At 47.5% G+C, this 72,089-nt stretch overlaps 1 protein-coding gene across 1 annotated transcript; it reads left to right on the top strand.

Annotated features, from left to right (window-relative positions):
* Window positions 1-27,208: 27,208 nt before the first annotated feature.
* On the top strand, window positions 27,209-64,695 carry LOC120997842 (latexin-like). Its single transcript, XM_040428155.1, has 6 exons — window positions 27,209-27,530; window positions 51,813-51,875; window positions 52,596-52,770; window positions 55,308-55,444; window positions 63,426-63,488; window positions 63,575-64,695. Exons 1-6 carry the CDS (start codon window positions 27,222-27,224, stop codon window positions 63,713-63,715), a joined length of 888 nt encoding a protein of 295 aa, XP_040284089.1. The 5' UTR covers window positions 27,209-27,221; the 3' UTR covers window positions 63,716-64,695.
* The last annotated feature ends 7,394 nt before the right edge of the window (window positions 64,696-72,089 follow it).

Below are 72,089 nucleotides of genomic sequence, written 5' to 3'. Positions count from 1 at the left end.
ATCATAAAAAATTGTAATCATAAAAGTAAAACTTTAATACACAACGAAAACAAAAGAATTTAACATTCAGATCTCCCAAGTTACAAATAAATAATAAATAAAATAAACACAATTACCCTTCCTTGAGCTCTATACTCCTACTTTTCTCTTTTTAGCGACTAAACAAATGATTGTTCACACCTAGAAAAACCATCTAATGACTTACTAGGATGGAAGAATTCTCCTCTGGCTAGTCTCACCAAACCCACTCGCTTCTCAATAACCACACTGACACCTTCTTGCTTGGTAAAATGACCATTACGGCCAACTTTATTATACACACAAAATAATATTAATAACAACAGGCACTTTAACACATCCTTCAACATTATGAGCCACTGTACGTACCGTAACAAGGATCCTGGAGGGCAACCCAAACAAGCGGTATCTTCCTTAACCATCTCTCCTTATACTTCAAAATTACCCTTGGCCGCACTCACCGACCCAAGGGCACCAAATCCTTGAAGTATCCAAGTATCTCCTCCTGTAGGCCTTTTAGCCCAAACAGGAGCCCCATCCTCGGCATTCACAAACCACATGAGATACAGGCTCCAACATGTCCTGCATCTCTTAAACCATTGTATTGCTCCCCCAGGATCTCATATCAATCAGCCCCCAACTCGACCACCATCAATTACCTCACTCTACAAAATAAGGGCGGGAGGGCGGGAAACACTCTGCCTTGCACTGGCAACTGCCTCACAGACCCCTCCCACAAAACCCTATATACTGCCCGCGAAACTGCTACTCCTCCCCCTAGCAAGCTTCCTAACCTTAACCCCTTCCTAGCCTGAGGTCTTCCCCCCAAGTCAATGCGCACTCCACTATCTCTGCGCCTCGCTCCGTTGCTGTAATTTCTGACACGATTGGATAACTATGACTAATGAGAAACTCACTAGTAGACTCACAGATAGGGCACATGCACACGAACGTATTTTCTTTCCGCTTCCGTTCCGTTTTTTTGCAGACTGTATGCGGAACCATTCACTTCAATGGGTCTCCATGTGCATTCATGTGCATTCCGTTTCCGTATTTCTGTCCAGCAAAAAAGTAGTGAATGTCCTATTATTGTCCGCAAATCACAGTCTGAGGCCCCATTCAAGTCAATGGGTCCGCAAAAATACGGAACAAACACGGAACACATCCATACTGTAGAAATGCTGTGCCCAGCCCATATTGCTCATGTGTTTGGTGATTAATAAGCTACTGTTTCCGATCCACAAAAAAACGGATCACATACGGAAACCATATGGATATGTTTTGTGGAATAACAGAACAGGACTTAAATCAGAGAAGAAAAAAAAACTCAGATACAGAACAACGGATCCGTGAAAACAGACCACAAAACAACAACGGTCGTGTGCATGAGCCCAAAGACAAAGTTCTTCAATCCTGGGGGCCCATAGATTGCCTATGCTTATTCACAACTGTCCACTATATGCTTCTCGCATGAGCAGCTTTGTAACCAGTGTCTTATGTACCTTCCCCTTTTTCCTCTATTCCTCTCACCCTCTTTTTCTCTCTCTTCTTCTATCTCTTCTTTATATTTATTATGTTTTATTTTTGTACTATAGATCAATAGTTCTTGTTTGTAGGGCACCTATAAATAAATATACCTCACATTATGTATTTGATACAGTTGTGTTTAAGTCTAGGGCTACACATTTGTCGCACGACTATTTATCACAGTAATGTCATGCGACATTTTTTTTAGAAAACTAGTCTATAGTGTCGCACTGCAACATGCTGCGACACGATATTCGCAAAAAACTCATCCAAGTTTGTTGTGTCACAGTTGCAGCATGTCGGCAGTGCGACACCATAGACCTGCGTGTTGCAGTGTAGTTGTACCCTATATGTCACGCGACACATGTTGCCGTGTAGCCCTAGCCTAAATGGGATTATTCAATCCTAAATTTAATGCAATGTTGCTACTGATTTTGCCTTACTTTTGTATGGTTTGGAGTAACATAAAACAATCAAATGTTTGAAAGAAAAAAATAGTTTTGCTGCATCTGAAAATTTCCTATAAAAATATAAAAGTTCTGCACGTTGAGCATTGTAAAGGAAAACCATCAAAATGCTTGAATCACAGTTTTTTTTGTCACCTCGTCCCTGAAAACCTCAACAGTACCAATAAAAACTCATATAACTCTTTAGATGGAAATATAAAAAAAAGTTATGTGTGCTCTAATATGACACAATTTTTTTTTTTAAGTAGTAAACCATAACAAAACTATATAAATTTGTCATTGTGATAGTATTTTCAAACTAGGAAGTGTTTCTATTGTACCAGAGAGGGTAACTTGTGTGCATTCTGTCCAGCAAAAAGATAGACAGGATCAGCTATGACCAGTCTTCCTGGCATTCACTGGTGGGAGCTATAAGCAGGATATACAGTAGTTGTTAGATATAGACCCGTTGTAGGTACAAATGCCCGGGTCTCTAATAATACAGGGAGTGCAGAATTATTAGGCAAGTTGTATTTTTGAGGATTCATTTTATTATTGAACAACAACCATGTTCTCAATGAACCCAAAAAACTCATTAATATCAAAGCTGAATAGTTTTTAGTTTTAGCTATTTTAGGGGATATCTGTGTGTGCAGGTGACTATTACTGTGCATAATTATTAGGCAACTTAACAAAAAACAAATATATACCCATTTCAATTATTTATTTTTACCAGTGAAACCAATATAACATCTCAACATTCACAAATATACATTTCTGACATTCAAAAACAAAACAAAAACAAATCAGTGACCAATATAGCCATCTTTCTTTGCAAGGACACTCAAAAGCCTGCCATCCATGGATTCTGTCAGTGTTTTGATCTGTTCACCATCAACATTGCGTGCAGCAGCAACCACAGCCTCCCAGACACTGTTCAGAGAGGTGTACTGTTTTCCCTCCTTGTAAATCTCACATTTGATGATGGACCACAGGTTCTCAATGGGGTTCAGATCAGGTGAACAAGGAGGCCATGTCATTAGATTTTCTTCTTTTATACCCTTTCTTGCCAGCCACGCTGTGGAGTACTTGGACGCGTGTGATGGAGCATTGTCCTGCATGAAAATCATGTTTTTCTTGAAGGATGCAGACTTCTTCCTGTACCACTGCTTGAAGAAGGTGTCTTCCAGAAACTGGCAGTAGGACTGGGAGTTGAGCTTGACTCCATCCTCAACCCGAAAAGGCCCCACAAGCTCATCTTTGATGATACCAGCCCAAACCAGTACTCCACCTCCACCTTGCTGGCGTCTGAGTCGGACTGGAGCTCTCTGCCCTTTACCAATCCAGCCACGGGCCCATCCATCTGGCCCATTAAGACTCACTCTCATTTCATCAGTCCATAAAACCTTAGAAAAATCAGTCTTGAGATATTTCTTGGCCCAGTCTTGACGTTTCAGCTTGTGTGTCTTGTTCAGTGGTGGTCGTCTTTCAGCCTTTCTTACCTTGGCCATGTCTCTGAGTATTGCACACCTTGTGCTTTTGGGCACTCCAGTGATGTTGCAGCTCTGAAATATGGCCAAACTGGTGGCAAGTGGCATCTTGGCAGCTGCACGCTTGACTTTTCTCAGTTCATGGGCAGTTATTTTGCGCCTTGGTTTTTCCACACGCTTCTTGCGACCCTGTTGACTATTTTGAATGAAACGCTTGATTGTTCGATGATCACGCTTCAGAAGCTTTGCAATTTTAAGAGTGCTGCATCCCTCTGCAAGATTTCTCACTATTTTTTACTTTTCTGAGCCTGTCAAGTCCTTCTTTTGACCCATTTTGCAAAAGGAAAGGAAGTTGCCTAATAATTATGCACACCTGATATAGGGTGTTGATGTCATTAGACCACACCCCTTCTCATTACAGAGATGCACATCACCTAATATGCTTAATTGGTAGTAGGCTTTCGAGCCTATACAGCTTGGAGTAAGACAACATGCATAAAGAGGATGATGTGGTCAAAATACTCATTTGCCTAATAATTCTGCACGCAGTGTAAACAGATTATCTAATGTGCACAAATCCACAAAAAGAAACACGGTATGCATGCAGTGATATACATTATAAACTGAAAATTTTATATTCACATTAAACAAACTTATTAGTATTTACTATTTGTAATGAGTGGTAAGAATTTACCATGTTATGATGCATACAATGATTTTTAGATAATGCTTTTATAAAAAAAATACGGGTCACGAGCAGAGAAGTTTATTTTGCTTCAACCCAACCATATTTGGAAAAAAACGGACACGGATCACGGACGCGGATGACAATCTTGTGTGGTTTTTCACGGACCCTTTGACTTGAATGGGTCCGCGAACCGTTGTCCGTGAAAAACTAGGACAGGTCATATTTTTTTCACGGACAGGAAACACGGATCACGGACGCGGATGAAAAACGGTGCATTTTCCGATTTTTCCACTGACCCATTGAAAGTCAATGGGTCCGCAGAAAAACACGGAAAGCGGAACAACGGCCGCAGATGCACACAATGGTCGTGTGCATGAGGCCTATCTCTGTAGATTTTGAACACCAGACGAAAGGAGGCTGTAGTCCTAATTTACACACCTAAACGAGAAATTACTTTAAGGGCTGATGCATATGGTCGTCGATCGGCCGTTTCGTGCATTGGGGACCACAATTTGCGGTCCCGATTGCACGGGCAACATCCGTGTGGATTCCGCAGACGGATACAGACACATTGAACTTGAATGGGTCTGTGGTCCATCCGCACTGCAAAATAGTAGTGCATGCACTACTTTTTTGCGGGGCAGAGGCACGGACAGAAACCCCTCAGAAGCACTTCGTGGTGCTACTGTGGGGTTCCGTGCCTCCGTTCCGAACCGGACCTTCTGGATTACGAACCCATTCAAGTGAATGGGTCTGCATCCGTGATGCAGGGTGCACACAGCCAGGCCACTACCGTGTGCATGAGCCCTAAAAGTATTACTATAATCATACTGATCAGCACAATAAAGATAAAATTACATTTCTAGCACACACTGAATGCCGTAACAACTAGGGCTAAAATCAATGGCAGAACTATGTTTATTTTTTCAATTTCTACCAACAAAGAATTTGTTTCTCCTTTTTTCAATACATATGGTAATATGTATTTAATATGGTAAATTAAATAGTACATTTAAAAATTACAACTTGTCCCACTAAAAACAAGACATCGTATGACCACGTGAATGGAAAAGTAACAAAGTTATGGCTCTTGAAAGATGGGGGGGGGGGGGGGGGGGGGAAATGTTTACGGCTTCAAGGTGTTTTAAAGCTGCACCAGATTTGTCACCCAGCATCAGTCACCTTGAGAAAACATGTAGCAGTTTTAGACTGTGTCTGAAAATTAGACAGTATTAGTAAATCTGACCCTGTGTGTTGATACCTAGGGGGAGAATATATATCATGAGGGAAATTAGTGAAGTCAGTTTTTTACTTGAGCTTGTGTGGGTGTCATTTGCATAAAATTTATGAAAAGTCACATGTTAAATTTGCTACATCTTTAAAGAGGAACTAAACTTTTATACTAACTTTTAATATGTTGTCCCTAACCCACAAAAAAATCTTTATTTATTCATTTTCTATTTTTACCATACTTTTCCATCCTAAAGCGCACTAATACAAAAACACAAATGGTAGATCGAGTGCTGTTTACATGTGGAACATAAATGCGGATTTCTCTAGCCATACAGTCCAGGTGATCCTTCAACACCTTTTGGGGAATTGTGGCCCAGTAGTCCTCCCGACTCTGGCCTCGTGACCCTTGTTCCCAGGCGTCACGGCGTCCCCCAACATCCCGTCTAGCACCTAGCCCCGTGGCCCGTCAGCCAGCCTGGCTGAGACCACTCGTACAGAGCCTATAGCAGGATTCTGTTTCACAAAGACTCTCTCTCCTCTGACTGACAGTCTGGGCTGGGCTCTTATCGCAGACTGATTGTGGCACCTGGTGTTGCCTCAGACCCGATGACTGACGGGGAAGACATGGAAACTCCTACCATAAATCTCCCCTAGCAGCTATGAGACCTGTCACTCCCTCACATACCCACCCTTTGTTCAAGCCCATAGGGGTAAACACTAGCATCAAATCCAGATGCTCGTGGGCGGGCATCGACCTGGCCTACAGTCTTTCCCTATTCTGCCAGACCTAGGACAACAGCGCTTGGTTTGTCACAAACATGAATTTATTCCGGAGCAGAAAAGACCTACGGGATTTTCTTGCCCATCTCATGAGCAGGTACTCTCTTTCACGAGTGAGGATGATGCGCTTTCGCACCCGTGGTGTCTCTTTTCTTTTTTCTATTCCTCTCCACATTTAACATTCGGTCTCTGGAACTTCTCTCAGAAGATGTTTTTATTCAACCGTCAGGCTCTCTTTTTAGATTTTCTGGCTTCTGCACATGCTCGACCGAACTGTTCCCAGTCATGGTCGTGTCCCGACCCTTTCTCCTTTGCCTTGCGTGGCTCCTTCAGCAGAGCAGGCTTGTCCCCGCTCGCTTCTTTTACGTGCCTCCGATTCACTTCTTCCTTCTTTCCAGCAGTGGTTTTCCCCGCTTTGGCAGCAGTTTCAGAGACCTCTGCTTCTTTAGTGTTTTTTTCCACTTTGGTAGCCGCTCCTTTGGTCACTGCAACACCTAAGGACTTCACGTCCTCCGACACCTTGGCCTTAACTTCTTCAGCCTTAGTTTTCTTGGACCCCGCATCATAAACTTGCCCTTTTCCTCTTTCTCATCGAGGTAGGAGGTACCGGGGACACCGGGGTCTTCACCAGACTCGTCGACTTCTGGCACTTTCTCAAGAGGCTCACTTAGGACACTGTTCTCCTTTCGGGAAGAATTCAGGAGAGCCAGCCTACACTAGTAGACAGGATCCGCATACTGGTCATCCATCTCCTCATATTCCTTCCCCAGCAGGCTGCTGGCTACAAGAATGGCCTTGCAGACAAGTCTTTCGGGACCATGTCCTGACTACCCACTGCCATGAGTCTCTTGGCCTCTGCATCCACATCAGCCCCATCAAAGGGTTCAGCAGAAAGATCTTCCGTCTTCTCTGCCTCGGTTGGCACCGCAGTGCCACCATCTCCAGACCCAGTGGCGTACATAGAGAAGCAAGGGCCCCATAGCAAAGATCAAACCAGGCCCCCCACACAGGACAGAAGGGTTTCTGCCTAAACCCTTTTCAATGACCCTTGCGCCATTTTTTCCACTGCCTCATTTGCTAAAAGTTCTTCCTTTAGATCAGGGTTTCTCAACTCCGGTCCTCGGGACTCAGCTACCGGTCATGTTCTCAGGATTTCCTTAGTATTGAGCAGGTGATATAATTAGTGTCCATGCATCAGGACTTACCACAGGTATTTGTTCTGTGGGATATTTTCAAATCCTGACCGGTAGGTGGGTCTCGAGGAACCCTGTTTAAGCGGGTAGAGTCCTGACCTAGTTTTAACCCCCAGTAGAAGAGGAGATGATCCCAACTGGGCCCCCTCTTGCCCTGGGCCCCATAGCAGTCGCATGGTCTGCCACTATGGTAGTTCCGCCCCTGTCCAGACCCCTTCTTAACAGGCTCTGGCTTAGACTTCTGGGCCTCTTGTAGAGGATTCTCCTCTTCGTTCTTTTCATTTTCCTTTGATTGAGCCAACCTGTCATCTCGAGAAGCTCTTGCCTCTAACTCTTGAGGCTTAGTCTTCTCCAACTTATAGACGTTCTTCCCGTCATCCATTGAGCTCATGAGATCCTCCATCTCTGCTCTTAGTTGCTTGTTCAGCCTCTCAAACTCATCTCGCTCCTCTTGCGCTTCTTCAAGCGCTCTAGCTGAGGAAAGAGCCTTGGTCTCTTTTTGCCTTCGCTTGGTCATGTTCTTCGGCATATCGGGCCAACATGTATTTCTCTTCAGCCCGGGGCTGGTCAAACTTCTGTTTCTTCTTAGTTTTTTGCACCAGTTTGTTGGAAGCGCCCCGCTCTTGGGCCTCCTGGTCCAGCTGCTCCTCACTGGGTTCTGCTGCAGCAGATATAGGAGTATCCCCATTCTCTTTTGGAGACCCTGTGGGGGTTCCACCCAGAGTCCCTTTAAGCACTTTATCAGTGTCTACCGCAGTTTTCTGTATTTCTTTGAAGCCTTTGCTCTTCACCTGGATATCAGGCCGTAGACCCTTCAGCTCACTCATTTCTATCGGGGTCTCCTCCCTTGACCCCTCTGCAGCCTTCTTCGGTGACTATGTGAAGACAGCTAGTCTTTTCTTTATCATATCTAGGGACCATGTAGAAAGGGAGAAATAGTCTTCCTGATTGCAGCTGTACCGACATGTCAGGTCATCTACCACGGCCTGGGTATGGGTCTCAGACACTAGACTGAAGTCTCCCCACTTTACTCTCATCAAGTCAGGTATAACCCTTGTCTGGTCGCTACCAGTAACCACCTCAATTTCGCAAGACCTCGACATGGTAGCTTCCCTCTCGGAGTTGCTAATGGTCACAGCACACACGTCACCTATACCGCTTGGGTCATTATTAACCCTGACCTCTAGGGGCACCGATGAGTTATTCCCCACCTGGGACACCTCCCCAGCAGCCATAGAACCCTGTGGTACGTGTGGTACCCCCTCTAGTACTGCCACACTTTCCTGTCCGTTCACCACCTTGGGTTCACCCAGCTGTAATTGCTCAACATTTATCAACTCTTCTGCCTTTTTTATAATTTTTCCTCCAGGGGGGCGCTATTCCCCCGACCACATCCTGCAACGGAAAAGGCATGTCATTATCATCACCTATTTCACAAGACATCACATTTTCATTTTGCACTTTATCAGCACCATTGTTTCTAATGGTCACTTCATTTAAAGGGCTAGAAACCACTTCTGCAGGAGTTTTGTCCCTGACTGCAGAAGTGTTTCCACCTCTCCACAAATCACGGACCAACATTCCGTCATGTGGGATTGTATTTATATTACCAACAAATCCATCAGTCCCATTTGTCACCATAGTCTCACATCTAGTGAGAACTACCTGACAGTGCTCATTAGCCGCATGTCTGTCCAGCGTATTCATCCCTTTACCAGTCTCCGGTTTCAATATCGTGCTACCCCTTACCTGGGCCAGCATAGGGTCTCTAAATTTCGTCATCCCAAGCCTAGCCTTGGTCACTGGGATTTTGGGCAACGCAATAACCTTCTTCCCTGCAGATTCCTGCAAGGGAGCAACCGCAACAGGCTTACCCGCCTGTTCAGACACTGCGTTTTCCACAAGAACATTCTTACCGACCATGACATCGTGGATTCGGTAGTCTCGGGAGACGAAGATATTCCCAGGACATCTCTACCGAGATCACCAGCCTTCTCTTGGTTCCTGGTATCCCGAACACCGGCAGACTCCTTACTCCTTACCGTTGCCACCGGAAACAGCATGGCCTGGTGTCCCGACTTTTCTTGGACGGTTACTCCAGCCGCATCTTTTAGGACGCAGGTAATATAGAAACTCCGGAAAACTGCACTGTTATCCATCTTCTTGTTGTCATGGTCTTACCTTCTTGCTGTTCTCCTTCGTTTGACATGTGCTGGCGGCCATCTTGGTTTCTGGGTTTCTTGTAGCCTTCCACCCTGCGGCTCCTCCTTCCCACTGGGAGGAGCTGGATGCCTAGCTCATATATATAGGAGGTCTGTGGCTTCAGTTCCTTGCTTGGTCCTCCTGTGTTCACATGCTTCTAAGACTGCTGCTGCTTCTGGTTTCTGATCCTGGCTTCGTCTGACTACCCTGCTGGTTCCTGATCCTGGCTTCGTCTGACTACCCTGCGGGTTCCTGATCCTGGCTTCGTCTGACTACCCTTCTGGTTCCTGATCTCTGGCCTCTCAAAGACTCTGCTTCGGTTTCACCATTCGTTTGGACTTTTGTTTTACAGCTTTATTTTCAATAAAGCCTTCTTATTTTCACTTATCTCTTGTTGTACGTCTGGTTCATGGTTCCGTGACATTAGGACCAAGCCATGAGTTCTGACGGTACAGGGCCATCCTCGCTACCCATGCTGGTTGCCAGACTTGATCAGCAGGATCACCTGTTGGGTCGGTTCGCTGTGGCGTTGCAAACCCTGCTTGAACGCACGGCTCATTTCGCTCCCGTTGCCGATGGGTCGGTTGTCGCTCCTACTGCCGCTCCGGTTGTTGCGCCAGAGTCTACCCCGACACCTGTTGTTGCGCCTGCGGTGTTTCGGGGTATGACCGGTTCTGCCCCTCTTCCACAGCGCTTTGGGGGAGAGCCAACTCAGTGCCGAGGTTTCCTTAACCAGGTGGGCATTTATTTCGAGTTGCTGCCACATGCCTTTCCTACTGAGAGATCAAAGGTGGGCTTCTTGATCTCGCTGCTCTCGGACAAGGCCTTGGCCTGGGCCAGCCCTTTATGGGAGAACAACAATCCGGTGGTTGCCGAGTTTTCCGGTTTTGTTGCTTCTCTTCGGAAGGTATTCGATGTGCCGGCTTGTGCTGCCTCTGCTGCGAAGCTCCTTATGTCCATCAGACAGGGTTCACGATCCGTAGCTGAATACGCCATTGAGTTTCGTACCCTGGCAGCAGAGGTGGGCTGGAATAATGAGGCTCTGGTCGCTGCTTTCTCTCATGGTCTCTCGGATGCCTTGAAGGATGAGGTTGCAGCTAAGGACCTACCAGTGGAGCTCGAGTCTCTTATTTCTTTCCTGATTTTGATTGTCACCAGACTCAGGGAGAGACCTTCCTTTAAGGAGAGCCTGCGGAGGTCTTCTAACAGATTGGCGCCTACGTTTGCTGTCCCACCCGTGCCTCCCTCTCCTCCCACGCCTCCTGGGGATGACTTGTCTGGGGGTGAACCCATGCAGCTGGGGTTTGCTCGCCTGTCCGAGGGGGAGAGGGTACTCCGGAGACGCGAGGGTCGATGCATGTACTGTGGTCTCGGTGGGCATTTTCGGTTGGCATGTCCGAACCGTCCGGGAAACGCTCGTACCTGAGATCCTGTCGGGGGCAGATCTTGGGTGGAGTCTCCTCGTCCCCGGTTTCCCGTGTTGACAAACCACTGATCACTGTTGTCCTCTCCTGGGTCGGGGGCTCGGTGACGACCCAGGCGTTGGTGGACTCTGGTGCTGGTGGTTTGTTCATTGATAGTGTGTTCGCTGCCGCCAATTCCATTCCTCTGCAGGCTCGAGGTTCCCCACTGGCTCTTGAGGCGATAGACGGCAGACCCCTTCTGTTGTCACACGTGACTCATGAGACCCTTCCAGTGGGGATAGCCATTGGTGCCGTTCACAGAGAGTCGGTCTGTCTCCAGGTTATTTCGTCTCCACACTACTCGGTGGTCTTGGGGTACCCCTGGCTCCAGAAGCATAATCCGACTTTCGATTGGAGATCGGCCGAGATCCTCTCGTGGTCACCGCAGTGTGGGGCTAGTTGCATCCATGGGTCTGTCAAGTTGCTGTGTACTTCCTCGGACTCTCTGTTGCCTCCTGAATACGAGGAGTACCGGGATGTATTCGATAAGGTGCGCGCGGTTGCCCTACCTCCGCACCGCCCATACGATTGTGCCATAGAGTTACAACCTGGTGCCGTTCCTCCTCGTGGCAAAGTCTATCCACTGTCGGTAGCGGAGAATGAGGCCATGGGGGAGTACGTGAGGGAGGCGCTTTCACGCGGACACATTCGCAAATCCTCGTCCCCGGCAGGGGCTGGATTTTTCTTTGTGAAAAAGAGGGGCGGTGAGTTGAGGCCTTGCATCGATTACAGGGGTCTCAATCGCATCACGATCAAGAACGCTTACCCGATACCCTTGATTTCCGAGCTGTTCGATCGCCTTAAAGGGGCCACGGTCTTTACCAAACTCGACCTGAGGGCGGCATATAACCTGGTAAGGATCAAGGCGGGCGATGAGTGGAAGACCGCGTTTAACACCAGGACCGGTCATTATGAATCCTTGGTTATGCCCTTTGGGTTGTGCAATGCGCCCGCAGTCTTTCAGGAATTCATCAACGATGTTTTCCGTGACCTGTTGCAGCAGTGTGTGGTGGTCTATTTGGATGACATCTTGGTATATTCTGAATCCATGGAGGCCCACATTCTGGATGTCAGACGAGTGTTGCAACGGTTACGAGAGAACAAGCTGTTCGGTAAGCTTGAGAAATGCGAATTTCACCGATCCCAGGTAACCTTCTTAGGTTACATCATTTCCGCTGAGGGGTTCTCCATGGATCCTGAGAAGGTTTCGGCTGTCTTACAGTGGCCCCAGCCCAGTGGTCTTCGTTCCCTGCAGCGCTTTTTGGGCTTCGCCAATTATTATCGGAAGTTCATCAGGGACTTTTCCATGCTGGCCAAGCCTCTCGTCAGGCCAGATGGGCTCTGTTCTTGTCACGTTTTAATTACGTGGTCTCCTACCTACCCGGTTCCAAGAACATCAGGGCGGATGCCCTATCACGGCAGTACTCCGAGCTGTTCAGGGAGGAGTCGATTCCGACTTCGGTCATACCTCCGAATCAGATCCTGGCCGCCATTCGCACCAGCCTGACCTCTCCCCTGGGTGAGCAGATTTTGGCGGCTCAATCTGGTGCTCCCCCTGGGAGACCCAACGGCAGATGTTTTGTGCCTGAGGAGTTGCGCACTCGGTTGTTGCGAACCTACCATAACTCCAAGACCGCGGGGCATCCTGGAAAGAATCAGCTGTCCTGGGCTGTTTCACGTCTGTTCTGGTGGCCTTCCCTACGTTCCGACATCGCCGCATATGTAGCGGCATGCTCCGTTTGTGCCCAGAGTAAGTCCCCTCGGCACCTTCCGTTGGGCCTTCTGCAACCCATAGCCACCGGGGAGCGCCCATGGTCACACCTGGGGATGGATTTCATTGTGGACCTCCCTGCATCCCGAGGCCATACGGTCATTCTTATGATTGTGGATCGGTTTTCCAAAATGTGCCACTGTGTTCTTCTCAAGAAGTTACCCTCTGCACAAGAGTTGGCCACGATTTTTGCCAGGGAGGTCTTCCGGTTGCACGGTTTGCCCAAGGAGATTGTGTCGGATCGGGGGAGTCAGTTTGTGTCCAGGTTCTGGCGCGCCTTTTGCTCCCAGTTGGGGATTCATCTCTCCTTCTCCTCGGCCTACCACCCTCAGTCCAATGGGGCCGCAGAACGATCCAATCAGGCCTTGGAGCAATTCCTTCGTTGCTATGTCTCCGATCACCAAGACAATTGGGTTGACCTTCTGCCTTGGGCTGAGTTTGCCAGGAACACGGCGGTGAACTCTTCCTCTGGGACGTCTCCCTTCATGGCCAATTATGGGTTCCAACCTGCCGTGTTACCGGAGGTATTCTCTCCCCAGGATATTCCGGCTGTGGAGGATCACCTTTCCGTCCTACGTGCTTCTTGGGTACAGATCCAGAAGTCCCTTGAGGCCTCTGCGCAGCGCCAGAGACTCCAGGCTGATCGCAGACGAGCGCCTGCTCCTTCCTACCAGGTCGGAGACCGTGTATGGTTGTCCACCCGCAACCTCAACCTTCGAGTGCCCACTCCCAAGCTGGCGCCTCGCTTTGTTGGTCCCTTCCGAGTGCTTCGCAGGGTAAACCCGGTAGCCTATGCCCTTGCGCTTCCTCCTGGCATGCGGATCTCTAACGTGTTTCATGTCTCCCTGTTGAAGCCACTGGTGTGTAATCGTTTCACTTCCTCGGTTCCTCGGCCTCGTCCGGTCCGAGTGGGCAATCATGAGGAGTATGAGGTGAGCAATATCCTGGACTCACGCCTGGTCCGCGGTCGGGTGCAGTTTTTGGTCCATTGGCGTGGTTATGGTCCAGAGGAGCGTTCCTGGGTTCCCTCCGCAGATGTCCATGCTCCTGCCTTGCTCCGAGCCTTCCACGCACGCTTCCCTCAGAAACCGTTTTTTGCTCCGCGGAGGAGGGGCCCTTGAGGGGGAGGTACTGTCATGGTCTTACCTTCTTGCTGTTCTCCTTCGTTTGACATGTGCTGGCGGCCATCTTGGTTTCTGGGTTTCTTGTAGCCTTCCACCCTGCGGCTCCTCCTTCCCACTGGGAGGAGCTGGATGCCTAGCTCATATATATAGGAGGTCTGTGGCTTCAGTTCCTTGCTTGGTCCTCCTGTGTTCACATGCTTCTAAGACTGCTGCTGCTTCTGGTTTCTGATCCTGGCTTCGTCTGACTACCCTGCTGGTTCCTGATCCTGGCTTCGTCTGACTACCCTGCTGGTTCCTGATCCTGGCTTCGTCTGACTACCCTTCTGGTTCCTGATCTCTGGCCTCTCAAAGACTCTGCTTCGGTTTCACCATTCGTTTGGACTTTTGCTTTACAGCTTTATTTTCAATAAAGCCTTCTTATTTTCACTTATCTCTTGTTGTACGTCTGGTTCATGGTTCCGTGACACTTGTCTTCCCGACGGTTGCCCTTCGCAAAGGCATACATCCGCTTTTCCACCGGAACTCCGAACGTGAAGAACTCTCACCGTAACATATCTGCCAAAATAAGAGAAAATCCTTGCCCAGCATCAATTCTGGCCTCAGGGTCTCGCACTTTAACAGCTCCCACTGCACGGAGCCATAGTCCGTCACAAAGGTAGGTGACACCTTAGTTTTTATCTCTGGCCCTCTTGTTATAAAGTCCAGCATTTCGGGCAGGACCCGAGATACTTGCTGGCAGGAGTCTAGTATAACCCCCAGCGGGATTCCCCCGATCACCAACTCACAGGACTTTTCCCACGGGCTCCACCATTTTGCAGCCATTTTCACAGATCAGTTTCTTTTACTGGGCTGCTGGCCCTTTAAATCCCCGCACAGTTTGCACCACAGAAAAAAAAAGTCCAGATTATCACCAGCAGCACTTTACTTTTCGCCTGCCCACATCCTTCACCAATTGTGAGGGATTAGCTCTTTTTCGGGGGTTATTCTCACAATTATCTTCACAACAGCCAGATTGCAGGTCCAAACGTGAGGTTTATTTTCACAGCAACAAAACATAAATTAAACAAAACAAACACCTGCCCATCTAGGCACTTGCTAATACAAAAACACAAGCCCTGACTCACCTAGATCGAGCGCTGTTCACATGTGGAACATAAATGCGGCTTTCTCTAGCCATACAGTCCAGGTGATCCTTCAACACCTTTTGAGGGGTTGTGGCCCAGTAGTCCTCCCGGCTCTGGCCTCGTGACCCTTGTTCCCAGGCGTCACGGCATTCCCTCAACATCCCGGCTAGCACCTAGCCCCGTGGCCCCTCAGCCAGCCCGGCTGAGACCACTCGTACAGAGCCTACAGCAGGACTCTGTTTCACAAAGACTCTCTCTCCTCTGACTGACAGTCTGGGCTGGGCTCTTATCCCAGACTGATTGTGGCACCTGGTGCTGCCTCACACCTGATGATCTAAAATATCCAGAGATTTTCCTGGCCTGCCGCAAGACGTCCTGGACCCCGGGGTATTTGGCAACGAATTGCTGCATGACTAAGTTCAGGACGTGTGCCATTTTTCCCTGTTTCAGCGCGCTCAGCAGATTGGCACCGTTGTTGCACACCACTTTACCAACTGTCAAATTGAGCGGGGTTAGCCACTGATCGGCCGGTGACCGCAGAGCTGAAAGCAGTGCAGGACCGGTGTGGTTCTTGGCTTCCAGGCACAACAAACGCAGCACAGCATGGCAATGTCTCACCTGGGACGTCGAATAGGTTCTGGGGAGCTTGGGGGGGGGGGGGGCGCAGCGGAAGAGGCGGTAGCAGTGGAAAAGGAAATGTCAGCCGAGGAGGAGACGGAGGAGGAGAAGAAGTAGCAGGTCTGCATGCAATCCTTGGCGGTAACACCAAATCCACACGGGAGCCATGGGTTACATGCTTGACCACCGTCAGAAGGTTCACCCAGTGGGCAGTAAAAGTTATGTATCTTGCCTGCCTGTGTTTGCTAGACCACGTGTCTGTGGTCAGATGTATCTTGGCACCGACACTGTGTGCCAGAGATATATTCACTTGCCGCTGAACATGGCCATATAGCTCTGGGATGCCCTTCTGGGAGAAATATTTCCTTTCGGGTACCTTCCATTGCGGTGTGCCATTGGCCACAAATTTTCTAAAGGCCTCCGAGTCCACCAGTTTATATGGCAGTAGTTGGCGGGCTAGCAGTTCCGACAAGCCAGCAGTCAGCCGTTGGGCAAGAGGGTTATCCGGCATCATCAACTTTCTACGATCAAACATTTGGGCCACGGAAGCCTGCCTTCTGCCAGATGAAAGCGACTACGGCACGGTGGAAGGTGGAGTGGAGGACAAATGGGAGTAGAGAGGAGAAGGAGAAGAGGCAGGACATGGAGCGCCGGGATTGTGGCTTTGTGGGTTTAGCACACCTATACTCTTTTTCTGCTCAATCAATATTTGGTGGAAGCAGGTATATCAAACCCCTTAATCAGTATTTTGTGGAAGCAGGTATATCGCAGCCCTCAATCAATATTTGGTGGAAGCAGGTATATCAAACCCCTTAATCAGTATTTTGTGGAAGCAGGTATATCGCACCCCTCAATCAATATTTGGTGGAAGCAGGTATATCGAACCCCTTAATCAGTATTTTGTGGAAGCAGGTATATCACACCCAACAATTATTTTTTTTGCCACAAAAGTTATATCACACCACCCTGTTTATTTGGGGCAACAGGTATATCGCAGCATTTAATCAGTATTTTGTGGAAGAAGGTATATCACACCCCCCAATCAGTTTTTTTGGGGGGCAACAGGTATATCACACCCGTTGCAATTAGTTGTTCCAATAGCGTTTGTCCCTCTATATAGCTGCGGTATCGCAGCAGAACCGCACATAACTGCTGCACAATACAAATGCACTATAATATACTTTCTATGTTAGAAATTATATTATAAGTATGTCACACCCCTCAGTATATCACACCTATCGATAGCACACCTATACTAGTCCTTAGGCTACTTTCACACTAGCGGCACGGACCTCCGGCAGGCTGTTCCGTCGGGTGAACAGCCTGTCAGATCCGTCCTGCCGCTAGTGACTGTGTTCCCCTGGACTGCCGCTCCGTCCCCATTGACTATAATGGGGCGGGGGCGGAGTTCTGGCGGAGGCAAGGCAGCGCACGGCGAGAGGCTGCCGGAATAAAACTACGACATGTCCGTCATTTATTCCGGAAGCCTCTCACCGTGTGCTGCCCGAACTCCTCCGGAACTCCGCACCGCCCCCAATATAGTCAATAGGACGGAGCGGCAGTCCGGGGGCACATGGTCACTAGCGGCAGGACGAATCCGACAGGCTGTTCACCCAGCGGAACAGCCTGCCGGAGGTCCGTGCTGCTAGTGTGAAAGTAGCCTTAAAAGGACTTTTGTGGCCCTGTTAGCTAGTGTTTGTTGTCCCTAACAGCCTGTCCCTGCTCCACAAAGCAACCTCTCCCTACACTGGCAAAACACATCTTAATATCACTTTAAGATGTTCGGAATGTGGAGAATGTTAGGATCCCGGAATTTTATATGGAGGGATCCTCATGGGATTTTGATCATCACAGGTCATTATGTGAGGGTTTTGGCGGCAATTTTCCCGCCAAAATTGGTGGTCAGGGTGGCTAAATTTAGCCTTTGTTGCTGGGTGAGGGTCAATGGTCTGGGATTGGATAGTTAGGACACCTATGAGGGGTAGTTGCTGGGCAGATTGATGTTGATGCCCAGCAACAGTTGAGGCATTGGGTGCTAAATTGTGGGGAGGGGGATTGTTTGTGTATATATTGCGGTGGCTGACAGTGTTTTAGCTGTCAGCCAAGCCGCAAGTGTGGAGCTGCACTCTGCCCGTCTGCCCTGTGGAGTCTCGCCTGTTTCCCGTGTTCCGGCCGGTCTTACCTGATGGAGGATTTCATCGCTGCCCTGCGGAGCCGTGCTGAGGAGGATGGAGCGTCTGCGTGGGTTGAGGCATGCCTGTCGGATCTGTCACCCCCCTTACCGGTGTTGCCAGGAGCTGTCGGCGCCTCTTTCGGTGATGGGACTGAGCCTGTGATCCCTGCTGCTGCCTTGCCTGCGCTGCGCTCTTCTCAGCGTGAGAGGAGGCAGCGCACCCATTTCTCACCTTCCCGTTCTAGGTCCTCTGGAGAGCGGCGGCGTCCGGAGAAGCGGCAGGCATCGGAGTCCAGACCCGGAAGTAGCGGCGCAGGTGTGACGTCACTTCCGGTAGTACGGCAGCTTTCTGTGTCCCCTGGGAACTTGGATGCTGTTAATGGTTCCGGAGGTCCTTTGATTCCTGCGTGCCCTCTGGAGGACGGTCAAGGGATTTCTTCTTGTCGCCGCAGAAGTGGGAAGAGGTCCAGGACTCGCGGACAGCAGGGGCAGGGTCCAGCTCTGCGGCTCCACTCTGGTGTCGAGCTGCGGGCATACGCGTGCCAAGAAGATACCTCTTTGCCACCAGGAGTGTCAGCGCTTTCTCCTCTTCACAGGACTGAGGCATCGTCTGATGGTGAGTGCCTTAGTGGCTTGGCACCGGTCCTTACATCTTTGTCCTCTCCTCTCTACGAGCTATGTTTCCTCCTGTCCCTCCGTCTGCTGTGCCGTCTGCCGTGGTGGATGATGTCACGTCTGCATGGCGGTCGGTTGGGCAGAGGGATGAGCAGAATTCGGACAGTGAAGGTTCCCTCCCTCTTCTGTTATTTTGTAAGTGGAAGGGGGTGGCGGAGACTTGTTACAAGGAGGCTCTCCCTTGCGAGATGTCCCCCTTAGGTTTTCATTTGTCCGTATCTGTTAAAGAAAAAATTTGCCGTAATGAATTTGTTGATATTTTATCTCTTTTGCCTGCGGCTAAGGATTTTGTAAATAAATTTGATAAGCGAGAAGAGAAAAATGAGGAGGATCGACGACAGCCGATTCCTCGGACGTTCAATAATTGGTTGCAGGCGTATTGTATTTTTTGTAGCGTGATGGGAGAAAAATTCCCTCAGAAGTGTTCTGGGTTATTTCAGCAAGCTTACAGGAATTTTGGCGGGGTTGGATGGTTTTCTTATGACGAGGGCGTTAGGCAGAAATTGTCTGTATACCCTAGTATGCGGTGGGGGGCAAAGGATGTGGGTTTGTGGCTCAATTTGTTGGTGCCGCATCGCACGTCCTTTTCCGCTACTAGGCAGCAGCCATCCTCGGCAGTCTCTCAGTCGTCTGCTTTGAGGAAGGGCACTTGCTTTGCGTTCAATGAGTGTCGCAGTGTCGATGGCCTGCCTCATGTAAATATCGGCACGAGTGTACATTTTGCGGAGGCAGCCACCCCATGGTGCGTTGCTTTAAGAAAGCCAATCTACCCTCTCAGTCATCCGCAAAAGAATATGTTTCAAAGAGCCTGGACGCCAGTAAAGGTAGTGAGCATGCGTCCATGGCTAGAGCAATATCCAAATCGCAAGATGGCGGTATTACTTCTTAAAGGTTTTTCCGTGGGTTATTATTTGCCTTCCTTTTCAGGTTCAGGTTGTGAATGGGTTAATAACCTTTCGTCAGTTATTCAAATCCCGTCCGTGGTGCGGTCGAAATTGATGAAGAAACTGGAGGCGGATAGGATTTCGGGTCCTTTCTCTTCCCCTCCGTTTGTCAATTTCCGTCTCTCACCATTGGGTATTGTACCTAAGAGGGAACCAAATGCCTTTAGATTGATTCATCATTTATCCTTCCCTTATGGGGCATCTTTGAATGATGAGATCAATAAGGCCTTGTGTTCTGTAAAGTATGCAACCTTTGATGCAGCTGTGGATATGGTTCGCTCTTTTGGTAAGGGAGCTCTGATGGCGAAGGCCGACGTTCAGTCGGCGTTTCGCTTATTACACCCGGCTTGTTTTAACTCTCTGGGTTTTCAGTTTCAGTGTTTGTTTTATTTTGATAGATGTTTACCTATGGGTTGTTCTGTGTCGTGTTTTTATTTTGAAGCTTTTTCCTCTTTTGTTGAATGGGTTGTCTCTGTCAGGTGCATGAAAGTTGCAGTGACACATTACCTAGATGATTTTTTGTTTATAGGTCCAGTTGACTCCACGGTGTGTTATAAGCTTTTAGATTCGTTTTTTCAGGTTTGTTTTGAGTTTGGTGTTCCTTTGTCTGTTGAGAAAACTGTTTATCCTGTTAATTGTTTGGAGTATTTAGGTAATACTATTGATTAAGTAAAGAGTGAGTTCCGTCTTCCTCAGGAAAAGGTCACTAGAATCTGTTCAGTTCAAATATGTTAGGTAGGAAGAAAGCTTCAGTTAAGGAAATTCAGTCGTTATTGGGTCTTTTAGCTTTCGCGTCTAGAGTCATGCCAATGGGTCGGGTTTATTGTCGTCGGTTAGCGGCTTTAATTGCAGGCATTCGTAATCCGGTATTTCATGTTCGGTTGTGTAAGGATATTAAGGATGATTTGAGGATTTGGTTGGAATTTTTCAAGAATTATAATGGTCGTTCTTTTTGGCAGGATCAGTTTGTGTTTGCCCCCTCTTTGGAGTTGTTCACTGATGCAGCGGGTGCTTTTGGTTTTGGGGCCTATTGGAGTGGGCATTGGTGCGCGGCTGCTTGGCACTCATCTTGGGTGGTGAATGGTGTGACAAAGAATATAATGGTTCTGGAATTGTTCCCTGTTATAGTGGCTCTGGTTTTATGGGGTAGGTTTTTTGCTAATAAAAGGATCTTTCTGCACACAGATAATAAGGGTGTATTATTTGCGGTTAATTGCTTGTCCTCAAAGTGTCCATTGGTGGTGAAGCTATTACGCCATTTAGTTTTGCTTTGTTTAGAATTGAACATTTGGTTAAAGGCGCGCCATATTCCAGGCATAGATAATTCAATTGCTGATGCTCTTTCTCGCTTTCAGTTTCAGAGATCTCGCTCGTTGGCAGCGGGGGCCGATTTAGAAGGGGAGGTGTGCCCTCCACATCTGTGGAATTTGATCTGGTCTTAGGAATGTTGTATCTTCAATCGTCGGTAGCCCCATCAACGTGGTCAGATTATGTCCGTTCGTGTCGTTTTGTGGAAGGTAGAGGTGGGTCCCCTTGTGTGAGTAATGAGGCTTCAGCATTAGCATTTTGTCTGTCTCTCTTTAAGGTTAGATTAGCTCATGCAACCGTTGTTCGGATTTTGTCAGGTGTGTCCTTTTTTCTAAGAGTTTTGGGGGTGCCTTCTTTTCTGGAATATTTCATGGTGAAGAAGATGTTAAAGGGTTATAAGAGAGGTAACTGTTCTCCTGACAGCAGATGTCCTATCTCCCCTGATTTACTGGCTTCTTTGTGTGAAGTTGTGGTTTGTATAAGTGGTTATGAGGCTCTGCTTTTCTCTACTGTCTTTTTGTGCATGTTTTTTGGGGCTTTTAGGATTAGTGAGCTGTTGCCGAAGAGCAGCAGGTCTGGCCTAGGGTTATTGCTAGCAAATGTGCACGTGCATGCTAATTATGTTCTGTTCTTCCTTCCTAATGCTAAGACGGATCAGGCTGGAAAAGGTTCTTGGATTCGGGTGGGCAGAGTCAGGTCAGGTGATCTCTGCCCGGTGAGTACGCTGTCGCGTTTCTGGAGGTACAGACCAGTCGGTGGTTCTTTGTTTTTTATTCATCAGGATCTTTTCCCGCTGACCCAATATCAGTTTCGTAGGGTGCTGTGTAAATGTCTTGCTGAATTTGGTTTGGAGGATTTTCGGTTTGCTTCGCAATCCTTTAGGATCGGGGCTGCAACCACAGCAGCTCAGTTCGGCTTAGGAGCATCATTGATTAAAAAGATTGGGAGATGGTCCTCCAATCGCTTTAGGCCTCCGGGACACAACCGTTTTTTCCCCCCGTTTACTGGCCGTTTTTTGCGTTGCGTATACGGTTCGTATATGGAGGCATTCATTTCAATGGTTCCGCAAAAAAAATGGAATGTACTCCGTATGCATTCCGTTTCCGTATTTCTGCTTTTCCGTTCCGTTTAAAGATAGAACATGTCCTATTATTGCCCGCAAATCAAGTTCCGTGGCTTGACACATACGGAAATGCATCTGTATGTCTTCCGTTTCCGTTCCGTTTTTTTCGGAACCATCTATTGAAAATGTTATGCCCAGCCCAATTTTATCTATGTAATTACTGTATACTGTAAAGGCCATGCGGAAAAACGGAACGGAAAAATGGAACAGAAACGGAAACACAACGGAAACAAAAAACGGAACAACGGATCCGTGAAAAACGGACCGCAAAACACTGAAAAAGCCATACGGTCGTGTGCAGGAGGCCTTAAGCTGTATGTTCGTCCATTTCCGGATGCCCTCCCTTAGGCTCCATTCACACGTCCGCAATGTGTTTTGCGGATACACGGAGACACGGATCAGCAAAACACGGAAAGCGGCAATGTGCGTTCCGCATTTTGCGGACCGCACAATGCCAACATAATAGAATATGCCTGTTCTTGTCCGCAATTGCGGACAAGAATAGGACATGTTCTATTTTTTTGCGGAAACGGAAGCACGGATGCGGAAGTGCGGATCCGCAAATGTGGATGCGGACAGCACATTCCGTCCCCATAGAGAATGAATGGGTCCGCACCCTTTCCGCAAAATTGCGGAAAGGATGCAGACCCATTTTGCGGACGTGTGAATGGAGCCTGATACTGTTTGTTTTCTCAGGTTTCCAAGGAATCACCGTATGGATCATCGGCCATTCTTTTGTTCATTGGGCCCAGCGAAGAGCAGCAGGAAGATCGTACGGTGATAACCTTTCATGGTCTACGGATGATGTCAGAGTCCATTGGAATGGGGTTAGAGGGCTGCATTGGGAGGGTGTTACTGATGTAATTTTGGAGATGTGTTCGCTGTATCCGGACCCTGATGTTATTATTCTTCATGCTGGCGGCAATGACGTGGGTAAGTTGGGTACCATGGAATTAGCCTTCAGCATGAAGTGTACTTTGGTTCGGATGCGGCGATTGTTTCCAGTATGTCGATTGGTCTTTTCAGAAATGGTTCCGCGTCTCTTGTGGCTGTCTTGTGCGAATCTTAAATATCTAGATAGAATTAGGATTCGCATAAACAGAGTAATGGCAAAATTGATGCCCTTAGTTTGGGGGTTCTCGTATCGGCACGTGGACTTGGAGGGAGGTTTGCCCGGCCTGTATTTTTCTGATGGTATTCACCTGTCGGCCATTGGACTTGATATCTTTAATTTGGGTTTTCAGTCTATGATCGAAGCAGCTATGGGTGGGGCCCATGCCTTCTGTTTAGTCGGCATGGTCCGGTGGGGTAAAGTCGCTCACTGAAATGGTGAGCGGACGAGTTTTATTATGGTATTTAGGCCGAGCTTATGCCTGGTCTAATCTGTGGTATTAAGCTAGATGGTCCGAGTTTATGGCTGGGCCATGATTTGGTTATTAAGTTATATTGGTACATGGTTTTAATGTTTATTTGGTTTAAGCTGTTCTTTAATAAAGCTGGTCGTGGCCAAAATCTTCCACCATTTAAAGTGTCCACGTGTCTTATTTATTTGTTTGATTATAGGGCTGTTGGTCAGAAGGGTGTTGCTGTATGTAGAGTGGTTATGATCTATAGTCCCATGTTAGGATCCCGGAATTTTATATAGAGGGATCCTCATGGGATTTTGATCATCACAGGTCATTATGTGAGGGTTTTGGCGGGAATTTTCCCGCCACAATTGGTGGTTAGGATGGCTAAATTTAGCCTTTGTTGCTGGGTGAGGGTCAAGGGTCTGGGATTGGATAGTTAGGACACCTATGAGGGGTAGTTGCTGGGCAGATTGATTGTTGATGCCCAGCAACAGTTGAGGCATTGGGTGCTGAATTGTGGGGAGGGGGATTGTTTGTGTATATATTGCGGTGGCTGACGGTGTTTTAGCTGTCAGCCAAGCCGCAAGTGTGGAGCTGCCCTCCCATTTCACGGTATTGTCACGACTGCCTTATTAGGCTACTTTCACACTTGCGTTCGGGGTTCCGCTTGTGAGTTCCGTTTGAAGGCTCTCACAAGCGGCCACGAACGGATCCGTACAGCCCCAATGCATTCTGAGTGGATGCGGATCCGTTTAGAATGCATCAGTTTGGCACCGTTTGGCCTCCGTTCCGCTCAACAGGCGGACACCCGAACGCAGCTTGCAGCGTTTTGGTGTACGCCTGGCCGTGCGGAGCCAAACGGATCCGTCCTGACTTACAATGCAAGTCAATGGGGACGGATCCGTTTGACGTTGACACAATATGGTGCAATTGCAAACGGATCCGTCCCCCATTGACTTTCTATGTAAAGTCAGGAGTCCCTATTAATATAACGTCAGATCGGAGTTTTCTCCAATCCGATGGTATATTTTAACTTGAAGCGTCCTCATCACCATGGGAACGCCTCTATGTTAGAATATACCATCGGATTTGAGTTAGATCGTGAAACTCAGATCCAACAGTATATTCTAACACAGAGGCGTTCCCATGGTGATGGGAACGCTTCAAGTTAGAATATACTAAAAGAACTGTGTACATGACTGCCCACTGCTGCCTGGCAGGTGCTGCCAGGCAGCAGGGGGCAGACCCTCTCGCCCTCCCCTGTATTTAACTCATTGGTGGCCAGTGCCGCCCCCCCTCCCTCCCCTGTTTTTAACTCATTGGTGGCCAGTGCGGCCGGCCCCCCTCCCTCCCCCCCCTGTTTTTAACTCATTGGTGGCCAGTGCGGCTGGCCCCCCCTCCCTCCCCCCACTGTTTTTAACTCATTGGTGGCCAGTGCGGCCGGCCCCCCCCTCCCCCCCTGTTTTTAACTCATTGGTGGCCAGTGCGGCCGGCCCCCCCTCCCTCCCCCCCGTTTTTAACTCATTGGTGGCCAGTGCAGCCGGCCCCCCCTCCCCCCCCTAATTAAAATGACCGACCCCCATCATTGGTGGCTGCGGAGAGTTCCGATCGGAGTCCCAGTTTAATTGCTGGGGCTCCAATCGGTTACCATGGTAGCCAAGACGCTACTGCAGTCCTGGCTGCCATGGTTACTTAGCAATTTTAGAAGCATTATACTTAACTGCGATGTCTGTGACCGGCCAAGCGCTCCTCCTACTGGTAAGTGAAAGGTCTGTGCGGCGCATTGCTTATAGCACAGACCTGTCACTTACCAGTAGGAGGAGCGCCCGGCCGGTCACAGACATCGCAGGTAAGTATAATGCTTCTAAAATTGCCAAATAGCGTCCTGGTTGCCATGGTTACCGATCGGAGTCCCAGCGATTAAACTGGGACGCCGATCGGAACTCTCCGCTGCCACCAATGATGGGGGGTCGGTCATTTTAATTAGGGGGGGAGGGAGGGGGGCCGGCCGCACTGGCCACCAATGAGTTAAAAACAGGGGGGGGGGGGAGAAATCAGATCTGAAAAAAACAGTTATGCAGACGGATCTGTTCTGAACGGATACAAACGTCTGCATTATAGGAGCGGATCCGTCTGTACAGACACCAGACGGATCCGCTCAGAACGCAAGTGTGAAAGTAGCCTTAGAAGGAGGGGTAAAGTCGCTCACTGAAATGGTGAGCGGACGAGTTTTATTATGGTATTTAGGCCGAGCTTATGCCTGGTCTAATCTGTGGTATTAAGCTAGATGGTCCGAGCTTATGACTGGGCCATGATTTGGTTATTAAGTTATATTGGTACATGGTTTTAATGTTTATTTGGTTTAAGCTGTTCTTTAATAAAGCTGGTCGTGGCCAAAATCTTCCACCATTTAAAGTGTCCACGTGTCTTATTTATTTGTTTGATATAGGGCTGTTGGTCAGAAGGGTGTTGCTGTATGTAGAGTGGTTATGATCTATAATCCCATGAGAGATATGAAGAAGGCCTTGGGCAACGGAAAAAGAAAATGAAATGCGGCCGTGTTTACTGTGTGTATGGAACAGAAGACCGGCACTTCACAGGTGGAATCTTCAAACAGTTTGAAGATTCCACCTGTGAAGTGCCGGTCTTCTGTTCCATATTGTAAGTGGGCTTTTCATACCCTGGACGCGTGCACCACGACTCTGCCAGAGGAGTGCCGACTGCTTTCCCCTTTTTGGTTTACTGTGTGTAAGGTTGACATCAGCTCTTTTCTTCCGTTATAGGAGCAGAACAATGAAAATAAGGGAAATGCCTAAGCTGTCAAATGATGGTAACAATTGGTACCTCATGGACCCCTTTGATTATAAAGGGATCTAGAGGATTTTCATAAAAAAAAAAAAGTTGACGTTTTACCAGATAAAATAGCGCACCATGAGAAGTATTTTTGACAGAATCTGTGACTGAAGCCCCTAACAGTGCCTGTAACACAGACATGAATGTAGCCTAAGAAATGAGGATGATACTGATGTGCTGGCTTCACACATGTAATATGGGCACATTAAAGGGGTCATCCAGGAAAAGATACTTATGACTTATCCTCAGGATAGATTATCAGTTATCAAATCTGCTGGGGTTGCAACACCCAAAATGAAGCCTTGAGCACCTCGGCCTCTTCCTAGGCCAGTGACATCACAGTACATGATCGGTCACATGGCCTAGTTGCAGCTCAGTCCCATTCAAGTCAAAGGGCTGAGCTGCAATACCGAGCACTGCCACTATACCATGTATGGCGCTGTCCTCTGAAAGCTGCCCGTATCACGCTGATATGATAATGACTCCCTATCCTGACGATATGTCATCATTATCTTTACCTGGATTGCCCCTTTAATGCCCCTGTATAATGCCTGCACCAGAGCGGCCCCCTCCCCAATGTGCAGCTGACCCGCGTCCTCCCCATTACTGTATGGGCACACCGCAGTACCAGCTAAGTACACAAGATTTTTCAGGACATTTTCTGTGTAGAAATTGACCTGCGGTGCCGATTTTGGAATCCAGTGTGTGTCAATTGTGGCTTTTCAGGGCACATTTCCCCCTCCCCAATACAAAGGGTAAGATCTCGGCCAAATTTGCATCAATATCCACAGTAATAACCTAATGTCCATGGACCTCTCTGTTCACCCGAACCACCCCAAACACAAATGGGAACAGTCCAGTACCAACTAGATGAGCTAGAACTGACCATGTGTCTGGAGCTGCTCCCCCTTCTCCCCAGCAGCATGCCCCATGATGCCCATCCATTGCCCTGGCAGGGTTGAGTTATCATGGACTAATTACAAGGAGGTGAGGGGTGCAGGGGGCAGCGAGGCATCAGCAGGGGCCGGGGATGTCTTATGATCTCACCCCCAGCAATGACAGATAAGCCTGTGGGCGGCGGCGCAGAGAGGTGGGGGAGGGGCTGCCCATCTTCCCAGTATGACCGCCGCACAGAGGAGGGGCAGCCGGGGTATAAGTATCAGCGCCTGGCACGGAGCGGCAGAGCTCGGCTTATCACAGGACACAATGCACACTGCAGCGGCGGCGGTTTTCCTGGCGTGTCTGCCCCTTGCCCTACAAGCTCTACCCTTCGCTGTGTCCCCGGGGTCGTGGTCCTCCCGAGACATACCCACCAATAACAGGGAAGCCAGGCAGGCTGCCCGCCTGGCCATCACCTACCTGAACTATAGGTCCGGCTCCCCGCACCAGCTGCTGGAGGTGGCTGAAGTCAAGAAGGCAACCCTGAAGGTAAGTGGCCGTCATGGTGGCAGGGCAGGCTGAGGATGGTAGGTGTTGGTGCGTGACGTAATGAGTCCTTTCTGGAAAGCTGGCTGACAACCAGTAGATGTCACCTCCCAGAGATGTTGTCAGCTTCAGCTTTGAAGAGAGGTCCTTAGTGTTGTCCCCAGTCTTGCGATTTGTGGCATTGTGTCACTATTTCAGGCTGCACTTTGATGGTGAGTTGCGGCAGTTTACGTTTTTTGACACCTATCAGGCTGGGGGTACACAGCGCCCTAGACCGTGCCACAGGGACCGCCGCTAGTGGACGACAATGGGACAGTCTGCAGAGCTCTGTCAGGTTTCCTTTCCTCCCACTGTCAGATGACAGCGCCCTAGACCGTGCCACAGGGACCGCCGCTAGTGGACGACAATGGGACAGTCTGCAGAGCTCTGTCAGGTTTCCTTTCCTCCCACTGTCAGATGACAGCGCCCTAGACCGTGCCACAGGGACCGCCGCTAGTGAGCGACAATGGGACAGTCTGCAGAGCTCCAGCAGGTTTCCCTTTCTCCCACTGTCAGATCACAGCGCCCTAGACCGTGCCACAGGGACCGCCGCTAGTGAGCGACAATGGGACAGTCTGCAGAGCTCCGGCAGGTTTCCCTTTCTCCCACTGTCAGATCACAGCGCCCTAGACCGTGCCACAGGGACCACCACTAGTGAGTGACAATGGGACAGTCTGCAGAGCTCCAGCAGGTTTCCTTTCCTCCCACTGTCAGATCACAGCGCCCTAGACCGTGCCACAGGGACCGCCGCTAGTGGACGACAATGGGACAGTCTGCAGAGCTCCAGCAGCTTTCCTTTCCTCCCACTGTCAGATCACAGCGCCCTAGACCGCGCCACAGGGACCGCCGCTAGTGAGCGACAATGGGACAGTCTGCAGAGCTCCAGCAGGTTTCCTTTCCTCCCACTGTCAGATCACAGCGCCCTAGACCGTGCCACAGGGACCGCCGCTAGTGAGCGACAATGGGACAGTCTGCAGAGCTCCGGCAGGTTTCCTTCCGTCCCACTGTCAGATCACAGCGCCCTAGACCGCGCCACAGGGACCACCGCTAGTGAGCGACAATGGGACAGTCTGCAGAGCTCCAGCAGGTTTCCCTTTCTCCCACTGTCAGATCACAGCGCCCTAGACCGTGCCACAGGGACCGCCGCTAGTGGACGACAATGGGACAGTCTGCAGAGCTCTGTCAGGTTTCCTTTCCTCCCACTGTCAGATGACAGCGCCCTAGACCGTGCCACAGGGACCGCCGCTAGTGGACGACAATGGGACAGTCTGCAGAGCTCTGTCAGGTTTCCTTTCCTCCCACTGTCAGATGACAGCGCCCTAGACCGTGCCACAGGGACCGCCGCTAGTGAGCGACAATGGGACAGTCTGCAGAGCTCCAGCAGGTTTCCCTTTCTCCCACTGTCAGATCACAGCGCCCTAGACCGTGCCACAGGGACCGCCGCTAGTGAGCGACAATGGGACAGTCTGCAGAGCTCCGGCAGGTTTCCCTTTCTCCCACTGTCAGATCACAGCGCCCTAGACCGTGCCACAGGGACCACCACTAGTGAGTGACAATGGGACAGTCTGCAGAGCTCCAGCAGGTTTCCTTTCCTCCCACTGTCAGATCACAGCGCCCTAGACCGTGCCACAGGGACCGCCGCTAGTGGACGACAATGGGACAGTCTGCAGAGCTCCAGCAGCTTTCCTTTCCTCCCACTGTCAGATCACAGCGCCCTAGACCGCGCCACAGGGACCGCCGCTAGTGAGCGACAATGGGACAGTCTGCAGAGCTCCAGCAGGTTTCCTTTCCTCCCACTGTCAGATCACAGCGCCCTAGACCGTGCCACAGGGACCACCACTAGTGAGCGACAATGGGACAGTCTGCAGAGCTCCGGCAGGTTTCCTTCCGTCCCACTGTCAGATCACAGCGCCCTAGACCGCGCCACAGGGACCACCGCTAGTGAGCGACAATGGGACAGTCTGCAGAGCTCCAGCAGGTTTCCCTTTCTCCCACTGTCAGATCACAGCGCCCTAGACCGTGCCACAGGGACCGCCGCTAGTGAGCGACAATGGGACAGTCTGCAGAGCTCCGGCAGGTTTCCCTTTCTCCCACTGTCAGATCACAGCGCCCTAGACCGTGCCACAGGGACCACCACTAGTGAGCGACAATGGGACAGTCTGCAGAGCTCCAGCAGGTTTCCTTTCCTCCCACTGTCAGATCACAGCGCCCTAGACCGTGCCACAGGGACCACCACTAGTGAGTGACAATGGGACAGTCTGCAGAGCTCCAGCAGGTTTCCTTTCCTCCCACTGTCAGATCACAGCGCCCTAGACCGCGCCACAGGGACCGCCGCTAGTGAGCGACAATGGGACAGTCTGCAGAGCTCCAGCAGGTTTCCTTTCCTCCCACTGTCAGATCACAGCGCCCTAGACCGTGCCACAGGGACCACCACTAGTGAGCGACAATGGGACAGTCTGCAGAGCTCCAGCAGGTTTCCTTCCGTCCCACTGTCAGATCACAGCGCCCTAGACCGCGCCACAGGGACCGCCGCTAGTGAGCGACAATGGGACAGTCTGCAGAGCTCCGTCAGGTTTCCTTTCCTCCCACTGTCAGATCACAGCGCCCTAGACCGTGCCACAGGGACCGCCGCTAGTGAGCGACAATGGGACAGTCTGCAGAGCTCCAGCAGGTTTCCTTTCCTCCCACTGTCAGATCACAGCGCCCTAGACCGCGCCACAGGGACCGCCGCTAGTGAGCGACAATGGGACAGTCTGCAGAGCTCCGTCAGGTTTCCTTTCCTCCCACTGTCAGATCACAGCGCCCTAGACCGCGCCACAGGGACCGCCGCTAGTGAGCGACAATGGGACAGTCTGCAGAGCTCCAGCAGGTTTCCTTTCCTCCCACTGTCAGATCACAGCGCCCTAGACCGCGCCACAGGGACCGCCGCTAGTGAAGGACAATGGGACAGTCTGCAGAGCTCTCCAGCAGGTTTCCTTTCCTCCCACTGTCAGATCACAGCGCCCTAGACCGCGCCACAGGGACCGCCGCTAGTGAGCGACAATGGGACAGTCTGCAGAGCTCCGGCAGGTTTCCTTTCCTCCCACTGTCAGATCACAGCGCCCTAGACCGTGCCACAGGGACCGCCGCTAGTGAGCGACAATGGGACAGTCTGCAGAGCTCCAGCAGGTTTCCTTTCCTCCCACTGTCAGATCACAGCGCCCTAGACCGTGCCACAGGGACCGCCGCTAGTGAGCGACAATGGGACAGTCTGCAGAGCTCCAGCAGGTTTCCTTTCCTCCCACTGTCAGATCACAGCGCCCTAGACCGTGCCACAGGGACCACCACTAGTGAGCGACAATGGGACAGTCTGCAGAGCTCCAGCAGGTTTCCTTCCGTCCCACTGTCAGATCACAGCGCCCTAGACCGCGCCACAGGGACCGCCGCTAGTGAGCGACAATGGGACAGTCTGCAGAGCTCCGTCAGGTTTCCTTTCCTCCCACTGTCAGATCACAGCGCCCTAGACCGTGCCACAGGGACCGCCGCTAGTGAGCGACAATGGGACAGTCTGCAGAGCTCCGTCAGGTTTCCTTTCCTCCCACTGTCAGATCACAGCGCCCTAGACCGTGCCACAGGGACCGCCGCTAGTGAGCGACAATGGGACAGTCTGCAGAGCTCCAGCAGGTTTCCTTTCCTCCCACTGTCAGATCACAGCGCCCTAGACCGCGCCACAGGGACCGCCGCTAGTGAAGGACAATGGGACAGTCTGCAGAGCTCTCCAGCAGGTTTCCTTTCCTCCCACTGTCAGATCACAGCGCCCTAGACCGCGCCACAGGGACCGCCGCTAGTGAGCGACAATGGGACAGTCTGCAGAGCTCCGGCAGGTTTCCTTTCCTCCCACTGTCAGATCACAGCGCCCTAGACCGTGCCACAGGGACCGCCGCTAGTGAGCGACAATGGGACAGTCTGCAGAGCTCCAGCAGGTTTCCTTCCGTCCCACTGTCAGATCACAGCGCCCTAGACCGCGCCACAGGGACCGCCGCTAGTGAGCGACAATGGGACAGTCTGCAGAGCTCCGTCAGGTTTCCTTTCCTCCCACTGTCAGATCACAGCGCCCTAGACCGCGCCACAGGGACCGCCGCTAGTGAACGACAATGGGACAGTCTGCAGAGCTCCGGCAGGTTTCTCTTCCTCCCACTGTCAGATCACAGCGCCCTAGTCCATGCCACAGGGACCGCCGCTAGTGCACGACAATGGGACAGTCTGCAGAGCTCCGGCAGGTTTCTCTTCCTCCCACTGTCAGATCACAGCGCCCTAGACCGCGCCACAGGGACCACCGCTAGTGAAGGACAATGGGACAGTCTGCCGAGCTCCAGCAGGTTTCTCTTCCTCCCACTGTCAGATCACAGCGCTGCCCCGTTCACATTTACTCATTTTGACGCTGCGGCGCTGTACTGCGATCTTTGGATGTGCCATGTGTGTTCCAGCCAAAGTCTCCGCTATGGGGGTCATTTACAAACATTTTATTTTACACCAGTGTTTGGTGTAAAAAATATTGCACTGCTCGCATTTTTTGCGACTTTTTGAACACTCGTGCAACAATATTTAGTCGCACTGGCATTTTGGCAATGTGTTCACCACTGCCGAGGCTGGGAGCCAGATCCCGGCAAATTTTACTAATGTTTACACCTGCAAAAAACTGAGTCAAGTGGGTTTTCATTCCAGGTGCACGGCGGCTGTAGACCGCGCCTAGTTTGTGACGAGGAGCACGCCTCATCATACATCAGCTGACTGTTATGGCAGCGCAGGGGGCACTCTAAAACCAGCTTAAAAAAACTGTCTTAGTAAATGACCGCCAGTCTTTCCATTATACTTTATCTCTGTGTAGACACGTGGGTTTCTTCCGCCTACCAGACCCCAGACACGGCAGTCAGTATCGTACTCCCTCTGCTCTGACCACTTAGAACGGCCTCTCTCACTGCGGTCAGGACGCCCGTATTTTGCATGTAGTCTCACTTATGTACAGGATCACAGCTCTCATGTGAGGATAACCATTTACTAGATAGCAGTGTGTAGAACGTTTGGCGGAAGCGCTGGACAAAGATCTTTTTTTTCAGTTTAAGGCCTCATGCACACGACCGTTGTGTGTTTTGCGGTCCGCAAACACAGATGGCGTCCGTGTGTGTTCCGCAATTTGCGGGACGGCACGGACAGCCATTAAAATAACTGCCTATTCTTGTCCGTAAAATGGACAAGAATAGGACATGTTATATTTTTTTTGCGGACCATGGAACGGAGCAACGGATGCGGACAGCACACGGAGTGCTGATCGCATCTCTTGCGGCCCCATTGAAGTGAATGGGTCTGCATCCGAGCAGCAAATACTGCGGCTCGGATGCGGACCAAAACAACGGTCGTGTGCATGAGGCCTAACTCCCGCTCTACTCCTGGCTTTGTCTCACTGTGATCCCTTTCATGTGTTCAGTATTTGGTCAGTGTTTTGCATCAGTATTTTTAAGCCAAAACCAGGAGTGGGTCCGGAATATGGAAGAGGCACAGATCTTTCCATTGTAGTCTTCTCTGCAGGTTCCTCTCCTGGTTTCAGCTCATAAATACTGATAGAAAAAAAAAAACTGACCATGTGAATGTGGCCAATCACTGATGATAATCACTGACCAAACACTGACTGTGTGACAGTGACCTTAGTTTGAAGTCTGTGTTGTCAAAGCCGCATGCAAATTATGATTTGCAACCATAAATCGCCATGTAGTCGTAGCCTAAGGACTGATTCACACAACCGCGATCACCCTGGGAAATATGGCCCATGTGCCGGCTGCATCTCCTGGACCGACTCCCCTGACTGTGTTTTATGATACCGTCAGTTCCTATGTGATGGCGGATTTATTGTACTGTACTCACATGATGCTGTGAGTACAGTACAACAGACCTGCCATCACATAGGAACTGACTGTATCATAAAACACTATTCGGGTTGGGGAGCCACAGTCGGTCCCGGAGATGCAGCCGACACGCGGTCTGTGTGTTTCCTGAGCCGTGTGACGACCAATTGTAAAAAAAATGGTTGTCACTAAGCTTTCTCAGAAATGGGCATACGGCCACGCCACGTGTGTCCGTTTTTTTTGTCCCTATTGCGTCATCTGTATTTCATGGACACTGCTCGGCTGAAAATTCATTTCCAGAACAACTCCTATCAGCGGTCAGTGAAAAACGGACCAAACACGGGCGCCACACGTGTTATATCTGTGTTTTTACACGGACCCATAGACTATAAAGGGTGTGTTTAGGCCGCATCACAGACCAAAGTAGTGCGTGTCTTCATAAAAGAAATTTCACTGACCCACCGTCAATAAAAATACTGATGTGTGACCAGACACGTTAAAACCAATGGGTACGGACTACGTGTGCTGTCCGTGGAAAATAGTTATTGTCCATTAGGAAAGGATTCTGAAAAGCGGATGGGATATTCAGAAGTGACGTCAGAATAGAGCATGCTGTGGATTTCCAAACCCAAAGCATGCCCTGAGGATTTGTGATTGGAGTTGCATTATATATTTTCAGTCTGGAATCGGCAGCAGATCCACCATGTGTGAACAGGGCCTTATAGCTGAGCAGCTGCTCAGGATTCCTCCTTCTTCTGCGTCTTTTGTATCCGCTGCTCTGAAGACACAATTCTTCTATTAGGAGAAGATAAAAAGCTGGGCATTGGTGACCAGGCGGCCGGTTGCTATGGCAGTCGGTGCATAGCTGAACGGTTGCCCTAACAAATCGGCCTCTGTTGGGCGCTCCAGCTTGGGTTCGCTCGGTTCTGTTTAACCAAATGATTTGCTTCTTTTCACTTTTATTACAAAAGAATAAATATTTGGACACAATGAGGGGCACAGCGCCTCCGTCTTACAGATTTATCACCGCCACATCGAGTGAAGGGTATTATTATTCTGTAAATATATCTTTAGAACATGTGTCCATATAATAAACACAATATATGGTCACATGTGGCTTTATTTGCTGCATTTGTGTTCTTAGGAGAGTATTTATTTTTCTCTAATAAAAAAATAACAAAAACCAGAAACCCCACATGTGATCAAACCTTGCTTTTAGGCCTCAGGCACACGACCGTAGTTTTGGTCCACATTCAATCCATTTTTATTTATTTTTTGCAGATCGGGTGCATTCATTTCAATTGGGCCTCAAAAGATGCGGACAGAACACCGTGTGCTGTCCACATCCGTATTTCCATTCTGCTAAGGCTCAAAATGGGCCACTTTAGAGCTATTTTTCTAATGGAAATGTACGATTTCAGTAATGAAAGTATATCACAAAAATGCTCAGTATCACTGCCCGATACATTACAAAAAATAGGGCACTTTAAGGGCTTGTTCACACGACGGTTGCCCCTCCGTGCCCGTGCTGTGGACCGCAAATTGCGGTCCGCAATGCACGGGCACCGACCGTGGGCCAGCCGCATGCGGATCGCGGACCCATTCACTTGAATGGGTCCGCGATCCGTCCGTTCCGCAAAAAGATAGAGCAAGTTCTATCTTTTTGCGGTGCGGAGGCACGTAACGGAACCTCAGGAAGCACACTGTAGTGCTTCCGTGGGGTTCCGTTCCGTGCTTCCGCACCGCATCTCCAGATTTGCGGACCCATTCAAGCGAATAGGTCCGCATCCGTGAGGCGGAATGCACACGGTCGGTGCCCCGTGTATTGCGGACCCGCCGTATGCGGCCGCAATACGGAAACGGCCGTGTGAATGAGCCCTAAGGATGAAAAATGCTACTACTGAAAAAACTGCTCTTTGTCCTATGCTTAGTATTTCCCGTAGACTTCAAAGCAACATCTGGAGCTAGCATTTTTAGCAAAAAGCGCCAGCAACAAAATCATCAAAAAACACATAAAAACCCACAAAAATGCCCAAAAATTTGTATGTGAACTCACCCTTAAAGGAGTTGTCCAGTTCTGTGGCAGCCCTCTCCCCCACCACTTTGGCAGACATGCAGAGGGAAGCGTACCTTCCTACTCCCCTCCACTGAGTTCACGCTCCTTTTGTTCACCACTGTGGGCTTGGCGCTCCGGTCCCCACTTGTCAACTTCCAGAGTGGATGGAGGTTACGTGTGCTACTGCAGCCAATGACTGGCCACAGAGGTGACATGCTCCCAAGCCCATTCATTGCATGTCCATGTCCACGCTTGAAGTGGACAAGCAGGGAACCAGAGTGCAGTGACCCGAAGTAGACTGGAACTGAGCTGTGGGGAGCAAGTAAGGGCTCATGCACATGACCATATGTATTTTGCGATCTGCAAAACACGGATCCTCATAAAATACTGATTACGTCCATGTGCAATCCATATTTTGCAGAACGGAATAGCTGGCCCCTAATAGAACAGTACTATCCTTGTCCGTTAATAGGATACGCAGTCATATGGAAACGGAATGCACGCGGAGTAAAGCCTCATTCACACGTCCTTGTCCGTGCTCAAATCTGTGAGCAGGTGGTCAGTGATGCATCTGTGAAGCTGTCCGTGAAGGATCCGTGTTGGGTCCTTGTGTCCTTTTTTTCCTGTCCGTGTTTCACTGACACTGAACAGCTGAAAAATAATTTTCAAAGAATCTCTTCTTAATAATCCGTGAAACACCGATGCAGCACTTATCGCATCCGTGGTTTTCACGGACCCATAGACTATAATGGGCGTGATGGATCTGTGAACATGGACAAAATAGAGCATGAATCCATGCTAACAACACGGACCCACGGACCGTGCTAAAACACTGATGTGTGAATACACAAATGAAAATGAATGGGGATGTGTGCTGTCCGTGGAGAACACGTACTGAACATGTCCGTGAAACACTGACGTGTGAATGAGGCTTAACTTCTGTTTTTTTCTTTTTTCTTTTCTTTTTGTGGACCCATTGAAATGAACGGTTCCACATACGGTCCACAAAAGAAAAACACGGAACGGACACGGAAAGAAAATACGTTCATGTGCATGAGCCCTAAGTATGCTTCCCTCCACAGGTCCAGTGGGGTACCTAAAAAAGTTTCAAGGCTGGACAACCCTTAATAGTGCACACTAAATCTGTGCACTTAGCCTAATGTATATGACAGGAATAGCTCCCAAGTTAACATTTCCATAGATCCCATTCACCAGACATAGGCGGCACAGGAACGATGATTGTCTGTATTGGCGGAACTTCACAGTCTGCACATGAACGAGTGGTACAAATGCTCTTCCTCGATATCTGATAGATAATCAATCTGTCCGCTGTCCGTGTAAAGGACCCTTATGTCCCTTCCAGATGTTGGCTGAAAGTCTATGGAAATAGAGGCATGGCAGACAAGCCTTCTGATGTCTTCTGTTAATTAAATGGTTTGGGGGTCTATGGCTTCAGAAAAATCCAGTATACTAAAAAGCGTATGATGTTTTGGCATCTCCTTTCCTATAAGGAAAAAAGCCCAAAAAAAAGGAAGTTATAAAAATGCTGTAAAAACCGCATGCGGCATGAAAAAAAATACTGTGAGCGGTTTCTGTGACATTTTTTTTTTAGTCGTCAAAAGATGCCAGACAAAATTCATGTGTAAAGGGCCTTTTTGGAGTTTAACCCCTTAATGACCATCCATACGCCCTTTTACAGCGGTCACTAAGGGGCCTTAGGCGGCCCAGTCTAATCCCTGCACGGGTCCCGCGGGGAGCGAGGCCCCGGCTCTCACATGAGGTGCCGATCCGGGCTGTTTAACACTTTACATGCCGCGGGCAATGGCGCCCGCTGCATGTAAAGTGCTGACAAAGGGAGTGGACTCCCTCTGTCTCCCATGGGCACCCCGCAAATGCGATCGCATAGTCATGAAAATAAAGAAAACTCTTTGAATGAGAAGGTGTGTCCAAACTTTTGGTCTGTACTGTAAGTCAGGATGGATCAGTTTTGACTTTGTTCCTCATAATGCAAACGGATCTGTTCTGAACGGATACAATAGTTTGCATTATAGGTGCGGATCCGTCTGTGCATATACCAGACGGATCCGCACCTAATGCAGGTGTGAAAGTAGCCTTAGTTGCCACCAAAAAAATTTAATAACAAGCGATCAAAAAGCGCCATTTACTCCAAAATGATACCAATGAAAAATACAAGTCGTCCCACAAATCCATATAAAGAAAAAAGTTATGGATCTTGGGAAGCGGCAATGTAAAAACATTTTTTTCTTTAATAAAAAAAAGGGGTTTTATTGCAAAAAAGTAGTAAAATGGAAAGAAAACTATATGTATTTGGTATCACTGTAATCATAGTGACCCAATTAAGATATTATGTTATTGAAACCAAAAAATGAACGCCATAAAATTTATAATGTAAAAACGCAGCGGCAGTATTGCTGTTTTTCCCATCTCCCTCCCAGAAAGAGTTAATAAAAGTTAATCAGAAAGTTATTAAAAACTACAACTTGTCCCGCAAAAAACAAGCCCTCATAAAGATATATAGATGGAAAAATAAAAAAGTTATAGCTCTTGGAACGTGATGATGAAAAAAGGAAGAAAAATGCTTGGTCAGTAAGGCCCCAAAACAGGCTGGTCACTAAGGGGTGGGTCTAAATATGGGGTCATTCTTAACATGGAGTGGATGGAGTCCATTTCTGTTTTTGGTGTTGCAGCCGGGTCGCAGTAAATCATCCACACATGCCTGAGACCCATTGCATGGCCTGTTGGTTTTACTTGTTTTGCTCCTTTGTGCCTGGCAGGGACTTGGAATAAGTGAGATGAGGTTATATATTGCTGACTTGAAGTAACATATTCACTGCGATTATTTATTACGATGCCATTTGTTGCTGAAGGTTCCCATAAAGGGAAGGATTGTAGGTAGCCCCCACCATGAGCCAATCCATCAGCACAAGCCCTAGATAACAGAGGACACCTGAGACTCCTTCTTGTTCTTACAGAAAGGTCACCATCCCAATAACTTCTCTGCCTCTTCACGGCAAGCAATGGCATGTGTTTGGGAATTGTTTTGTCATAGCCGTTATGAGTCCAAAGTGCTCCTCTTTCTCCAGGAACTGGCCAGGACACAGTCAGGGCTAGGGTTGAGCGGTAAACCGGTGTCAACGATATACCGCGGTATTAAGAAACAGCGATATGGCGATGTTGCTGTTTCCAAATAACCGCAGTATTTTGTGGCGTCATTGGAGCAGTCATATGTGCGCTGACCGCTCCTAAATCTGTGTCAGCCAGCCCCTACATACCATATATAACATATTAGTTCCTGCAGCAGCCGCCCCCGGCTCCTCCTCGCTCCCATATTCAAGTCTCCGCCTACTGGCCGAGCACAGGAGTCAGTCAGGAGTCCATGTCCAAACCAAGGTGGGAGAAGAGGAGTGAGAGACCCTAACGGCCCGGGTGTCATAAATAAAGGTTATACTGTCTGTCTATGTCTTCTGCGGCTCTGGCCCTGCCTACAAGCTGCACTGCACATGGTGATGGCACTTAGGGAATAATATACAGGTCATCATCAGTCCCATCAGTATAATAGCCTCATACAGTATAATGTCTCCTTGTTGCCCCCATACAGGAGCAGCAAGAAGATATTACAGTATGTGGGCCACAAGACATTATTATACTGATGGGGGGGGGGGGGGGGGGGGGTTACAAACTGTTGTCCCATACAGTATAATGTCACCTTATGGCCCCCTTACAGTATAGTTCCTGAGTCCAGACACTATACGGTAACCTGGTGGCCCCATGCAGTATAGTGACTCTTGTAGCCCACTGCCTGCCCAGCGGCCAGCCCATACAGTATATAATGTCTCCTTGTGGCCCACTGCCTGCCCAGCCAGCCCATACGGTGTGTAATGTCTCCTTGTGGTCCTCTGTCTGCCTAGCAGCCATTCCATACAGTTATTAATCACATTAAGCACACAGCAGCTCTCACCTTCCCCTTCACCAGTCGAGCACGGATGACGCACCCGGATGCGTAATGGTAAATTCGAAAATATAGGAAATCCAGCTCAAGAAATGGTGGAAAAATTCGTAGCTTTATTGCGGCATAAAATCTTCGACAGAAACAGGAATGTTCGGTTACGCGTTTCAGACCACTAACAAATATCGGTCCTTCCTCATGACAAAAGTCATGAGGAAGGACCGATATTTTTTAGTGGTCTGAAACACGTAACCGAACATTCCTGTTTCTGTCGAAGATTTTATGCCGCAATAAAGTTACAAATTTTTCCACCATTTCTTGAGCTGGATTTCCTATATTTTCGATTATACAGTATATAATGTCTCCTTGTGGCCCGCTGCCAGCGTATATAGTGTCTCCGTGTGGCCCACGGAACGGATGCGGACCCATTCTACGGACGTGTCAATGGACCCTTACTGACGGAAATTACTGACCAAATAACTGAAGTGTGACCTTGGCCTTACCCAGCATCCAGGATAAGGCCTCTTGCATACAAACGTTTTTTTTTTTCGTTTACGTTCCATTTTTTGCGTTCCGTATACGGACCGTATACCGAACCATTCATTTCAATGGATCCGCAAAAAAAAAAACGGAAGGTACTCCATATGCCTTCTGTTTCCGTTTTTCCGTTCCGTTCAAAGATAGAACAGTACTATCCTTGTCCGTCATGTTCTATCAGGGGCCAGCTGTTTCGTTCCGCAAAATACAGAATGCACACGGACGTCATCCGTATTTTTTGCGGACCGCAAAATACTGAAAAAGCCATACGGTCGTGTGAAGGAGGCCTAATTCTGCAAAATAATTTCACAGCTGATATGAGGCCTCTGTGTGTGTGATAGCATAGATTGTTTTCCGCATCCTTCTGATAATCCAGAGCATTTGATAATCCAGAAGCCATCTAATCCTGTTACTTAAAAAGTAACACACTTAAAAAAAAAAAACTGAACATCTGTGTGATAAGTTGCCGTCTTTTTCTGTAAATCTATAGACTTTGACATTACTTAGTCCTAAGTGAGTACAGTAGGATGTTACTATGGATTTCAGTCTCTCGGGCTCTCAGAATCCTATTTCCACTGTGATTAGGTCTGAGGTTTCTCTGTTCTAGTCGTCATGGCAGAGAATGCTCTGTGCGTCAGTCTTTTCGGAGTCCCTAAGCATTATCTCTCGTACCAGGTGGTATCAGAATCTGAACTGTACCGCTGTATAAATGATTCGAGGCATTTCCTAATATAACTGGTGCAGTGCTGCACCTCTCTACATTCATCCATACATTCATTCAAATACTTCTGAAAGTCTTGGCTGTTCCATCCATCACTATCTGTCAGATCTCTATACAGCTGTATTTACTATATTGACCTGAATCTTACAAATCGCCCTCCTAGTGGTGGTAACAAGATGAGAAGATTTTATTACATGTGCTACCAGAAGACCAGAATGGAGCAAGGAAGCCTGCTCATGTATAGTAGGAAAACACTCCAGTCATTTTGCTTATAGCTGAAAATATTGGAACCTCTAAGCCATGTTCACACATTGTGGATTGTGTGTGATGCCTTAATCCAGACAGTCCTCTAGCAATGCAAGTAAATGGAGTATTTTTTGCGCCATTCACAAGCTCCATAACCTGTTACATGTGCGCTTGGTATCTGAAGACGCCTGTGTTGGTCCCATGTTCATATGTGCCCGCATTGCTGAGAGAATGATGTTTTATTATATGTAAATGAGCCTCTGGGAGCAACGTGGGTGTTTCCATTACACCTAGAGGCTCTGCTCTCTCTGCAACTGCCATTCACTGCCAGCAGTGGCGTCTCTAGCTTTCAAATTTTGAGGGGGCACACTAGGGGCCAGGACAAAAGTAGGGGGGGGGGGGGGGGGGCAGCTATAACAACGATACATTTACACAAGTATGCTTAGTAATGCTGCGATACTTTACCCAATACCTAAAACCGCAACAGGGAAGAAAAGTTCTGCTGTCTGTGGTTTTAAAAAAAAAAAAACAATCACTCAGATTTCAACATGTCCTAGTTGCCTGTGGATGACACTGTTATAGGGAGGGGGATCTGTGGATGACACTGCTATGGGGGGGATATGTGGATGACACATACCGTATATAGCATCTTATGCTATATGTGTCATCCACAGATCCACCCCCTGACAGTGTCATCCACAGATCCCCCTCCCTATAACAGTGTCATCCACAGATCCTCCTCCCTATAACAGTGTCATCCACAGATCCCCCTCCCTATAACAGTATCATCCACAGATCTCCCTCCCCGCCGCTCACACGAGTGTACATTTGACATTTCTAAACTGTAATCCATATCCTGCAGTAACTTTAACTTTAAATCAGGATTAAGCGGCCGCTCATCTCTACTAGTATCTTAACCTTCCACCACTCGGCTAGCTTCGGTAACAGGGCCAGGCTACAGCCTACAGGCACTGCCTGTTAGTTGTTACCGAGCGAGTGCTGATTTCTGCAGGTTCGAGGATACGGATTACAGTTTAGAAGAAATGTACACTCCTGGGAGCGGTCCAGTGGCGGATCCAGAGCCTGGTCTCGGGAGGGGCACTTCCAGATTATTTTCTGTCCGCCGCCACAGAACAAGGGTGCTTATAGAACAGACTCCACAGTGTAGAGGTATACTGTATATTGTGGGGCACAGTGTAGAGGTATACTGTATATTGTGGGGCACAGTGTAGAGGTATACTGTATATTGTGGGGCACAGTGTAGAGGTATATTGTATATTGTGGGGCAGAGTGTAGAGGTATACTGTATATTGTGTGGCACAGTGTAGCGGTATACTGTATATTGTGAGGCACAGTGTAGAGGTATACTGTATATTGTGGGGCACAGTGTATGCTATATGTGTATAACAAACATATTTCACATGAAAACTTACAATTACTTGGCTTGACCCTTGGGGATCTCGGACACCACTTCAACACTTGGCTGGGGGGCTCGGCGGAGCTGATGTGTTTTATCCTAATGAGAAAGATTTCATAATAAGGATTTGGAGAAGGGGCAGAGGGATAGCAGAGCAGGGAGAGGCTGGTGCTGCTACTAGGGGGTCATACCATGGGGGAGTAATGAAGCCCATCATAATGCCCGCCCCCCCCCCCCAGTAAAAATAATTCTCCTTATAATGTGACAATGCAAAAAAATACCCCCTTGTAATGCCCCCAGTTGAGCTTATGTCCCCATAGTGCCCCCATAATGTGCCAGTATAAAATACCCCTATATAGTGCCCCCAGTAAATGCCCCCATAGTGCTCCTCTCCCCCCTTCCTCCTAGTGCCCCCCATAATGTACCAGTATAAAATACCCCTTCTTAGTGCCCCCCGTAGATGACTCCATAGTACTCCTCTCCCCCTTCCCCATAGTACCCACCATAATGTGTCCCAGTATAAAATGCTACTGTACATAGCCCCCCCATATAAAATACCTCTTATTTGTGGCCTCAGTAGATGCCCCTATAGTCCCCACTAATAATGTGCCAGTAATAAGTGCCCCCATCATGTGCCAGTAATAAGTGCCCCCATCATGTGCCAGTAATAAGCCCCCTCCCCATCATGTGCCAGTAATAAGCCCTCTCCCCATCATGTGCCAGTAATAAGCCCCCTCCCCATCATGTGCCAGTAATAAGCTCCCCCAATGTGCCTGTAAAACTATTGTAAAAAAAAAAAATAAACTTATATTTACCTCCTCCATGTCAGCGATGCGATGCAGGCCTCTTCCGGCCTGTGTCCCGCGCTGTATGGCTCAGGCGGTGCGAGGACGTCATCGCGCCGGCCTCTGATAGGCTGCCGGCCTAGTGCCTGCAGCCTATCAGAGGAAGGTGAAGGAACACGCCTCTCCCTCCCTCCCCGCCGCAGCACAGGCAGATGACTATGGATATGAGCGCAATGGAAGCGCTCATCTCCCTGTGCCCGGCTGCAGCCGCTCAGTTTGGGGGCATTTTAGTTGAGGGGGCACATGGGGGGGCCGTGGCCCCCTCTAGCCCCCCCCTGGTGACGCCACTGACTACCGGATCCCAATGACTACAATTGGTTTCTTGCATGAGTGCCCAACCTGTGCATGCACCTTTTTTCCGGTTGAAACCTGGCACCCATGCCAGAAAGAGGCCAGAGCCCATTGCAGATGTGAAGCTAGCCTTATCTTTAAAATCCACAGCAGATCTGCCTAGGCAGCCTAATTCGACCCATAGACAGTAAGGCCCCATGCACACAACCGTTTTTCGGGTCCGCATCCGAGCCGCAGTTTTTGCAGCTTTCTACATCTTCAGTTACGGTGAAAGATGTGGTTGGTCACAATGTTCATGGATACGTCACTTCTGCTGTTTTGCTGCCCCCTTATGAAGGCTGAAAAGCTCCAAGGACCACATTGTCAGACTGGACTAATCCCAAAGGCTGCAATAAGAGTCTTGTGTCTTGAAGCATATACTAGATTTTTCAAACCAGCACCTGGATCTGAATACTTTTGCAATTGCATGTAATTAAAATTTTTGTATAGCCAGTGAGCTATTCAATAAAATATATCTGTACAGCGCCACCTGCTGTTTGTTCTTTTCCTTATTTTTTTTGTCCGTCTCACTGAGTTGGTCGAACGTGCTCAGTTTAAATCTTTAACTGCCACCAGCCATGTGTTGTTAGAAGCTGTGGCAGTCAGGGGGCTGGCACACAGTGCAGGTCTGACATGCATTCAGGATGCAGTTTTCAATTTAGCCAGTTTAGCAGTCTTGTTAAAGCCTGGTGTTATTTATAGTGGGAATGATTTAATAAATTTCAGCTGGCTACAATAAAAAACTGCATCAGAACTGCATGTCAGAACTGCACTGTGTGCCAGCACCCTAAGGCCCCTTTCACACGTCATGCAATGCATGACATGAACGCATAGCACCCACACTGAATCCTGACCCATTTATTTCAATAGGTCTATGTACATGAGCGTTTTTTTTTTCACGCATCAGTTCTGCATTGCATGAAAAACGCAGCATGTTCTATATTCTGCGTTTTTTACGAAACGCAGGCCCCATAGAAGTGAATGGGGCTGCGTGAAAATCGCATTGCATCCGCAATCAATAATAAATAGGGATGAGGGCCATTCACTTTATTATTTTTTATTATAACATGGTTATAATGGAAAATAATAGCATTCTTTAATACAGAATGCTAAGTAAAATGTCCCTTGAGGGTTAAAAAAATAATAAAAAAATTACTCACCTCATCCACTTGATTGCGCAGCCGTTATCGTCTTCTTTCTTCTTGCAGGACCTGCAAAAGGACCTGCACTGATGTTATCGCACTCACCACGTGGTGAGCACGGTGACGTCAGCGCAGGTCCTGCTGAATGAAGATAGAAGGATCTTCTATTGTAAATGCCATTGTAGACACATTCACTACTTGATCGTGCAGCCGTTATCGTCTTCTTTCTTCTTGCAGGACCTGCAAAAGGACCTGCGCTGACGTCATCGCACTCACCACGCGGACGTCAACGCAGGTCCTGCTGAATGAAGATAGAAGGATCTTCTATTTTCATTCAGCAGGACCTGCGTTGACGTCACCGTGCTCACCACGTGGTGAGTGCGATAACGTCAGTGCAGGTCCTTTTGCAGGTCCTGCAAGAAGAAAGAAGACTATAACGGCTGCACGATCAAGTGGATGAGGGGAGTAATTTTTTTATTATTTTTTTAACCCTCAAGGGACATTATACTTTGCATTCTGTATTAAAGAATGCTAATATTTTCCATTATAACCATGTTATAATAGAAAATAATAAAATCTACAGAACACTGAACCCAAACCCAAACTTCAGTGAAGAAGTCCGGGTTCGGGTCTGGGTACCATATTTAGTTTTTTATCACACGCGTGCAAAACGCATTAAAACACTTTGCGCGCGGAAAAAACAACAACTCAATTGCAGACAAAACTGACTGAAATTGCGTGCGCACTCGCGTGAGTTTCCCGCAATGCACACGCAACGCATCCGGACCTCTTCCGTGACGCCCATGTGAAAGGGGCCTAAGGGTTACATAACAACATAAATCAATATAATGCTACTGCGACCCCGGCAGTGCTGGAAATTCAGGATGGGAGCTGTGCTGCAAGTCCGCAGTGTGACACTTGCTCGTTGAAAGGGGCATATTGGGCAGTCCCTGGTTTTCTCCAAACATGGTGCTTAGAATTGCATTTTCAGTGCAGCAGAATTTTGTTTTGTACCCTTCATATCTGTGCCTCCATACAATCCTGTCTCTGGGCTCTACAAGCAGTTCTTCCCTTCTCATGGCTTGGTTTTTGCTCTGATATGCATTTTCAGCTGAGGCCAATCAAGGTGTAGAAACATCTCAAAGATGATCAAGAGAAATGGGAGTCCCCCCCAAAGCTGTCCTCCAGATCTCTTTAAAGCAGTTCTGTGTCCTTTGTATTAGAGGTGGATTCTGAGTTCCTTATGGAAACATGTCACACAAGTGAATGTGTCTACAATGGCATTTACAATACCGGACACAGACTAGGGACAGGAGTGCCAGTGTCTCTGGGGGATGTATGCACTGTAATATAGAAGTGGAGATGTCACTGTGCTGAATGCTGGAAATCTGGCAGCCTAACAGGTCTACATAGAAGTGGGCTTTTCTACGGGAAGGCTGAGTACAGCTCTGGAATGATGCTAAGGTTTCTGGCTATTTATACCCACAGGGATTATACACGCACATGTACACATTCAACATGTATCCTAGATCTGCCAGTGACAATGAATGCAGTATTCTGTATAAGGTTTATATCTGCATTGTAACTCCGTCACAGATTCTGTGGCAGAACGGCAGGAAAATTATTGCAGCATGCTGCACAATTTTTTTTTTTCTGGTAAAGTGATGGACACAGGGGCGTAGCTAGAAGTGACTGGGCCCCACAGCAAATTTTTGTATGGGGCCCCCCTACGCTTCGCATACTCCCTCCTCCTGTGTAAACCCCACTCCTTTGGCTAGTCACGATCTAGACCAGACCAGGCTGCCACGCCATCCTTTTCCTATATAATATATATATATACACACACACGCTGTCTGTCATGTAGTGTCATTGTACATGGCAGCCTCCCCTTTCTGCCCGCTGTTCCGCCATGTACTAGTGCTTATTATGGCACATATAAGCGCACACCCTCTGCTTATATAAGAACAACAAAATAAGCAGTAGTACATGGCAGAACAGCAAGATAAGGGTCAGGGAGGGGGCACAGATAAGGGCCAGGGAGGTTTAGACAGAGGCCAGGGGGGGCATAGGCCAGGGGGGCACAGATAAGGGCCAGGGACGCTGGAGTAAATGAAGATAAATTTGTTGCAGTGGCTGGTCAAGCTCCCTTTCTGGCCTTGCCATACCTCCTTTCTGAAAAGTGGTGAGGGCAGCGTAAATCTGACCTTTGCGGCTTTTCAAAAAAAGTCGCAAACACACGTGTCGTTTAAAATCTGGTCTTTAACCACCTCAGCCCCCAGTGCTTAAACACCCTGAAAGACCAGGCCACTTTTTACACTTCTGACCTACACTACTTTCACCGTTTATTGCTCGGTCATGCAACTTACCACCCAAATTAATTTTACCTCCTTTTCTTCTCACTAATAGAGCTTTCATTTGGTGGTATTTCATTGCTGCTGACATTTTTACTTTTTTTGTTATTAATCGAAATTTAACGATTTTTTTGCAAAAAAATGACATTTTTCACTTTCAGTTGTAAAATTTTGCAAATAAAACGAGATCCATATATAAATTTTGCTCTAAATTTATTGTTCTACATGTCTTTGATAAAAAAAAAATGTTTGGGTAAAAAAAAAATGGTTTGGGTAAAAGTTATAGCGTTAACAAACTATGGTACAAAAATGTGAATTTCCGCTTTTTGCAGCAGCTCTGACTTTCTGAGCACCTGTCATGTTTCCTGAGGTTCTACAATGCCCAGACAGTACAAACACCCCACAAATGACCCCATTTCGGAAAGTAGACACCCTAAGGTATTCGCTGATGGGCATAGTGAGTTCATAGAACTTTTTATTTTTTGTCACAAGTTAGCGGAAAATGATGATTTTTTATTTTTTATTTTTTTCTTACAAAGTCTCATATTCCACTAACTTGTGACAAAAAATAAAAATTCTAGGAACTCGCCATGCCCCTCACGGAATACCTTGGGGTGTCTTCTTTCCAAAATGGGGTCACTTGTGGGGTAGTTATACTGCCCTGGCATTCTAGGGGCCCAAATGTGTGGTAAGGAGTTTGAAATCAAATTCTGTAAAAAATGGCCAGTGAAATCCGAAAGGTGCTCTTTGGAATATGGGCCCCTTTGCCCACCTAGGCTGCAAAAAAGTGTCCCACATCTGGTATCTCCGTATTCAGGAGAAGTTGGGGAATGTGTTTTGGGGTGTCATTTTACATATACACATGCTGGGTGAGAGAAATATCTTGGCAAAAGACAACTTTTACCTTTTTTTTTATACAAAGTTGGCATTTGACCAAGATATTTATCTCACCCAGCATGGGTATATGTACAATGACACCCCAAAACAAATTCCCCAACTTCTCCTGAATTTTTATTTTCTTACAAAGTCTCATTTTCCACTAACTTGTGACAAAAAATAAAAAATTCGAGGAACTCGCCATGCCCCTCACGGAATACCTTGGGGTGTCTTCTTTCCAAAATGGGGTCACTTGTGGGGTAGTTCCTAGAATTTTTTATTTTTTGTCACAAGTTAGTGGAATATGAGACTTTGTAAGAAAAAAAAAAAATCATCATTTTCCACTAACTTGTGACAAAAAATAAAAAATTTGAGGAACTCGCCATGCCCCTCACGGAATACCTTGGGGTGTCTTCTTTCCAAAATGGGGTCACTTGTGGGGTAGTTATACTGCCCTGGCATTTTCCAGGGGCCCTAATGTGTGGTAAGTAGGTAAATGACCTGTGAAATCCTAAAGGTGCTCTTTGGAATATGGGCCCCTTTGCCCACCTAGGCTGCAAAAAAGTGTCACACATGTGGTATCGCCGTATTCAGGAGAAGTTGGGGAATGTGTTTTGGGGTGTCATTTCACATATACCCATGCTGGGTGAGAGAAATATCTTGGCAAAAGACAACTTTTCCCATTTTTTTTATACAAAGTTGGGATTTGACCAAGATATTTCTCTCACCCAGCATGGGTATATGTAAAATGACACCCCAAAACACATTCCCCAACTTCTCCTGAGTACGGCGATACCAGATGTGTGACACTTTTTTGCAGCCTAGATGCGCTAAGGGGCCCAAATGAGAAGAAGTCTGGAATATAAATGTCTAAAAAGTTTTACGCATTTGGATTCCGTGAGGGGTATGGTGAGTTTATGTGAGATTAAATTTTTTGACACAAGTTAGTGGAATATGATACTTTGTAAGAAAAAAAAATAATAATTCCGCTAACTTGGGCCAAAAAAATGTCTGAATGGAGCCTTACAGAGGGGTGATCAATGACAGGGGGGGTGATCAATGACAGGGGGGTGATCAGAGAGGCTATATGGGGTGATCACCCCCCTGTCATTGATCACCCCCCTGTAAGGCTCCATTCAGATGTCCGTATGTGTTTTGCGGATCCGATCCATGTATCCGTGGATCCGTAAAAATCATACGGACATCTGAATGCAGCCTGACAGTGGGGTGATCAATGACATGGGGGTGATTAGGGAGTCTATTTGGGGTGATCAATCCCCCTGGAAGGGAGACGACTGTATGTGTTTTGCGGATCCGATCCATCTATCAGTGGATCCGTAAAAATCATGCAGACATCTGAATGGAGCTTTACAGGGGGTTGATCAATGACAGGGGTGTAATCAATGACAGGGGGGTGATCAGGGAGTCTATATGGGGTGATCACCACAGTCATTGATCACTCCCCTGTAAGGCTGCATTCAGACGTCCGTATGTGTTTTGCGGATCCGATCCATCTATCAGTGGATCCGTAAAATTCATACGGACCTCTGAATGGAGCCTTACAGGGGGTTATCAATGACAGGGGGGTGATCAGGGAGTCTATATGGGGTGATCACCTCCGTCATTGATCACTCCCCTGTAAGGTTGCATTCAGACGTCCGTATGTGTTTTGCGGATCCGATCCATCTATCAGTGGATCCGTAAAAATCATGCGGACATCTGAATGGAGCTTTACAGGGGGTTGATCAATGGCAGGGGTGTAATCAATGACAGGGGGGTGATCAGGGAGTCTATATGGGGTGATCACCACAGTCATTGATCACGCCCCTGTAAGGCTCCATTCAGACGTCCGTATGCGTTTTGCGGATCCGATCCATCTATCAGTGGATCCGTAAAAATCATGCGGACATCTGAATGGAGCTTTACAGGGGGTTATCAATGACAGGGGGTTGATCAGGGAGTCTATATGGGGTGATCACCTCCGTCATTGATCACTCCCCTGTAAGGCTGCATTCAGACGTCCGTATGTGTTTTGCGGATCCGATCCATCTATCAGTGGATCCGTAAAATTCATACGGACCTCTGAATGCAGCCTTACAGGGGGTTATCAATGACAGGGGGGTGATCAATGACAGGGGGGTGATCAGGGAGTCTATATGGGGTGATCAGGGGTGATCAAGGGTGAATAAGGGGTTAATAAGTGACAGGGGGGGGGGTGTAGTGTAGTGGTGCTTGGTGCAACATATTACTGAGCTACCTGTGTCCTCTGGTGGTCGATCCAAACAAAGGGGACCACCAGAGGACCAGGTAGCAGGTATATTAGACGCTGTTATCAAAACAGCGTCTAATATACTTGTTAGGGGTTAAAAAAAACACATCTCCAGCCTGCCAGCGAACGATCGCCGCTGGCAGGCTGGAGATCCACTCTCTTACCTTCCGTTCCTGTGAGCGCGCGCGCCTGTGTGCGCGCGTTCACAGGAAATCTCGCGAGATGACGCGTAGATGCGTGATTGTGCGCAGCGCTGCCACCTCCGGAACGCGAATCTGCGTTAGGCGGTCCGGAGGTGGTTAAACATGGCGCCTGCTCGCAAGCGCAGCAGGCACCATAACCACCGGGTTTCTGGTGTATTATACAGCAGAGGCCCGGGTCTAATGTCTGTGATTGATGGTAATGCTGATCGCAGCCATTGTAACCCCTCAGATGCCGTGTTCAAATGTGACCAAGTGCTAAAACCTTAAATTCCAGATCATTTAGCTACATAACCTGCTACTAAACCACTACTAAAATTGCATAAAACACTAATTGTAGTTATGCTTAAAATGACTTTTAATTAAATGTCAATCCAATTTCTAAGAATATTTTACATTTGGTTTTACTAATAAAAATGGGACCACATCACATGTACACAAACTCCTAGAAAATTATTATTAATAGGAATAATTTTATAATAATAAGTCTTCCACACTTTCATTCTTGAACAGACATGCATTCAGTTCTGGTGTGTTTTTTTTTACCAGTAATAAATGGCAGAATAACCACAGATATATTCTTTGTCCCATTGTGTCTTATCACTAGTATTTTCTTTATGGGGTTTTTCTGCTATAGAGAAGGAGATGTGAAAAAGTGCCAAGAGCTCCAGAATGCTGCATTTTTTTGGAAAGAAGCAAGAAAGACTAAAGTGCCTAGTAGTTAATAAAAGCATCAGAAGCAAAAAACAAAACAAAAAAAAAACACTTGTGTGTCTGTCTTGAATTTGAGATTTCCCACAGACCTACAGTTAACATCTGGAGCTGGTGGTTTGGCAGGAAAAACACACCAAAAGAACTCGGGTGCAAAAACTAAAAACGCAAAAAACTATGTGTGAAAGCACCCTAAAACTGTCTCAAGAATTCATTATGATTAGTGGTCTTTACAGGTCGCAATCAATCAGAGCTTCATCATTTTGGAGAACATCAAGGGACATGCAACACAACAGAATCCCCCGACTGTATACACCAGTACTGATTTCTGCCTTCTAGTGGAGAGGTATTGGCCATACTTGTGTATGCAGCATGGCGTAAAAAAATGCCAGGGTCTAACTGCCAGGACCCCGCAGATCCTCTGTGCACAGACATACAACGCAGGCCCATTTACTTGGAAAAACCCGTGTCTCAGTTTTCTACAAACGAGGGTGGATGGGACAGAGGAACTTCTAACTGGACTTCTGCCCCTTTTTTCTCTTGATCTGGCGTTAATGTGACAGTGACTGCAGCTCAGAATCATTACAAGATATGTAATACAATATATTTACAGACTTCCACAACTATTTACTATAGATTACACCTTTTAGTAATATCTGCCTCTGTGTCTTTGCTAATCGCATTTCTTTTTTCTTTTAGTATGTTCCTGAAATTGGACATAAATACTATGTGGAATTTACTGCTCGGGTGTCTCAAACAATGGTAAGTTAGGGCTGTATTAGAGTAAAAGATCAGGCAGACCATTGTTGGGAGGGAAGCGTTCCTTCCCGGCAATTCCCCGTTAAACGTTTGCTCGTTCATTGGGTAATTGGTGGCAGTATTAGGGCTCATGCACACGACAGTATTTTGCGTTCAGTATACTGTCCGTTTTTTGAGTTCAGTATGCGGTACATATACTGAACCATTCATTTCAACGGTTCAACAAAAAAAACTGAAGTGTCTCCGTGTGCATTCCGTTTCAGTATTTCCGTACCGTGAAAAGATAGAGCATGTCCTATTCTTGTCCGCAAATCACGGAGCTTGGCTCCATTCAAGTCAAAGGGTCCACAAAAAAACGGAACACATACGGAAATGCATCCGTATGTCTTCCGTATCCGTGCTTCCGTGGTGTTTCTGTCCGTGCCTCCACACCGCAAAAAAATAGAACTTGTTCTATTTTTTTGCGGTGCGATCAGATCACGGACCCATTAAAGTTGAATGGGTCTCGATCCGTCCCGGCGGTCCCCAATGCACGGAACGGATGCACAACGTTCCTGTGCAAAAGGCCTTAGTCTGCCTATACCTGAGATACTGGGAGTTGCAGTGTAGACGTAGGGTATACTGTCAGACATGATAAACTATGGCTCTCCGTATTGTGAACTACAGTGATTTAGGGATGACTGTATCTGAAGTAGATATTTCAGTATTTTTTCTGTTCTTTAGGAAAATATAGGATTTTGCACAGCAACCGTTTTCTTCCAAGAAGAGAAACCGCGACCAGCCATAAATGTCAACTGTTCTAGCACCAAGATCCAGAAGCAAGCTAGTGATGATGACTACAACTTCTACAAGTTGATGAAGTCCCAGACTGTACCTATCACTGGAGAAAACATTCCTGGTGAGACCTGTAATTAAAGTCTGTGCCCACCCCCCCCCAAAAAAAAATGCGGCTAGCTGAATGTAATGATAAGCTTTCACTTAGCGGTTCGTTGCTTCATTTTGGAGAAAAAGCACTTTTAATCCATATGCAAATGAGCAGTTGAGTGCACTGAGGGTGGGCCCAGGCCACTCTGTGCACCTTCTGCTTCCTCTGCCAGCCCTTGCCTCTTCTTGATTGATTGATAGGGTCAAGTTCCTGCATAGTCATCTCAGCTGACACTGTAAATAAAGAAGAGGGAGGGGCTGGCAAAGGAAGCTGAAGGAGGAAGGGTGCACATAGTGACTTGGGCCCACCCTCGGTGCACTCAGTTTCTCATTTGCATATGGATTAAAGGTGTTTTTCTCCAGAATAAAGCAATAGATCGCTAAGTGAAAGTTATCATTACATTCAGCTGAGCTAGCCCTGCAAGGCATTGAGCCTGGTTTATCAGTGAATTTCCTAGTGATAGATTCCCTTTTAAAGGGTGTTTGCCAGTTTTAAAGGGAAAGTGTCATACGACAATGAACTATTGTTTAGATCATGTCAAACCAAAAAATCTTTAAAAATAGGTTTGGTAGCTGGTTATGTTATAAAAAAAATCCTAAAATCCTGCAGTTTTTGCACTGTTCACTAAGCCTAATAATAGGTGTGACTTCTTTCACTGTACAGATCAGTATACTGGCATCACAGGCAGATTTACAATGACAGATATTACCTCTGTATAGATACTGTAACAAAGGATCCACCATTCCCAATTGGTGATATCACAGCTTATCTACTCCCTCCTGACCTCTGCACAGGTCACAGAGCATGCCTAGTGAACTATCTCATCGAAGTCAGTGAGTCATCTCCTGTCCATTGTGTCTATGGCCCATGGTGGCTGCTGTAAAGTATATCGTTACATTCTGTTAAAACGGCCCAGGCAAGATGGCTGCCTCCATAATCATGTTCAGGAAATAGAATAAAACACTCTACAATCATAAAATAAAAACTGATTATAAAAGAAACAAATGTGTCATTATTTGGTTCTAAGGGCTGTTTCACACGAGCGAGTCCATTGCAGGAATCGCGCTCCGTGTGTAAGTGTGATCCTCCATTCTGGACTTGCAGGAGCGCACGGCATTATCATGATTTATAATGCCGTGTGCCTTTGCTTGACCTTATTTCTACAGGATCATACTGACAGCTTTATGTCACTATGATCCTGTAGTAAAAAGGTCAAGCAGAGGCACACGGCATTATAAATCAGGATAACGCTATATACTCCTGCATGTCCGGAACGGAGGATCGCGCTCACACTTGGAGCATGATTCCCACAATGGACTCGTTCGTGTGAAACAGCCCTAAGGCCCCTTGCAGACGAGCGTGTCCGGATGCGTCCCGGTGCATTGCGGCAAACCTGTGCGAGTAGGAACGCAATTGCAGTCAGTTTTGACTGCGATTGCGTTCCGATGTTCAGTTTTTATCGTGCGGGTGCAATGTGTTTTGCCGGCGTGTGATAAAAAACTGACTTTGGTACCCAGACCCGAACAGGTTTGGGTTAGTTGTAGTGTAGATTGTATTTTTTCCCCTTATAACATGGTTATAAGGGAAAATAATAGCATTCTGAATACAGAATGCATAGTACAATAGGGCTAGAGAGGTTAAAAAAAAAATTAAAAAAATTAAACTCACCTTAATCCACTTGTTCGCGCAGCCGGCATCTCTTTTGTCTTGTTCTGTGAGGAATAGGACCTTGGATGACGTCACTACGCTCATCACATGGTCCGTCACATGATCCATCACTATGGTGATGGATCATGTGACGGACCATGTGATGAACGTAGTGACGTCATCAAAGGTCCTATTCACAAAAGAAGACAGAAGAGATGCCGGCTGCGCAAACAAGTGCATTAAGGTGAGTAAAAAAATTTTTTTTAACCCCTCCAGCCCTATTGTACTATGCATTCTGTATTCAGAATGCTATTATTTTCCCTTTATAACCATGTTATAAGGGAAAATAATAATGATCGGGTCTCCATCCCGATCATCACCTAGCAACCGTGCGTGAAAATCACACCGTATCTGCACTTGCTTGCGGATGCTTGCGATTTTCACTCAGCCCCATTCACTTCTATGGGGCCTGCGTTACGTGAGAAACGCACAAAGAGGAGCATGCTGCAATTTTCACACAACGCACAAGTGATGCGTGAAAATCACCGCTCATGTGCACAGCCCCATAGAAATGATTGGGTCCGGATTCAGTGCGGGTGTAATGCGTTCACCTCACGCATTGCACCCGCGCGGAAATCTCGCCCGTGTGAAAAGGGCCTAACTGGCAGAAATTTTTTTTGATGACACTTATCCCATATCTTTTGTTTAAAACTTGGCCCAACCCCTTTTATTAGCTGAACATTTCAGTTTTGGGTAGATCTTCCTCCTCCTGTTGTTTAGGGTGTGAGCAGTGGCATTAATGTCCAGCTGTAAACTGGGGGTAGCATATTATAAATTACTGTCTCTCGTTTGTATTTTCTCAGACAGCTTTGGATTTATTGAACCACAACTAGTACCGGTTTGGAATCTGGCCAAATTGGGAAGCAGCTATGTCATATGGGATAAGACCACAGAGGGCCATGAATACAATATGCAGCAAATCAAATCTGTAAAGCAAGTGGTAAGAAAAATATTAATTTATATTAAGCGTTGGTGTTCTTATGATTACTTTATTACCTATTGCTTCAAAATCAGTGTTTGACAATAGGAGTGCTATAGGGTGGTGAATGGATCAAGCAGAATAGTTATTTTAGTTATATAGTTATTAAATACAATAGTTTTTTGTGACATCATTGTGGATGAACTACTAATCTTTGATACAGTCAACCAACTATGTCATAACCACCTACATCCACTAGACAATGGATGGAGCTGTGTAGTTCCACCACATAAGTTGGCGCTCCGGCCATTGTGTAGTGAATGGAGCTGGTTATTGCAGCACTGCTCCCATTGAAGTGAATGGGATCCAGTGCTAACCCGAAAATGCTGATCTGCAGGGGTGCAGGGTGTCTGACCCCTATTAATCAGATATTGATAGCCTATCATGATAGTCCATCTGTAGTAAAATCATGGACAGTGCCTTTAAAGTTGGAACCTAACGAATAATAAGGATACGGTGGTACCTACAGTGACGGACATAGAAGAGATCAAGTTGGACTTTCCATTATAGTGCTGCCAACTAGGATCGAAGGACCTGGAGTGTCTTCTGCCCACTACACCCATTTCATGGTCCTTGTCCTTATTTCCCATCCTCTTGTTTGGTATCAGCAGTTCCTCTGTAAGGGCTTATGCGCACAAACTTATTTTTGTCCGTGTCCATTCCATTTTTTATTTTATTTTTTTGGAGGGATGAAGGGCCGTATGCAAAACCATTCACTACAATAGGGCCACAAAAAAACGGTTACTCAGTGTGCGTTCCTTGTTTGTATTTCCGTTCTGCAAAAAAAATTAAACAAGTTCAGGGCTCCAAACTAAAAAAAATATCAAGGAGCCATTGGCTCCTAACCTGAAAAATGTAGGAGCCAAATTACATTTTTAGTCGCCAAATTTTAAAAACATATAATTACGGTATAATAAAAAAAAAAAACATGTCTTACTTAGGGTTGTCACGATACCAAAATTTTGATTCGATTTCGATACCATAAAAAAGTATTGCGATACCGGCCGGCCATATCCATGTCACGGCCGGTATCGCAGAACGGAAATACAAACAAGGAACGCACACTGAGTAACCGTTTTTTTGTGGCCCTATTGTAGTGAATGGTTTTGCATACGGCCCTTCATCCCTCCAAAAAAATAAAATAAAAAATGGAATGGACACGGACAAAAATAAGTTTGTGCGCATAAGCCCTTACAGAGGAACTGCTGATACCAAACAAGAGGATGGGAAATAAGGACAAGGACCATGAAATGGGTGTAGTGGGCAGAAGACACTCCAGGTCCTTCGATCCTAGTTGGCAGCACTATAATGGAAAGTCCAACTTGATCTCTTCTATGTCCGTCACTGTAGGTACCACCGTATCCTTAATATTCGTTAGGTTCCAACTTTAAAGGCACTGTATGTGAGCAACAAGAGCATACACAGTAAATAGAGCTACTGACCGGACCCAAACTAGGGAGGATAAAGGGTGACCCCTGTCAGACCCTCAAAGCTCTCCCTATGCTGCTAAAGCACATGCCCGGATCCAAATGGTGGAACGAGGCATGCCCGCGTACCTAAGACTGATGACCACTGTAACCCCTACAATAGTGGAAGGGGCACGGCCACCGGTGCCCTGCTCAGTATATGGAGGGAACCGTGGTCGCCTCAGATCCAGTCAGAAAATAAACAGAGACACTACAATGTCTGCACACTTAGCTGAAGGAGCTGCAGCAGCAGAGAAGACGGATCCAAAGACAGCTGGCAATATCCGGAGTACTTGCTGCAGCAGAACACAGGTCCAGTGAAATGATAGCTTACAAGTGAAGATACTCAAGCAAGAGCTACAACTCAAATGAGAAATATAATCCACACCCTACAAATGAGGAGGGGTGATTTAAAGGCAGGGAAATCAAACGGAGGAGGAACAGCTGGGAGGAAGGAAACAGAAAGTAAAAACCTCATCACAGGGGCGGAGAAACAGAGCAGTGAGAACTCCTCCAAGCTCTAGTAGTGACATCATCACAGGGGTGGAGAAACAGAGCTGTGAGAACGTCTCAAAGCTCTGGTAGTGAGAGTTCCCCCCCCCCCCCTCTACGGGTGGACTCCGGACACCCAGGACCCACCTTCTCAGGATGAGCCCTATGAAATGCCCTGATGAGGCGAGTGGCTTTAATGTCCGACACCGGAACCCACATCCTCTCCTCAGGACCATAACCCTTCCAATGAACGAGGTACTGAAGAGAACCGCGGACAATGCGAGAGTCCACAATTCTAGAAACCTCAAACTCCAGATTGCCATCAACCAAAATCGGAGGAGGAGGCAAAGAGGAGGGTACCGTGGGCTGGACATATGGTTTTAAGAGAGATCTGTGAAATACATTATGTATCTTCCAAACCCGTGGAAGATCAAGACGGAAGGCAACAGGATTGATGACTGACAAGATTTTATAAGGCCCAATAAACTTGGGACCCAATTTCCAGGAGGGAACCTTCAGTTTAATATTTCTTGTAGACAACCACACCAGATCACCCACATTCAGGTCCGGACCAGGCACACGTCTCTCATCAGCCACACGCTTATACTTCTCACTCATCTTTCTAAGATTACTCTGAATCTTTTGCCAAATGGTAGACAAAGACGAGGAAAATCTCTCCTCCTCAGGTAAACCAGAAAGAGCCCCTCCCGAGAATGTCCCAAACTGCGGATGGAACCCATATGCACCAAAGAATGGTGACTTATCAGAAGATTCCTGACGACGGTTGTTCAGAGCAAACTCAGCAAGAGGGAGAAATGAACACCAATCCTCCTGGTTCTCTGCCACAAAACAGCGCAAATATGTCTCCAGATTCTGATTGAGGCGCTCAGTCTGACCATTCGACTGCGGGTGAAAAGCAGAAGAGAAGGACAGCCGAACCCCCAGGCGAGAACAGAAAGCCTTCCAGAACCTGGACACAAACTGCGTGCCTCTATCGGAAACAATATCAGAGGGAATGCCATGCAATTTAACAATATGGTCGACAAAAGCTTGCGCCAACGTTTTAGCATTGGGTAAACCAGGGAAAGGTACGAAATGAGCCATCTTGCTAAAACGGTCCACCACCACCAGGATCACCGACTTCCCTGAGGAACGAGGAAGATCCGTGATAAAGTCCATGGACAGGTGTGTCCAAGGACGGGAAGGTATGGGTAACGGGAGAAGGGAACCTGAAGGCCGTGAACGAGGGACCTTAGCGCGGGCGCACGTCTCACAAGCAGCCACAAAACCCTCCACCGACTTACGAAGAGCCGGCCACCAAAATCTCCGAGCAATGAAATCTACCGTGGCTCTACTCCCGGGGTGACCAGCAAGAACAGTATCATGATGCTCCTTGAAGAGTTTGTGACGTAGCTCAGGAGGCACAAACAACTTCCCAGAAGGACAGGTGCCTCAGTCTGGGCAGCCTGGACCTCGGCCTCCAAATCAGAATATAGAGCAGAAACAACTACCCCCTCCGCCAAAATGGGACCCGGGTCCTCGGAGTTTCCTCCTCCCGGAAAACAACGAGAGAGAGCATCAGCCTTCACATTTTTGATCCCAGGGCGGAATGTAACAACAAAATTGAATCTGGAGAAGAACAGAGACCATCTGGCCTGTCTCGGATTCATACGCCTGGCTGACTCCAAGTATGCCAGATTCTTATGGTCGGTAAAAACGGTGATAGGGTGCCTGGCCCCCTCCAACCAATGGCGCCATTCCTCAAAAGCCAACTTGATGGCCAACAACTCCCTATCTCCCACATCATAGTTTCTCTCTGCCGGGGAGAGTTTTTTAGAGAAAAAGGCACAGGGTCGCCATTTGGCAGGAGAAGGGCCCTGGGACAAAACCGCACCCACACCCACCTCGGAAGCATCCACCTCAACAATAAAAGGTAAGGAAACATCGGGATGCACCAAGATGGGAGCAGACGCAAAACTCTCTTTAATCTTAAAAAAAGCTGCAAGCGCCTCCTCCGACCAAGAGGAAAAATCCGCCCCCTTTTTTGTCATGTCAGTGAGGGGTTTGACAACAGAGGAATAATTCAAAATGAACTTTCTGTAATAGTTCGCAAAACCCAGAAAGCGCATCAATGCCTTCTGATTCTCAGGAAGCTCCCACTCAAGTACAGCACGGACCTTCTCCGGATCCATGCGAAAACCAGAAGCAGAGAGGAGAAAACCCAGAAATTGAATCTCCGATACCATAAAAAGACATTTCTCCAGCTTGGCGTACAATTTATTTTCCCGCAGAATCTGCAGAACCTGAAAAAGATGATCCTGATGGGTCTGAACATCAGGGGAAAAAATCAAAATATCATCAAGATACACCAATACAAATTTCCCCATTAAATGGTAGAAAATACTATTAACAAAATGCTGAAAGACAGCCGGAGCATTCATCAGGCCTAAAGGCATAACGAGATTCTCGAAATGCCCGTTAGGGGTATTAAAGGCCGTTTTCCATTCATTCCCCTCTCTGACCCTGACCAGGTTGTACGCGCCTCTCAAATCCAATTTGGAAAAAACCTTGGCCCCAACAATTTGGTTGAAGAGGTCCGGGATCAGAGGAAGGGGATGGGGATCGCGAATCGTGATACGGTTCAGCTCCCTAAAATCTAGGCAAGGTCTCAGAGAGCCATCTTTTTTTTTAACCAAAAAAAAAACCTGCGGCAACATGTGATTTTTAGGGACGAATATGCCCCTTATCGAGACTCTCGGAGATATAGGTTCGCATTGCGATTCTTTCCGGTTGTGAGAGATTGTAGAGGCGTGCTTTTGGCAGCTTGGCGCCGGGAATGAGGTTAATGGGACAGTCAAACTCCCGGTGAGGAGGTAGCTCCTGAACACCGCTCTCGGAAAACACGTCCGAGAAATCAGAGAGAAATGATGGCACAGTTTTAGTAGACACCTCTGCAAAAGTCGCTGTGAGACAATTCTCTCTACAAAAGTCACTCCACTCATTTATTTGCCTTCCTTGCCAATCAATAGTGGGGTTATGTCTAGTGAGCCAGGGTAACCCCAAAACTAGAGGAGAAGGCAATCCTTAAGGACAAAACAAGATATATCCTCCACATGAGTGTCACCTACAGCTAGCCGGATATTGTGAACAATGCCCTTCAGAGATCTCTGTGAGAGTGGAGCAGAGTCAATAGCAAAAACAGGTATATCCTTTTCTAATGTGCAAACCTGAAAAGCATGCATGGCTACAAATTGAGTGTCAATAAGATTGACAGCCGCTCCACTATCGACAAAAATCTCACAAGAAATGACTTTGCTCTCTAGCGCCACCCTGGCAGACAGGAGAAAACGGGAACTGCAGGTCAGAGGAAAAGCATCAATTCCTACATCAACTTTGCCCAAAGTAGCAGATGAAGCAGAATTTGATGATTTTACCTTTTGAGGTTTTTCTCTTATTATCGCTCTTAGTACAGTTCAAGAATCTCCTAGACGGACAAACATTTGCCAAATGACCTATGCCCACACAACAAAAACACACCATACTCTGAGGACTAAATCCTTTTTTATCAGGGGCAAGTCGACCTAGCTGCATGGGCTCCTCCTCAGAGGGGAGCGAGACAGGATGAGGCCCCTGCACACTGAATGAGTCCGCACCACTGCCCCTAGACTGACAATGGCAGGACAGAGAGGTCTCGTTTCTTTCTCTTAGACGCCTGTCAAGGCGTACCGCCAATGACATGGCAGACTCTAAGGACGTTGGTCTCTCATGGAAAGCAAACGCATCTTTCAATCTCTCTGAGAGACCATGACAGAACTGACTCCGGAGTGCAGCATCATTCCAACCTGAATCAGCTGCCCATCTCCGAAATTCAGAACAATAAAGCCCCGCAGACAGTTTGTTCTGGCATAAAAAACGTAAGTTAGATTCGGCCAGAGCAACACGATCTGGGTCATCATATATCTGCCCCAGGGCCACAAAAAATCTTTCCACGGATCGAAGGGAGGGATCCCCTGATGGCAGCGAAAAAGCCCAAGTCTGAGCATTACCCCTGAGCAGGGAGATGACAATCCTCACCCTCTGCTCCTCATTACCAGAGGAGTGGGGACACAAGCAAAAATGGAGTTTGCATGCCTCTCTGAAGCAAACAAAATTCTCACTGCCCCCGGAGAACGTTTCCGGAAGTGAGACCTTTGGCTCGCAACAGACTCCATGGGCCGGAGCAGAGCCCAATGCTTGAAGCTGAGTCATAGATTGACAGAGATCCGCTACCTCCAAAGAAAGACCCTGCATGCGGTCAACCAGGCCAGAAAGCGGATCCATGTCAAAAAGGACGGTTTTGGTGGATTATAATGTCACGGCTGTATGTGAGCAACAAGAGCATACACAGTAAATAGAGCTACTGACCGGACCCAAACTAGGGAGGATAAAGGGTGACCCCTGTCAGACCCTCAAAGCTCTCCCTATGCTGCTAAAGCACATGCCCGGATCCAAATGGTGGAACGAGGCATGGCCACCCCTACAATAGTGGAAGGGGCATGGCCACCGGTGCCCTGCTCAGTATATGGAGGGAACCGTGGTCGCCTCAGATCCAGTCAGAAAATAAACAGACACTACAATGTCTGCACACTTAGCTGAAGGAGCTGCAGCAGCAGAGAAGACGGATCCAAAGACAGCTGGCAATATCCAGAGTACTTGCTGCAGCAGAACACAGGTCCAGTGAAATGATAGCTTACAAGTGAAGATACTCAAGCAAGAGCTACAACTCAAATGAGAAATATAATCCACACCCTACAAATGAGGAGGGGTGATTTAAAGGCAGGGAAATCAAACGCAGGAGGAACAGCTGGGAGGAAGGAAACAGAAAGTAAAAACCTCATCACAGGGGCGGAGAAACAGAGCAGTGAGAACTCCTCCAAGCTCTAGTAGTGACATCATCAAAGGGGTGGAGAAACAGAGCTGTGAGAACTTCTTAAAGCTCTGGTAGTGACAATCCCATACCCGGCCTCTATGACTGCGCGCTGCGATCCGCCGCAATTAACCCTTCAAGTGCTGCACCTGAGGGGTTAATTGCGGCGGATCACAGTGCGCAGTCATAGAGGCTGGGTACGGGGTATGAGATATGGCCGGCACCCGCAGCCTGCGTTTGTATTCAGGCATAAACTATATTCATTGCCCCTCCTCCCTGCCATCAGTTCCTTGGTGGCAGCGGCACAGGGGGGAGGGACTGCCTCCTTCTCCACTGTGCTGTTGAGGAGAACATGGCACACGCTGACAGCAGAGCATTTCATGTCAGTTCAACTCGTGTGTGTGTGAAAGAGGCAGAGCAGCGGAGGGTCTAGGCTTTGTAGTCTTGTTTCCATTTTGCAATTCTAAGTCGCATTGGCGACCATTTTGGTCGCCATCTGGAGCCCTGATGTTCTATTATTGTCCGCATTATAGACAAGAATAGGACTGGTTTGGGCCAGTTGTTCCATTCCGCAGAATATCCGTGTTTTTGCCGATCCAGTAATTTGCAGACCGCAAAACAACGGTCATGCGCATGAGCCCTAAAAGAGAATCCTCACAGGGATGACTCTGACCAGGGCTGAGCTCCCTCTCTCCAAGGGCCCCAAAGCATGTATTGAGTGTAAAGTCCTCAGTATCTTCTAGATTGGGCAAAGCTGGTTCATGTGGCCCCAGTCCTGGACAGTTGAGTGAGACACTGTTAACTTTTTGAATATCTCACAAGTCAATGTGTTTCACAGGTCAATGTGATGTCATTGTTATATAGTTAGAATAAGGATAGTACTCTAGGGTGGATTATAATGAGAACATTGTAGGGTTGTAATCGGTCAGAGCCTAATGTACTTGTAGGTGGCCATTATTAGTATCATCCGTCCAAGTGTCCACCTCTCAGTATATTAGTTTGACATGTAAAAGAAAATGGTGAACCATGCCACTGTCCAAAAAAAGAGACCATTACTAATGATTTCATTTGTTTTCAGCTTCGAATGGACAATTTAATCGCTTTTGACTATGACCTCACTCTTCATGAAAGACCATCAGAGGTAAGTGGCCATCTACTGATAGAGTGCATGATACATCTTAGGCCTTCCATTACGCCTGTCATTTAACCCTTTACTTCTGTTTCCAGGAATTGGTGTCTTGTAGTATCCATGTTGTCTGGATTCCTGGAAAGCCACCCAAAGTGGACTATAATTGTAGTGAAGATTCAGAAAATGGATCCGGCAACAAGTCAGAGGATGGATCAGCTTCCCTAGGAAATTTTAAATAAAAAAAATATTTTTAGATTTCATAATGAAGGGGTCATTTCTGAGAATTTATTTTGTGTAAGGTGGGAGGGGGAGCTGTTTTTTTTTTTTTTTTTGGGACATGTTGAATATTTTATATATACTATAGATTCCAGCTTTTCTCACATTTCTCATGTTACTTTTAGAGGCATCCATGAACATAAGATGAAACATATAACGTGGCAGAATTTGGTCGCATGAATGTGAATTATGATCATTTACTTACAGAGTTAGGGCAGGAAGAGTCTTTAGTTTCATCCAGGCCGTAATGTAGTCCTCAATGTAGAGGAGCACCATGTAATGTCACTGCTGCGCAGCTCAGATTTCCAGCAGAGCTGTGTCATATGCTTCAGGATGACATTGAGACAAATGCTGTAGTCACCTCTCTGCCACCTGTCATGTGGTCTACAGGCATTTTCCACCATATTAACAAACCAGGTGGGCAGTGTGGTATAATGGCTGCAGTGTATATACATGCTATAACCATGGCACCATACCACTCATGGCTGCCAAAGCTGATATGCTGTGGAAGGTATACACGCCATATACTGGAAATCCTATATCAATGTTAGAAAAGTCATTTAAGATTCGGCAGCACAAAATAAATAGGCAGCATGTAAGTAAATGCAGATGGATACAGAGTAGAAATTTTGAAGACAAATCTTTTAAGATTTTTTTTTTTTATTCCATTGTGTATAGGTCCCGGCACAAAAAATAAATTGTTGGTTGTATGGCAGTGCCGATGGGTTTTATGGAAATATATAATGCAATCTCTGCATACTGCTTGTGAATGGATAAATACCATTGTATACATTTCATGGGTAAAAGCCTGTCCTAATCATACTGAGGGTCCATTCACACGTCCGCAAAATTGGTCCGCATCCGCTCTGCAATTTTGCGGAACAGGTGCGGACCCATTCATTTTCAATGGGGCTGGAATGTGCTGTCCGCATCCACATTTGCGGAGCCGCACTTCCGTTCCGCCAAAAAATAGAACATGTCCTATTATTGTCCGCAATTGCGGACAAGAAAAAGCATTTTCTATGAGAGTGCTGGCGATGTGCGGTCTGCAAAATGTGGAACGCACATTGCCGGTGTCCGTGTTTTGCGGATCCACAAAACACATACGGATGTGTGAATGGTCCCTTAAAGGGCTTGTCTTCTAAAGACAGCACCACCCCTGTCCGCTGGTTGTGTGCGGTATTGTAGCTGTGCCCCATTGGAGCCGAGCTGCAGTACCAGAACCAAACTAAGTGCAGGGGTTTTGCTTTTTTTGAATGAAAGCAGGCATGCTTTTCTAATCCTGGACAACCCCTTTAAGTGATACAGATGCAGAACTCTGTGTGTATCAGAATACCCTCTTGTAATAAGTCCACATGATCGGGGCAGGTTTTCAGCCTTTAGATGTAAACATTGACTGTTTTACTGTTATGATTTATTGACAGCAAGCAGAGATTTTGAAAATGGTAAAAAAGTTGAAATGCAAAGTATATTAGAAATTTGCTAAAATCCCATTATAGAATAAAAAAATTAAAATAAATAAAAATATTTAGTGATGGCTGACAAACCCTTTCATTTTTATCTCTACTTGAACATGAAAATTATATGTGCAAAAAGACTAATGAAGGTAATTTCATAAAGGCAAAAAAGACAACTATAGAGGTAGACATATTGGGGGAGATTTATCAAAACTGGTTTCAAAGGAAAACTGGCTTAGTTGCCCATAGCAACCAATCAGATTGATCCTTTCATTTTCCAAAACAGCTCTGAAAAATGAAAGGTAGAATCTGATTGGTTGCTATCGGCAACTAAACCAGTGTTCCTTTACAGTAGTTTTGATCTCCTTCATTTTTGTTATTACCATTATCCAATGGTCACTTTTTTACCACAACCCATAGTCACAAGTAAGGGTAAGGCCACTGTCACGTGGTCCGTATTTGGTTAGCATTTTGCATCAGGAGTGGAACCTACAGAGAAAACATGTATGGAAAGACTTTCATTGCTTCTGTGTTTTGAACCCACTTCTTGTGCTTAAAATTGTTGATGCAAAATAGTGACCAAAATACACAAGTGTGAATGTGGCCTTAGGCTTTTTTCTGACTCCAATTCACTGACTTGTTTTCCATATATGTGAAAGCCCCATTAACTGGACGGAGAGTGTCCTTCTGACCTCTGTTCAGCTGGTATACATAAGTGCTGCCATTCTTTTACTGTATAGAACAGTACAACAGACTGCGCTAATCCATACAGAGATATCAAGTAACAAACCTACAGAAGTGGTCCCTCAAGTTACAATATTAATTGGTTCCAGGACGACCATTGTATGTTGAAACCAGTGTAAGTTGAGTAATCTGTTTCAAAGCCCCAAAATGTCATCCAAGATAAGAGAAAATAAAGATTTAAGAAAATAAGCAGATAACTAAGACTGGTAAATCAAGTCCTTGCATATTACAGCCAGGAATAGCTGCTAACTAGAATCTAATCCAGCTATTTATCAGAGAATTGGCCTGGATTGGTTGGATCTGAGTCGGAGGCATTGTATGTTGAGTCTAGTTTCAACTTACAATGGTCTTTTCTGACCCATCGCATGTTGAAAATATAGTATTTTGAGGCCATTGTATCTTGAGGGATCACTGTATATGTTTTTTTTTTTTACCTAGAAGCTTATACGTGACAGATGTCACTAAGGTGGATGCACACTGCAGAACAAAATGTCAAAACGGCCTTACAGAAAATCAATATGAACCGGGTTTTCCGGGATTGATATATTGACGACCTGTCCTTAGGATAGATAGGTTATCAATATCTAACTGGTGGGGGTCCGGCACCTCTGCTGATCAGCTGTTTGAAGAGTGACTTTTGCAGTATCTTCCTGTCACTACCAGAGCTTTGGGACGTTCTCACAGCTCTGTTTCTCCACCCCTGTGATGATGTCACTACTAGAGCTGGGAGGAGTTCTCACTGCTCTGTTTACTTTTGGTTTCCTTCCTCCCAGCTGTTCCTCATGCGTTTGATTTCCCTCTCTTTATATCACCCCTCCTCCTTTTGTAGGGCGTGGATTATAGTTCTCATTTCAGTTGTAGCTCTTGCTTTAGTATCTTCACTTGTAGCTATCAGTTCACTGGACCTGTGTTCTGCTGCAGCAAGCACTTCGGATATTGCCAGCTGTCCTTGGATCCGTCTTCTCTGCGGCTGCAACACCTTCAGCTAAGTGTACAGACTTTGTTGTTTACCTGATTATTTTCTGACTGGATCTGAGGTGGCCACGGTTCCCTCCATATACTGAGTAGGGCACCGGTGGCCGTGCCCCTTCCACTATTGTAGGGGTTACAGTGGTCATCAGTCTTAGGCACGTGGGCATGCCTCGTTCCGCCATTTGGATCCGGGCATGTGCTTTAGCAGAATAGGGAGAGCTTTGAGGGTCTGACAGGGGTCACCCTTTATCCTCCCTAGTTTGGGTCCGGTCAGTAGCTCTTTTACTGTGTATACTATTGTTGCTCACATACAGCCGTGACATTATAATCCACCAAAACCGTCCTTTTTTGACATGGATCCGCTATCTGGCCTGGTTGACCGCATGCAGGGTCTTTCTTTGGAGGTAGCGGATCTCCGTCAATCTATGACTCAGCTTCAAGCATTGGGCTCTGCTCCGGCTCATGGAGTCTGTTGCGAGCCAAAGGTCTCACTTCCGGAAACGTTCTCCGGGGGCAGTGAGAATTTTGTTCGCTTCAGAGAGGCATGCAAACTCCATTTTTGCTTGTGTCCCCACTCCTCTGGTAAAGAGAAGCAGAGGGTGAGGATTGTCATCTCCCTGCTCAGGGGTAATGCTCAGACTTGGGCTTTTTCGCTGCCATCAGGGGATCCCTCCCTTCGATCCGTGGAAAGATTTTTTGTGGCCCTGGGGCAGATTTATGATGACCCGGATCGTGTTGCTCTGGCCGAATCTAACTTACGTGTTTTATGCCAGAACAAACTGTCTGCGGAGCTTTATTGTTCTGAATTTCGGAGATGGGCAGCTGATTCGGGTTGGAATGATGCTGCACTCCGGAGTCAGTTCTGTCATGGTCTCTCAGAGAGATTGAAAGATGCGTTTGCTTTCCATGAGAGACCAACGTCCTTAGAGTCTGCCATGTCATTGGCGGTACGCCTTGACAGGCGTCTAAGAAAAAGAAACGAGACCTCTCTGTCCTGCCATTGTCAGTCTAGGGGCAGTGGTGCGGACTCATTCAGTGTGCAGGGGCCTCATCCTGTCTCGCTCCCCTCTGAGGAGGAGCCCATGCAGCTAGGTCGACTTGCCCCTGATAAAAGAGGATTTAGTCCTCAGAGTATGGTGTGTTTTTGTTGTGGGGGCATAGGTCATTTGGCAAATGTTTGTCCGTCTAGGAGATTCTTGAACTGTACTAAGAGCGATAATAAGAGAAAAACCTCAAAAGGTAAATCATCAAATTCTGCTTCATCTGCTACTTTGGGCAAAGTTGATGTAGGAATTGATGCTTTTCCTCTGACCTGCAGTTCCCGTTTTCTCCTGTCTGCCAGGGTAGCGCTAGAGAGCAAAGTCATTTCTTGTGAGATTTTTGTCGATAGTGGAGCGGCCGTCAATCTTATTGACACTCAATTTGTAGCCATGCATGGTTTTCAGGTTTGCACATTAGAAAAGGATATACCTGTTTTTGCTATTGACTCTGCTCCACTCTCACAGAGATCTCTGAAGGGCATTGTTCACAATATCCGGCTAGCTGTAGGTGACACTCATGTGGAGGATATATCTTGTTTTGTCCTTAACGGATTGCCTTCTCCTCTAGTTTTGGGGTTACCCTGGCTCACTAGACATAACCCCACTATTGATTGGCAAGAAAGGCAAATAAATGAGTGGAGTGACTTTTGTAGAGAGAATTGTCTCACAGCGACTTTTGCAGAGGTGTCTACTAAAACTGTGCCATCATTTCTCTCTGATTTCTCGGACGTGTGTTCCGAGAGCGGTGTTCAGGAGCTACCTCCTCACCGGGAGTTTGACTGTCCCATTAACCTCATTCCCGGCGCCAAGCTGCCAAAAGCACGCCTCTACAATCTCTCACAACCGGAAAGAATCGCAATGCGAACTTATATCTCCGAGAGTCTCGAGAAGGGGCATATTCGTCCCTCAAAGTCACCTGTGGCCGCGTTTTTTTTTTTTTTGTTAAAAAAAAAGATGGCTCTCTGAGACCTTGCCTAGATTTTAGGGAGCTGAACCGTATCACGATTCGCGATCCCTATCCCCTTCCTCTGATCCCGGACCTCTTCAACCAAATTGTTGGGGCCAAGGTGTTTTCCAAATTGGATTTGAGAGGCGCGTACAACCTGGTCAGGGTCAGAGAGGGGGATGAATGGAAAACGGCCTTTAATACCCCTAACGGGCATTTCGAAAATCTTGTTATGCCTTTCGGCCTGATGAATGCTCCGGCCGTCTTTCAGCATTTTGTTATTAGTATTTTCTACCATTTAATGGGGAAATTTGTATTGGTGTATCTTGATGATATTTTGATTTTTTCCCCTGATGTTCAGACCCATCAGGATCATCTTTTTCAGGTTCTGCAGATTCTGCGGGAAAATAAATTGTACGCCAAGCTGGAGAAATGTCTTTTTATGGTATCGGAGATTCAATTTCTGGGTTTTCTCCTCTCTGCTTCTGGTTTTCGCATGGATCCGGAGAAGGTCCGTGCTGTACTTGAGTGGGAGCTTCCTGAGAATCAGAAGGCATTGATGCGCTTTCTGGGTTTTGCGAACTATTACAGAAAGTTCATTTTGAATTATTCCTCTGTTGTCAAACCCCTCACTGACATGACAAAAAAGGGGGCGGATTTTTCCTCTTGGTCGGAGGAGGCGCTTGCAGCCTTTTCTAAGATTAAAGAGAGTTTTGCGTCTGCTCCCGTCTTGGTGCATCCCGATGTTTCCTTACCTTTTATTGTTGAGGTGGATGCTTCCGAGGTGGGTGTGGGTGCGGTTTTGTCCCAGGGCCCTTCTCCTGCCAAATGGCGACCCTGTGCCTTTTTCTCTAAAAAACTCTCCCCGGCAGAGAGAAACTATGATGTGGGAGATAGGGAGTTGTTGGCCATCAAGTTGGCTTTCGAGGAATGGCGCCATTGGTTGGAGGGGGCCAGGCACCCTATCACCGTTTTTTACCGACCATAAGAATCTGGCATACTTGGAGTCGGCCAGGCGTATGAATCCGAGACAGGCCAGATGGTCTCTGTTCTTCTCCAGATTCAATTTTGTTGTTACATTCCGACCTGGGATAAAAAATGTGAAGGCTGATGCTCTCTCTCGCTGTTTTCCGGGAGGAGGAAACTCTGAGGACCCGGGTCCCATTTTGGCGGAGGGGGTAGTTGTTTCTGCTCTATATTCCGATTTGGAGGCCGAGGTCCAGGCTGCCCAGACTGAGACACCTGCCCGTTGTCCTTCTGGGAAGTTGTTCGTGCCTCCTGAGCTACGTCACAAACTCTTTAAGGAGCATCATGATACGGTTCTTGCTGGTCACCCCGGGAGTAGAGCCACGGTAGATCTCATTGCTCGGAGATTTTGGTGGCCGGCTCTTCGTAAGTCGGTGGAGGGTTTTGTGGCTGCTTGTGAGACGTGCGCTCGCGCTAAGGTCCCTCGTTCACGGCCTTCAGGTTCCCTTCTCCCGTTACCCATACCTTCCCGTCCTTGGACACACCTGTCCATGGACTTTATCACGGATCTTCCTCGTTCCTCGGGGAAGTCGGTGATCCTGGTGGTGGTGGACCGTTTTAGCAAGATGGCTCATTTCGTACCTTTCCCTGGTTTACCCAATGCTAAAACGTTGGCGCAAGCTTTTGTCGACCATATTGTTAAATTGCACGGCATTCCCTCTGATATTGTTTCCGATAGAGGCACGCAGTTTGTGTCCAGGTTCTGGAAGGCTTTCTGTTCTCGCCTGGGGGTTCGGCTGTCCTTCTATTCTGCTTTTCACCCGCAGTCGAATGGTCAGACTGAGCGCCTCAATCAGAATCTGGAGACATATTTGCGCTGTTTTGTGGCAGAGAACCAGGAGGATTGGTGTTCATTTCTCCCTCTTGCTGAGTTTGCTCTGAACAACCGTCGTCAGGAATCTTCTGATAAGTCACCATTCTTTGGTGCATATGGGTTCCATCCGCAGTTTGGGACATTCTCGGGAGGGGCTCTTTCTGGTTTACCTGAGGAGGAGAGATTTTCCTCGTCTTTGTCTACCATTTGGCAAAAGATTCAGAGTAATCTTAAAAAGATGAGTGAGAGGTATAGGCGTGTGGCTGATAAGAGACGTGTGCCTGGTCCGGACCTGAATGTGGGTGATCTGGTGTGGTTGTCTACAAGAAATATTAAACTGAAGGTTCCCTCCTGGAAATTGGGTCCCAAGTTTATTGGGCCTTAAAAAATCTTGTCAGTCATCAATCCTGTTGCCTTTCGTCTTGATCTTCCACGGGTTTGGAAGATACATAATGTATTTCACAGATCTCTCTTAAAACCATATGTCCAGCCCACGGTACCCTCCTCTTTGCCTCCTCCTCCGATTTTGGTTGATGGCAATCTGGAGTTTGAGGTTTCCAGAATTGTGGACTCTCGCATTGTCCGCGGTTCTCTTCAGTACCTCGTTCATTGGAGGGGTTATGGTCCTGAGGAGAGGATGTGGGTTCCGGTGTCGGACATTAAAGCCACTCGCCTCATCAGGGCATTTCATAGGGCTCATCCTGAGAAGGTGGGTCCTGGGTGTCCGGAGTCCACCCGTAGAGGGGGGGGTACTGTCACTACCAGAGCTTTGGGACGTTCTCACAGCTCTGTTTCTCCACCCCTGTGATGATGTCACTACTAGAGCTGGGAGGAGTTCTCACTGCTCTGTTTACTTTTGGTTTCCTTCCTCCGAGCTGTTCCTCATGCGTTTGATTTCCCTCTCTTTATATCACCCCTCCTCCTTTTGTAGGGCATGGATTATAGTTCTCATTTCAGTTGTAGCTCTTGCTTTAGTATCTTCACTTGCTGCAGCAGAACACAGGTCCAGTGAACTGATAGCTACAAGAACTCCGGATATTGCCAGCTGTCCTTGGATCCGTCTTCTCTGCGGCTGCAACACCTTCAGCTAAGTGTACAGACTTTGTTGTTTACCTGATTATTTTCTGACTGGATCTGAGGTGGCCACGGTTCCCTCCATATACTGAGTAGGGCACCGGTGGCCGTGCCCCTTCCACTATTGTAGGGGTTACAGTGGTCATCAGTCTTAGGCACGTGGGCATGCCTCGTTCCGCCATTTGGATCCGGGCATGTGCTTTAGCAGAATAGGGAGAGCTTTGAGGGTCTGACAGGCGTCACCCTTTATCCTCCCTAGTTTGG

The sequence above is a fragment of the Bufo bufo genome, chromosome 4 (assembly GCF_905171765.1).
Source record: "Bufo bufo chromosome 4, aBufBuf1.1, whole genome shotgun sequence".
Classification (NCBI taxonomy): Eukaryota; Metazoa; Chordata; class Amphibia; order Anura; family Bufonidae; genus Bufo; species Bufo bufo.
This window is presented reverse-complemented; position numbering and strand designations above follow the sequence as displayed.

Coding starts and splice junctions, on each gene's coding strand:
- LOC120997842 (XM_040428155.1), top strand. CDS start 27,222: ATGACCGCCGCACAGAGGAGGGGCAGCCGGGGTATAAGTATCAGCGCC. Junction 51,876..52,595: donor CTCGGGTGTCTCAAACAATG/GTAAGTTAGGGC, acceptor TCTGTTCTTTAG/GAAAATATAGGATTTTGCAC. Junction 55,445..63,425: donor TCAAATCTGTAAAGCAAGTG/GTAAGAAAAATA, acceptor ATTTGTTTTCAG/CTTCGAATGGACAATTTAAT.